Consider the following 66,641-nt stretch of genomic DNA (forward strand, 5'->3'; position numbering starts at 1 on the left):
GGCCTCCGATCCGAAGATGCTGCTTACCGAATCGGATCGGGGAAGACAACGGAACCGGAGTCCGCAAAGACGGGAGAAGTCGGGGACCCGGTCGCAGTCAAGAGGAAGGCCCACATGCTTCCACTGTGGGAAGCCGGGGCACTTCCGAAAGAATTGTCGGCATTACCGAAAAGACAACGGAGCCGACGACACCGATTCGAAGAAGTCTTCGGAACGGAACGGTGCTTACCGGGGAGCCACAGACCGGAATGGTTCGGATCGGCGAGGGCAGGACCGGAAAGGAACGACGGCACTCGCGGCAAGTGAAGAGGAGATCATGCTCATCACCGAAGAAGGTGAACTAAACATTGCCGGCGATGAGACTACCTGGGTGGTCGATTCTGGAGCGTCGTTCCACCTGACCCCGGAAAGAAGATACTTCTCATCCTACACAGCCGGTGAGCATGGCTGTGTTCGGATGGGAAAGGAAGGTACGTGCCGGATTGCCGGCATAGGAGACGTGTGGTTGACAACCTCGACCGGATGCAAAATGTTGCTGAAGGATGTCCGACACGTTCCGGAGGTTCGATTGAACCTGATTTCGGCCGGGAGGCTAGACGATGAAGGCTACACAGGTAGCATCCGGAACTGCGTAATGAAGTTCAGCAAGGGGAGCCTGATAGTGGCTCGGGCCCGGAAAGTCAACACATTGTACCTTATGAATGCCTGGTTGTGTCCGGAGGAGTTGAACGTGGCAGCCGACACTGTCGGTGAGTTGTGGCACAAGAGACTGTGCCACATGAGTGAGAAGGGGATGAAGAGGCTTGCAGAAGACAACCTTATTCCAGTGAAGCATGTGCACCTGGAGAAGTGCACCGATTGCCTGGCCGGTAAGCAGAACCGAACCTCCTTCCACTCAAGGCCACCGACGAGACGTAGCGCACCATTGGAGTTGGTGCACACTGACGTGTGTCAAGTAGAAACGAAGTCACATGGCGGAGCCCAGTACTTCGTGACATTCATTGATGACCACAGCCGGAAGCTGTGGACGGCACCGTTGAAGACAAAGGACCAAGTGTTGTGCGTCTTCAAAGAACTCCACGCGAGAGTGGAAAGGGAATCCGGCAAGAAGCTGAAAGCGATACGAGCGGATAACGGAGGGGAATACCGGGGGCAGTTCGAGGAGTACTGTCGCTCGAAGGGAATCCGGCTCGAGTTTACTGTGCCGAAGACGCCGGAACTGAACGGGCTGGCCGAGAGGATGAACTGGACCATAATGGAGAGGGTCCAGAGTATGTTGGCGCATGCGAAATTGCCCAAGGGGTTTTGGGCTGAGGCAATGTCGACGGCGACATACGTGATAAACAGATCACCCTCAGTACCTTTGGACGGAGACACGCCGCAGAGAGTGTGGACCAGTAGGGAAGTATCCTACCGGCATCTGAAGGTGTTCGGGTGTCTCGCATATGTGCATGTGGCAAAGGACCGGAGAGGAAAGCTAGATCCAAAGACCCGGCCATGCATATTCCTCGGTTACGGCGATGACGAGTTCGGCTCCCGAGTATGGGACCCGGTCGACAAAAAGATATTCCGGAGTCGTGATATCATCTTCATGGAGGACAAGACACTCGCCGACTGGGAGTCGGAGAAGAAGATGAAGAGCTCCAAGTCGACCGGTGAGGATCAACTCTACGAGGAGCAGTCCCGACCGGCAAGGGACCGGTTAGCACTCGAGGATCCGGCCAAAGACGGTGAAGAAACAGAACCGGCCGAGGAAGATGAAACTGATACCGGAACCGGCCCCGATCCTGAAATTGATTCGGATGAAGAGGAAACGGAGGAGCCGGTTACCGAAGCTCCGGAACGGAGATATCCTCTAAGAGAGAGAAGGGCCCCCCGGAGATTTCCGGAACCAGAGCACGTGCTGCTAACCGACGAGGGGGAGCCGGAGAGTTTTGAAGAAGCAAAGCTTGACACCCATAGCCGCAGGTGGTTGAGTGCCATGCAGGAGGAGATGGATTCCCTGCATGAGAACCACACATATGAACTTGTGGAGTTGCCGAAAGGAAAGCGGGCACTTCGAAACAAGTGGGTGTTCAAGCTGAAACCGGGAGATGCCGGAAACCCCCCGAGATACAAAGCCAGGATCGTGGTGAAGGGGTTCCAGCAGAAGAAGGGCGTCGACTTCGACGAGATATTTGCCCCGGTAGTGAAGATGACCTCCATCCGGATGATGCTGAGCATAGCGGCAAGCATGGACCTCGAGGTAGAACAGATGGACGTGAAGACGGCATTCCTTCACGGTGACCTCGAAGAAGAGATCTACATGCAGCAACCGGAAGGATTCGAGAAGAAAGGGAAGGAGCACCTGGTATGCCGGTTGAAGAAGAGCCTTTACGGACTGAAGCAGGCTCCCTGGCAATGGTACCGGAAATTCGACTCTTTCATGACCGACGAAGGGTACCACAAAACGCAGTCCGATCACTGCGTGTTTGTGAAGAAGTTCGAAGGAGGAGACTTTCTAATACTCCTCCTGTACGTGGACGACATGTTGGTCGTCGGACGGGACCAGGTCAAGATACGGATGCTGAAGAAAGCGCTTCACCGAACCTTCTCAATGAAGGACCTGGGTCCGGCGAGGCAAATACTAGGGATGCACATCATCCGGGACCGGAAGAAGAAGCAGTTGTGGCTGTCACAAGAGAAGTACATGACAAAGGTGCTTCATCGGTTCAACATGTCGGAAGCAAGACCGGTCGGGTCAACCCTCCCGGCAAACTGCAAGTTGTCCAGCAAGCAAAGCCCCAAGACAAAGGCTGAGAAGGAGGACATGATGAAAGTACCATATGCCTCTGCCGTCGGAAGCTTGATGTACACAATGGTGTGTACAAGACCGGACATAGGATATGCAGTCGGAGTGGTGAGCCGGTACATGAGCAATCCCAGCAAAGAGCACTGGAACGCGGCCAAGTGGATACTCCGATACCTGAAGGGCACGACAAACGTGTGCCTCCGATTCGGCTCCGGTAAGCCCGAACTCGACGGCTTTACCGATTCGGATATGTCTGCTGATGCAGATACCAGCCGGTCCACATCAGGGTATGTGATGACGTATGCAGGGGGAGATGTTTCGTGGCAGTCGAGGCTGCAGAAGACGGTTGTGTTGTCAACCACGGAGGCGGAGTACATGGCGGTTGTTGAAGCCGGTAAGGAAATAATATGGATGAAGGACTTCATTAGAGAGCTCGGTATCCGGCAGGAGGAGTACCGACTCTACTGCGACAGTCAGAGTGCCATCCACCTTGCGAAGAATGCGGCCTATCACTCCCGGACGAAGCACATCCAGTGAAGATATCACTGGATCCGGGAAAGGATAGAAGACTAGGAGTTCGTGCTGACGAAGATCCACACGGACGAGAACGGGTCAGATATGCTGACCAAAGTGCTCACACCCGACAAGCTGGAAGCGTGCCGGAAGAGGGTCGGACTGGAAAGACATCCCATGCCGAAGTGAAGGGGGAGTTTGTTGGGATTACGGTCCCTCCGGATGGGATGGTCAGATGTCCGGGAATCAGGAATGAAGACCCGAATGAGGAGTACCCGGTATCGGAACCGGATGATGAAGACCCGGTTCCGGATCCGGATGATGAAGACCCCGGCTACGGAGCCGGATGACGAATGTACCCGGAGAGAGATCCGGATGCGGGGACATATTTGTGAATATGTTTGCCAAGGGCCCTCTAGGCTATATTTGTAAATAGCCCGAAAGTCATATGTGTATAAATATGACTTAGGGCAAACAGTTTTGTTGTTGTTGCTCATTTTTCTGTTTTCCATTTAGAGGGAGCGAAGTGAGAGCAGCCGAGAGAGAGAGAGAGAGTGAGAGAGAGAGAAAGGAAGAGGTCGACGCCTCTGTGTAATACCGCCGCCTGTGGCGAGGACAGCGAGCTCAAGGTCGTCGCCTTGCAGCTCGCCATTGTACATTCCCTGCGTATAGTGATAGTTGGAGTCTTGCACTCCCGTGGTTTTTCCCGTCTAGGGTTTTCCACGCTAAACCCTGTGCATTTGAGTCTCTCTTTGTGTTTTCGATTTACTGCTGCATTGACTAGTGTGTCCTCGGTTGTGGCCGAGAGGTGAAGGTTTTGAAAGCGTCAATTTTCTAACATTGTAATCGTCGGACATAACGCATGGTATAGAGTATTATATTAGGAGCGTTAAAGTAACACGTGTAACGGTTTTACGCAGGGAGCATAACCAATTAGAAGCCCTGTGTATATAAGGGGCGAGAGACCATTGTAAAGGGTTAGCGTATTGTAAGAGCGTCGTTTTAATATAGTTTTATCTTCTCTAATCTTGGTATTTTGTCTATTGGTCTCTTGTTTTCGTTTCTCGTTCTCTGTACACGACTGTGTTGTAGTAAACACAAGGTAAGTGTGCATTGGATAACTACACTCCTACGAAGGTTCGGTTGTAGTCGTTCCCCCAATCACGCACTACGCATCCCTATTCCCTTGCACCACGATCACCTTGTAAGCTACCCCGAAGGATTGAGGGTGGACTGTGTTCCTAACTGGTAACAATTTCGTCCTTTTCTAATTCAATACTATTTTTAGCTTCGACAAATTGAAATGGAATCCCTTTCTTTTGGACTCTTGCCGAGCCATCTTATAGCCATGATATTTGGTAATCAACAAGAATACATGCATGTTCATCATATTAATAACCAAATTTATGGAACTAGAGCAAGAAATCTTGAATGGTTTTTCAACAATGTGTGCCAATTGAGTACCAAATAACACAACAATATTGACAGTTATCCCAAGGAGTTCACCGAATAGAAGGTGAACTCCTTGCGGGTTTTGCTTTTGGCATTGTTTGGCTTTCGGTGTCAACTTCTGTTCGGCTTTCAACATTTTTGGTTCCTTCCTCTTGAGCCTACGACGAGGGCTTGTAATTCTTCATCCATGGCTTCCATCCATTGGGGGTCACGAACAGCCTCAATAATACTTTTAGGTTCTTGGTCAGCCACAAGCTTCATCATGAAGGCATAATGGTGGGCCATATACTCGTTGTGGCTGAACTGAGTGACCGGGTTCTTCTCTCGAGATGAGCGCTAGAGTTTTTCGTTAGCCAATGTGAGCACCTTTTTTCCTTCGAGTGTCTGCATAATGGGTACACCAAACTCACTGCCTAGTGAGCAAGTTGACACATCCTAATCACTTTCATTGGGGTGGTCGACTTCATATTCAGACATCTTACCTTTGCCTTTGTCAGAGTCGGCCCCTGGTTGAGATATGCTTTCATTGTTTGGAGGCTCTTGTGGTTCGCTCATCATGGTTGAGCTTGGGTTGTCACTAGGTATAGGCTTCGGTTGAATGTCGTCCTCCGAATTTATGTCAAACTCTTCCTCAGTCGAGCTGGATGGAGTCGAATCAAGTTCATACCATGATGTCGATTCATCGAAGACTACGTCCTGACTTACCCGAACCGCTTGGGTCGAAGGGTTGAAGCACTAGTATCCCTTTTGCTCAAACGAGTATTCTACAATATACATTTCTCTAACTTCGGGTCAAGCTTCTGTCGTTTTTCGTTCAAGATGTGAACATATGCAATACTTCAGAACACTTTCAGGTGCGAAAGGATCGGCTTCCTTCCAACAAAGATCTTGTATGGGGTTAGCTCATGCACTCCATTAATGGTTCACCGATTCATGAGATAAACGGTTGTGGATGCCACTTCGGCCCAATAGAAATTCGACATATGCTTCTCATGCAACGTGATGCGTGCTACCTTGAGTATATGCTGATTCTTCCTTTCGGCTACTCCATTTTGTTGGGGTGTGTCAGCATGAAAATTCTATCCTTATTCCCTCACCTTGGAGATAGGAGATGAATTCATCGGAGGAGTACTCCTTCCCTCCATCCAATCGTGGGCATCTAATATGCCTCCCAGTTTCTTATTCGACTTGACTCTTGAGCTTTTGGAAGTGGGAGAGCACTTCACTCTTTTTCTTCATCAGGAAGATCCACGTGTACTGAGAGTAATCGTCGATGAAGGTGACGTAGTATCGGCATTCGCCGATTGTCAGGGTTTGAGCCCCCCCCCATACATCTGAGTGGACTACATCTAGGAGGTCATTGCTTACGTGTCTCTCATTTGGGAATGGGAGTCGATATTGTTTGTTGAGTTAACATGTTTCACACACTTAGTCGACTCGTTTCGACTCAAAGGCCGGAAACCTGATGACGACTCCCTTTGATTGCATCCATCAAAGGCGTTGGAGGTTGATGTGGTTGATTCTCTTGTGCCACAACTCGATATTCGTCTCAACTTTGACACCTTTGGCATACATGGCCAATTCCAACTCGTTCGAATTGAGAATGAAAATTCGTTCGTCTCTCTATCCTCTGGCTATGAGTCGACCATTCTTTTCTATAAAGCATCCTCCATTGTTGAAACAAACTTGCATGCCTTGCTCCATGATTTGGCCGACTAAAACCAAATTCTTCATTATTGTTGGAACGTGCAAGTCATTGTTAATATAATTGTTTTTGTTGTCTTGGCTTAATGGAACTTTGTCGATGTGCCAAATGGGATGTGTGGTGTTGTCTCTCGTCTATATATAGTCAGGTCGATCTTGCGTTCTCAAGTCACGAAACCATTCTTAGTGTGACGTCATATGATTTGAGGCGCCTCGATGAACCACACGTCTTCCGAATTGGAGGTGTTGGTGGAGTCGGATGCCGACATAGAGTTAGCCTTATGTCGCATGACAAACAATCCACCGTAGTCTTCAAAGTCAGAGTTAGAGGTGTAGTTTGTGAGTTTCCAAGTTGTGGAAGCAGACTCGCTTCTTTTCTTTCAGCACTCCTCTTCATGGTGGTCGATCTTCCCACAATAGTTTCAGGTAAGTGGCATGGTTTGTCGACCTCGTTCGGCATGGAAGCTCCCCGTCTCCCCATTCTTCTGAAGGTTCCGTCTTCTTGCCAAAGGTCTGAGTTCCCTTTGTGAGATGGGCCGAATCGACCTCTTTTGCCATCACCACCTCATCCTTGGCCACCATCCGAATTCGAGAAGAACATTTTTCCTTCCGACATCTTACCCTTGCTTCGGACGTGGTTCTCTTCAACCAATGACATTGATTGAAGGTCGAAGAACGAATGAGGGTTTTCTCTCGCCAAGATTGTCGTCCTTATTAGATTGAACCGTTGTGTGAGGCCGCCCAAGCATACTTGAACCATCTCGTCTTTGTTGACGTTTATGTTGATGGAGCCAAGTGAGTCGCAAATATTCTTTATCTTGACAATGTCGTCCGACACGGACATGTCCTTCTACCGAATGTTGTTCAACTCTTGTCGGAGTTGAAGCTTGCAAGTGGTTGTGTTGGTCGGGTTTGTTTTCAAGTGTGTTGTTGATGTAGCTCCAATAACCTTGACCAACAAGGTATTGGTTCATCTTGTACTCCCAATATGAGAAATTGCTCTGGTCTAGCTTTTCACTTTGGATCGAACTACCCATTTGTGTGTTCATGTTAATGTAGTGTCTTCCTTTTTTGGCTTTTCTTCCTTGGGTCACGTTCACGTGCTACGTAGCGGCACTACGGTAACGGATAGCCGGAGTTGTCGTCGGCGTCTCGAACACACAATCACAATAAATTGGGTGGGCTTAGTGGATACGCTAAACCACACGCTCTGATACCATGTTAATAATTAGATAATTAACTAAGAGTTAATTAGTATCGAATTATGTGAGTAGTTAATCACGGGTTAATCACGTATGTGATTATGCAACATAAAGTTATGTGATATGTGTGAGAGAGAAAGACAAAGAGGAAGTTACACTATGAACAATAAGACAAATGAGGGATGATTAACAAGAGTGTAGCCAGATAACCTTTCTCTATATTAATAAGCATCAAGTTACAAAAATACCCGCAATGAGGTATATATAGATAACATGTGCAAGGGTGCACATGTGTGAGGAGAATATATGTACAAGCATAGAATGGACCATATGTATCATACATGCATTCGCATTCGAGAATGATTCAATCAAACATGTATGGTAAATCATCGCAACATTGGATTGGATATATTAGAATGGTATTGCTTGAATCACATGTCATCAAGTTTCAATACTTAGGAATTATTAAAGTACTAAACATTAGAAAGAGGGAGAAAGAGGGAGAGAGAGTGAGAGAGTGGCAGGAGTTGTTATGAGCTAAAGCTTCAGCTTCTATGCCAGTATTCCAATGACCATTCACCTTCCTTCTCTTTGTCCTCAGATTCTTCATGTTGTTTTGATCACCGCCATCATCATGATGACTCTGATTCTAAGGATCACCATGGTCCATGAGTATGATTCATCTGATTATGAGGATAACCATGACTACAATTCATCTTATTCCCGTCGACATGGTGGATCAAGCTTCTACTCTTCTTGCTCATCATGATGGTGTTCTTGAGATTAATGTTGGCTTTGTGCATGTCCTTGGCTCTAAGAATCTCCTCCCTCCATCCTCTCCACGATCATGAGCCACACCTACTGCCTAGAGTTCCCCATCACTCCTCTGTTACTTCTCTTTTGATTCATCCATGCCTGCTTCTTCATTGTCTTTACCATGAATTATACTGAGGTGGCTGAGATGTAGCAAAAGCCATGGAGCACTACATCCATGACCTGGCGGCAGAATTGTGGTAAATAAGTTCGCCATAACCATAGTCGTAGACTAGGCGGGAAGGAGGATCAAGAAGCACAACAGAATGACTGGAGAAAACATGGCCGCCAAGATATGGCAAATGAGTAGCGTTATTGATCATGTTCTGATATGAAGAAGTAGTAGCAGAAGAAGAAGATTCATGAGGAGGATGAGAAGGAGAGAGAGAGAGAGAGAGAGAGAGAGAGAGAGAGAGAGAGAAAGTAAAAGAAAAAAGGAACACGCATTTTTCTCATTTCAAATGTGTTCGTTTCCAAATGTTTGAATGCTTCCATGAAAACGTTTATTACGTTCTATGGGTACAAGGATGTAAGTCCTATATTAAATGAACTTGGTAGTGGAAGATCTAGAATGTATCCCACTAAGTACAAGGTCCTATTTAAAGCCTTACAATCAACATATTAACTAGATTCTATTTATGTAACTTAGTTACATAATTGACAAAATAACTAAACCTAGTTGAGCTTGATATCTCAACACTCTTTGTCGAGGATTTCATAATTTATTCCTCGAACTTCAAATCTAGAAAACAAAATGTGATTAAATGTAATAGCTCATCATCCTCTATTTGTGATAGGACAATTGCAAGTGTGATCTCAAATGCATCAACTTTCATGATGATGGCACTTGGTTCAATAGACATGAACAAAAATGTGAGCAAATGTAAAAGCTTGCTTTAAATTGTCAAATAGTTTGTTTGCGATTCCATGTAATTAATTGATTACTCTATGTAAGTTATGTGAGATACAACACGATCTTCAAATAACTCTTAATGAATTTGTGAGAGAAATTCACAAATCCTAATAAATATTCTACATCCCCAAATGAAAGTGGTCTCCCAATTGCCTAGAATCATTATGAATTTCCCTTGGATCCATAGAACTTTCAACTGCCCTATTGGTGAGACTACGTATCTCACAAACTCCACTTTTAATCAAAACTTGATTAATGCATAATTGGGCTCTTCTTGAGTTTTTTAATAATTTATGATGTCTATATCAAGTGTGAAAAACTTATTCCGTGAATATCAAGCTTTGTGAAGTATTTGGCTCCTCTAAAATACCTAAAGATCGATGCAAAGCATAATTGTTTTGAATGGCATCCATATTCAATTAACCATTGATAATCCATAACCAAAAGAAAAGAAGCTTATGTTTTCTTCACAAAGAAGATGTGTGCAACAAAGGAGATCTAGAATGTTAGGGAAAACCATTCACCAAATATTTGTTGATATATCCTTGAAGAGCCTTGAGTTTGACGGGGGCAATTTATAAAAGCATCCCCATTGTGGTTTTTTCTTGGTTACAAATTATGGGATAATCATAAAGTCAATGCTCTAGGAGCATATTTTCCTCCACCTTATTGAAGACATCTATAAACTCTTGATAAATTGTTGATCTTTAGTTCTCTAACTTAAGGCCGAAAAGATGGAGTTAACAACACTACATGTAAATATTATTTCTTTGTCCCTTCTCAAGTAAACTTCATATAACAAGAGTCAAGATGGAGTCCTAAATTTGGCTTTGCAAGTAATGACTCTTTCAATCTCCAAATTATATAGTTCAAAGTTCAAACCTAAGAATACATGTAAGCTCTACGCTCCTAATCATGTTGATGGAAATCACACGTGCCAAATCACCAAAAACCCAATGAACTAGACTAATTGATTTGTGTTCCTAGTGCAGTAGGGTATCGATCAGTCAACGGCCACTATAATGGTTGGATAAGGAAACTCCTTCAAGGGTTAACTTCTAAATTAAAGAGGAGTAAGTGCAATAATTGGATGTCATCTAATTATCATATTGGTATGAACTTTTGTTGCAAGTGCTCTATCAAATGGAACCAATATTGGGAACTATCTTTATATATCTTGAATTGACAAAGTAAAAGGACCCAACTTTGACCATGCTTAATCATCTAACTTCCATTCTAATTAACATAAACTGCAAAATTATTGGACTACATAATAAAGTTTTGTTCACCTTGAAACAAAGGTCTTCACCAATGTACCATTTATGAGAAAAGGTTGGGTACTTGAGCAAGTCATGAAAGTGGGGCTATTGTCACTGTTAAGTAATTAGGTAATTAACTAGGGTTAATTAGAGACTAATTATATGGTTACGTTAAGCAACGGAAGATTAGTATGATATGCGCGTGAGAGTGTGTGAGAGGAAGAGAGAGAGAGAGGAAGTTACACCTGAACACAAAGATAAATGGGGGATGATTGACTATATTGAAAGGTGTCATCAACTACAAAAATAGCCACAATGAGGTATATATACAACCCATGTGCAAAGGTGCACATGTGTGGGTAGAACATAGGTACTTATGTGTAAGTCCTACATTAAATGTACTAAGGAGTGGAGGATCTAGAATATCTCACTTAAGTACAAGGTCCTATTTAAGGCTTAAGGTCAACACATTAACTAGATTCGATCTAAGTAACTACTAAGTTACATGTGTTGACTAACTAGATTAAACTAGTTGAGCTTGATATCTCAACAATCACCAATGCAAGAGATCTTGAGCATGAAATTTCTTGGGGCTTAGAAGGCTACTCAAATAATCAATGATCACAATACACTTGTCAATTAATGATTTTTGCCTGTAATTTGGGGTTTCATAAAGGTAAGAAGCAAAACATTCATGTCATTACAAAGCCCATGCCAAAGTTGATTGATTAATTCCTCTTCATTCCATGGAATGTCATATCGGTTGACATCTTCACATTACCAATATATCCCAAACATTATTGAAATTCCTTGATGAGCCTTTTGACATCCTCTAACAATGACAACTTTTTTCTAGCAATGTTGCAAACCATGCTTATGTCTTCAAACAATCTTTATTTGATATATAATTATTATTTTTTAAGTATGCTTTCACATGAGGCATCTTAAGTCATGTTGTTCTATAATGTGTTTTTTTCTTAATATATAAGCTTTCTTATGCAAGATATGGTTAGCTCTAGTGGTATTATGAGTTGCTCTTTCAAAACAATCTTATGAATGTTCGCAATGGTCCTTCTTGTCTTTTTTCTTTTTTTGCCAATAACGGTTTATATTATGTCTAAAGCAATTTGCATGATACTTCAACACAAATTTTTACCTTTCTCAAGTACATATCTCCCAAAGCATTACCAAGAACAGTTGTACATGGCCATCTGCCTCATGTCGGTGGAGGAAATACCCAGAGAGGTTTTTAAGAATAAATGGGAAAGGATGAATGTCTTCAACATGGTTAATGGTTGTATACATTGGTGGTATGAATCTTGTAATACTGCAATGACACATATGTGGCTTGACATTTTGGACTCCCCAAGACTCCATAGTTTGTTATTTGAAAGTATTATTGACCGCAACTTCATAACTTCATAGTTGTTACAACCATTGTCAATTATACATGGTCAATAGTGATCAATTTTTTGGGATATCATTACAAACTCGTATTTGGAAGGTTTTGATGCCATTTTGACAATGGTGCATTAGTTCACTATGATGGCACCTTTCATTATATGCATCGAAACAACAACACATTATTGTGGATAAAAATTCATCAAAGTTTTGGAAGAACCAAGTCAAATTAGGTCAAGCAACTAAAAAATTTCTATAAGTAGCTATTTTAACTTTTCGAGCTTTCATCCACAAAGGTGACAACTAAATTGAGATGTAATAAGACATTACGACGATGCCTTCATCATTTCATCAACTACCAAGAAGATTAAATTATTGGCTTCTTACTTATCGAGACCTTTTGCATACAATAATTTGAAACATCATTCTATTGGGCATACTCCATTCATATGTCACCGTTCTCGTTGGACGATGTTTGAACATTCTTAAGTATCTAATAACCATGTTATTGATGATCGCATGCATTGGTTGCATATTGTCATCGTGTTTCTCATTAAGGAAATATGACTTCCAATTTGGGGATCTGTGTGTGGCAATTGGGCCACAATGTGAGTATCAATATCTTCATCCATTCATGATCTCCTTCCAAATTAATGTCATGTCTACAACACATTTGTGTCCCTACCTATTATTCAACATATACTTTTGGGGCATTAGGCTTCCGATCCCATTATAGGCTTGGTTATTCCTCCAACTCTAGTTCTACTCGTTCATCATCCAAAGTACGAGTTTGACATTGTTTTGGACTCCAAGGTTATGCATAATAAGTTATATTACCCTTTTGATTGATTAAGTTATGCACAACTTAGTGATCAAACATGAGATTTTGTAGAGAATATTTCGAAGGGGCCCAACTAATGTACCCGATTTTCATTGTTGATATCTTCATAGGCCAAGTACTAGCTCATGTATTTGACTCGCGGAACTCATTATTGAATAAGGGTGGATAGTGTCATGCATTAGTTGGGGGGCTTGAGCTCGTGACCACTTTACTTCGACAAACATGCTACTATTGGATACATAACAAGTATTGTTGTATTGTTATAGTTATCACACTATCGTTATGGCATTCTATATGGTAGTTATTGTAGCATTTAACATGGTAGAAAACTCGTCAATATGCACAATAGCCAATTCCTTTTTACACCATTGATATTTGATTTGGCATTAAAGGGAAAGCTTATTAGAACTTAGAAGGATGTCATGTTTTTATATGTCTTGGCCATAATCAAAGATAATGCATATGGGCAATGCTTTAATTGAATGACAAATATGCATTTTATTTGCTTTGCCCTTGATAGGGATAACTTGTTCCATGAACGATCATTAGAGAAATCATCTTTCAGGTACAAGAACTTACAAAAGTATGCTACCTTGTTCACAAAACTATCTGTGTACATGCTTGGTACATGTCTAGATCCATAATCACACATTTTAATCTTCAAACTTAGGCGGTGACTTCAACTGAGCATAAATAAGCACATATTGCAGACAGGTGAGTGCATTGTTGTAGTTCTCCAATGAAGCCATTACCATTTTGTTGTTATAATCCAACATATCTATCATATTGCGATGATGACGATCATGGGGAAATAGAGGATTTGCAAATTTTTTCTGAAATTTATCTTGAGAATTGATAACGACAAATTCTTACTTCTGCTATTTCTTAACGACAACTTTTTTCAAAGTCTTACTTTACCCTGGGTTAGCTAACAAAGCTAGGACACACTGAGTGGCAAGTGGGAATTGCTTGTGATAGTTTGCCACCATACAACTCCTTGCATCCTTCCATTCATTGCTACGTGGGTATTGAAATTGAAAGGTTAGCATAGAAAACAAACATCGTACATAAAGAAGAAGAAGAAAAATACGAAGTAACTTGCTTGGAGAATATTTCACGAGGATGATAATTAACTGAGCGACACGTCATTAACGGACTATATTTATCACGATCTCTCGATTATAAAGAACTGGAAAATTTTGCGAACATCAGGAATGTAAGAGTCCACCAAATTTGTGTGTTATTTCTATTTTTGACAGAACAATTCTTATCGACGTATTTCTAAACTACATATAGTTCATCACAATGGGTAAAGGAAAACAACAATGTCAGGATGAGCAAATTCTTTCTTCTCTGAAAGACAAATTGTTGATGAGAATGATGTACACAAAAAATAAAAAACACAAAACTTAAATTAGAGATAAGATAATTATGATTAGGGGAAATGAATTCCAATTCTAGGGTTTTAGTAGTAGTAATTAGAGATAAAAAAAAAGAAAAATGTAAGCAAGAAAGAGAGAGATTTTGTTTGGAGTGATGGGATGGATTGCTAATGTTTTTTGTGCAAGAGGAGATTAATTAGAGTTTTTAGTAATTAATAATAATAATAATAATAATTATTATTCTAATTACTATGTAGTGATAAATCCATCTGGGTATTTATGTATTAAAATGGAAAGCTTAATATTATTATTAACATAATACATACACTACATAGTGATTCTCTCTCTCTCTCTCTCTCTCTCTCTCTTTCTTTCTTCTCTCTCTCTCTCTCTCTGTTTCTCTGTCTCTGTCTCTGTGTGTCTCTCTGTCTGCGTTTCCTTCTGAAGAATCAGAGCTCTCTCTGTTCCTCTCTGTCTCAACCCTAAACCTTTCTATCTTGAGGCTCGCCGCCCCCCCCCCCCCTTTCAACCCTTTTTTTCCTGCTCAGGACCTTCTTTAAACCCTAGCCTTCTACGCGGAGTCTCACGCCCTTCCTTTTTTTAGGGTTTTCTCCCATTCTTCCCACAACCTTCACCGTCTCTAGATCGTGCTCTAGAGACCGTCGAGTTGCGCTTCCTGATCTTTGGTTAGGGTTTCCCGAGCCGTTTTCTCCCACCATGGGGTACAACAGAAGAGGAGAAGAGGAGGAGGAGGAGGAAGAGGAAGAGGAGGAGGAGGAAGAAGAAGAAGAAGAGGAAGAGGAAGAGGAAGATGAGGAGGAAGAAAGGGGAAAGAGCAAGAAAAGGAAGTATACACGCTCGCAGTTCATTGATGATGTTGCTGAAGAAGATGATGAAGAAGATGAAGAAGAAGCTCCAAGGAAAAGGAAACATCGGCGAGGTTCAGAATTCATCGACGATATTGCTGCTGATGCTAGTGACGAAGAGGAAGAGGAAGAGGAAGGAGAAGAAGGTAAAATCTGATCTAGAGATTTAGATTTTTGTTAAATAGTGAAGGCAGAATTGTTTACTTAGCAAGGTAAATGGGCTTGGAAGTGTTTCTTTTGTTGAATAAATGAAGAAAGAAAATTGGTTGTTTAATTTGTTCTTAAAATTAGATATTTGTTTAGTAAAGAAAGATAAAATTTCGTAAGATTTAGGTGGTCAAATCTTCTCTGAGTTTCATTTTGTTTTGTTTAAGAAGGAACGTTTTTTATTTCATGAAGTTAAATGTACAGTGAAGGTTTAGGTTTTCTGTTTGAGAAACAAGGAAAATTGTCAGAAGTTAATTTTATTGAATTAAGCAGTGTTTTTCCTGTAGATGTCTATCCCATTGCATGTTTTAAACTGATTGCTACTCTTGTTTAACCATATTATTCTTGTTAAACCGGATCCATTTACCCATATCATCTCTTGCTCGATTAAGGAAGAGAACTTTTGTTTCTTCACTAGATTATGTCAGTTTTACAATGATTTTCTCATATTTTTCTCTAGAAGATCATATCTCTTCAGCATGTTTTAAACTCAATTATTTCTTCTTGTTTAACGACATTTTTCATGTAAATTGGATTCGCCTTTACACATGATATCTAGGTTGAATGAAGAGGGAAATTGTTAGTTCCTTGACTAGATTGTACAAATTCGTCTCTTAGAAAATCTCGTTAGTTAAACAAAGTAGAGATGCTAATCTATTATCCTATGTTTAAGCATTCACATGTTCATGACTTCAGGTTGATAAAGACGGAAATTGTCGTTTTTCTGTTTTATCTACCATTCTTTTCGTTGACCTAAAAACGAATGAACACATGATTCTTAAAGTTGAGGAAAGGACATGTTCTGTATTCTATTTTTTCTAGATCTGGTATATCCTCATGCATGTCTAGTGACTGTATTATCTCCTCTGGTGGAAGGGCACAGAATTTATTTAGTTTTTTTGCTCAGTGAGCAAGGAAAAGAAATGTTTGTTTTGTTTCTGTTTTGTAGACACTCATCTTAGTGCTTGTTGTCTACTAGATTATGACAGTTATTTAAGAATTCTCATGTGTACTGAAGACTGAATTCCTCAGTGATATGTGAAAAAGATATTGCGTGTAAGTTTGATTTCAGTTCAATTTTATGTTCATGAGTGCTAAAACTCTTGGATTTTTTATTTATATTGGAGTAGATTTCATACATGATGAGGGTGCTGATTTGCAAGAAGAGGAGGTTAGGCAGAGGATGCATCGCCGCCCTTTTTTGCCTAGTGATGAACAAGATGAGCAGGATGTTGCGGATCTGGAAAAATACATACACCAGCGATATGGTGCAAGGCAAGACTATTCTGAATATGATGAAGAGACAACAGATGTTGAGCAGCAAGCATTGCTTCCATCTGTGAAGGATCCGAAGCTTTGGATGGTTACCTGTAAGGTACTATATAAACTCCTATGATATTTTTTTGAGAGAAAGAAAGAGATCTAGTGATGTAATCTATGCTGATTTAATTTTCAAGTTTCTTCAAGGTATCATATAAACTCATATTCTTGTCTTTTGAGAAATAAATTTAATGTGTTAGTCCATGTAAGTTTGAGTCTGCTGATGTGCAAGGTAATTCCATGCCTTTTGTTTCTGAACGTTTTGTGGTGACGTGACTTGGATTATTGGTTTGATAACATTAAAGGTATTATGTGCTACTGTTTAGAGAACTTTAGTTTCTATTAGATATTATGTATTCAGTAGCCTTTAAGGATATTGAATGGTTCACCTTTGCACAAGTTTATAATGATGTAATTTCATTCGCTATTGATTTTGATAACCTTCAAGGTATTATATGAATTTCCATGCTTCTGTTTTTGAGAAAGAAATGCATATATGATCAATTTTGGTATTGTCAAAGCTATAATCCATTCTTCTGCTTCGTTAAAATGTTAAGGAATGTAATCCATATTATTCATTTCATTAACATCTGTAGTATACTGACATTTGGTTTGTGGCACATGTTTTTTTGAACATGATATTAAGTCTACTTCATGAGATATGTTAAGTATAGAGCTACCCAGGGCATGCAGATTTAGTTTCATGTTTAGCAAAAAACGAACAAATACCTTAGAGGTGATATCAAAATGATTGTTTGGAAATGGATATGTTTGACTTTACTTCCTTGCTTCCATGTTAAAAACAATTAGTGCTGTAATCCATATTACTGTTTTTAGTTTCATACCTTCTCTCTAAGTTGATAAATTGTTTCGCACAGCTTGGACATGAACGCGAAGCTGCAGTCTGCTTAATGCAAAAATTTCTGTCTATGCGATCTCAAGGTCAAGATCTACAGATAAGATCTGCTGTGGCTCTTGATCACCTGAAAGGATACCTATATGTTGAGGCTGAAAAAGAAGCGTATGTGAAGCAGGTGATTTTTCCTATCCTTGTTCCCTTCCTATTTTCCTTCGGAAAGACAAGGATCATGTCTAATCTGTTGAAATGTTTTATCTACAGGCTTGCAGGGGTCTACGAATGATATATTCAAATAAGGTTATGCTTGTTCCTATCAAGGAAATGACCGATGTCCTTTCAGTGGAAAGTAAATCTGTAGAACTAGACAAGGACTCTTGGGTTAGAGTCAAAATTGGCATCTACAAGGGTGACCTCGCGAAGGTATACTGCATTTGCTGGCCAGTGTTTTGAGCAGAGGCAAAGTGGTCTATATTAACATTTTCCTCTTTCAACAGGTTGTGGATGTTGATCATGTTAGACAGAGGGTCACAATTAAACTTGTTCCACGAATAGACTTGCAAGCACTTGCAGCTAAACTTGTAAGCATAATGTATAGGAGGTTTTAATGTTTCTTAGATGCATGTGATTATTTCTGAACTTTAAATGGTATTTGTTTTGGATTTTCATCTGTAGGAAGGTAGAAATGATGAAAAGAAAAAAGCATTTGTACCACCTCCACGCTTTATCAGCATTGCTGAAGTCAAGTATGCCCTATACCTTGATTATAATAATACAATTTGATGTTTGTATGTTGGTATTGGATATGCTGAAGAGGACTTCTTTCTTTCTAATGTTCTCTTTCTCAGGGACATGAGAATACCAGTGGATAGGAAAAGAGACGGCATAACAGGAGAAGTGTACGATACGTTTGAAGGGCTTCTATTCAAAGATGGCTACTTGATTAAAAATGTGTCTACAAAGACAGTCACAGCATCCAATATTGAGCCATCATTTGATGAACTTCAAAAATTTCAAAAGCCAGGGGATGAGAGGAGTGGTGCTGCAGTGGGGTTGACATCTTTGCTTGCCAATCGAAAGAAAGGGCATTTCATGAAAGGTGATGCAGTGATTGTTGTCGAAGGAGATCTTAAAAATATGATGGGTATTGTTGAGAAGGTCGATGAAGACAGTGTTTACGTCAAACCAAAGTATAAAAATTTAAAGGTGGGCCATACGTTTTACTGCAATTGACCCCATTCTTTGGAAGAAAAATGTATATTTTGTTTACCTATTTTGGGGTTTTGCATGTCAGGACACAATTACTTTCAAGGACAAACAGTTATGCAAGTTTTTTAAGACTGGGGATCATGTGAAGGTGGTGACTGGGAAACATGAAGGTGTTACAGGAATGGTGGTGAAAGTGGAAGCCCACATTCTGGTTGTTCTGTCAGATACAACAAAGGAGGATGTAAGTATCTTATCCTAAAAACTGTTCTGCTCATTTGCATATGTTGATTCTTACTCAGTGAATCCTTTTCATCATGATAGAAACATAGAAAAGATCAAATGAAGAGGAATAGGCTGTCTTAAAGGTCATGGAACGGTCATTTTTATTCAGTCCATATCTTCGTTATGTGATATCATGTTTCAATGACGAATCCCACTTTTATGAGACTTTGAATATAATATCAGTCTTCCAAAGTCAAGTGAGATTGACATCTAACTTTGTTGCTATAAATGTATACAATGCTATAACTATGTTTGTAGATTCTATACTTGTGTGGTTTGTTCACTGAGGTTAAATCGTTCATGGTTCTGCAGATCCGAGTATTTGCAGATCATGTTGTTGAAAGCTCTGAAGTTACATCAGGCTTAACGAAGCTTGGAGACTATGAATTGCATGATTTGGTATTTTTTGAGTAAGTGGCACAAATGATCACAAATTATTATAGCCAGTGAGGGATGTCATCAAACTTCTAATTGTTTCCGTTTTGGTGTTATTTACAGTCAGACAAGTGCTGGAATCATCATCCGTGTAGAAACAGATGGCTGTCAGGTAAATTCGATGTTGATGGCATATCATAAACAAATGCATTCCATGTTGAGATTCTGAAGCGCTTGCTTTGTGACAGATTTTGAAGGCAGTTCCTGAAAGACCTGAGATCATTACTGTGAAGTTGAGGGATATGCGTCAGAAAGTATTTGACAGGCATAGTAGTACTCATGACCACTATATGAATACTATATCGTTGAAAGATATAGTTCGAGTTTTGGAAGGGCCATTTAAGGTACAAATTGTCAGAATATAATCTATTTAGCCCTGTGAGAATATTGTGAGAATATTGTGAGAATATAATCTATTTAGCCATTTAATGCAATATTTGTTTTTTCAGGGTAAGCAAGGTCCGGTAGAACATATATTTGGTAATTTGATTTTCATATACGACCGTCACTACCATGAAAATGGAGGATATATTTGTATTCGTGGCCGTTCTTGTGCTGCCCTGGGAGGTTCAAGGGGTTCTGAAGTGAGTTTTTGTGTCTGTATATTTTTTGTTTATATTTGAAGATACTTCGGCTGTATTAATTACTAACATTGGCACTTTCTCTGATGTCAGAATCATGTTCCCAACCTTTCTTCTAATTTGAGAGGATTGAAACTTCCTGTGAATGGATCTCCATTTAACAGGGGTGGTATGGGCAGGGGCTATCCTCCTCCAGGTATGCAGTCTCAATATCAGTCTTGTTGTGTACTATTATTGATATTTATTAAAATGATAAGTTGTAATTGCAGCTGGAGGAAGACATAGAGGAGGAAGGAATAGGGTTGATAGTATTGTTGGGAAGACAGTAAAGATAAGATTAGGACCTTTCAAAGGCTATCGTGGGAGAGTAGTTGATGTTACTGACACTTCAGTGAGAATTGAATTAGAGTCGCAGATGAGGGTGGTTACAGGTCTGGCATTATTAATTTCAGTTGATAATACGGGTTCATCACTTTGTATTTTATCTCATTGCTCGTTACATTTATATGCAGTCAAGAGAGACCAAATGATGGAGCTGAATGAAACTGTGACACATTATCGGTATGTGCACTGATTTAATGCATATATTAAACAATTTCTGGTTAAGCTGTGTTTTAATGCCTTGCACTACAGGGAATCAACAAGGTACGGAGCAGGAAGTGAAACTCCAATGCATCCATCAAGGACACCGATGCATCCATTTATGACACCCATGAGAGATCCTAGTGGTGAGCTTTCAAGTCATGTGATCATTTTGAATGGTGTTAGGCATATCTTACATGTTCACCTTCTATTCTTTGCAGCTACGCCTTTCCATGATGGTATGAGAACACCTATGCGAGATCGGGCATGGAATCCACACTCACCCATGACACCTTTGAGGTTAGTTTTGGTCCTTGTTGCATTGTATTTTGTTTGACACATGAAGAATGGAAATAAAATCTCCCTTAATGGTATTATATTTTCTTATATTTTGAGAATTTGATTTTGATTTATCTCTGCTGATGGCCATAAATACCAGAGACAATAATGGCTGGGATGATGCCAGTCCTTCCACATGGGGGGGAAGCACTCCTACTCATCAGGTGAAATGTTTTTTTCGTGTAGAACTATCTTGAAACTATAGCGAGGGTTGAAGAATATTTCCCAATGAATTTGCGTTTGTGAGTTTTTAGCCTGGTACACCAGCTGGAAGATCATACGATGCGCCAACTCCCGGATCTGGATGGAAGAGCTCTCCTGGAGCAATCTTCAGTGACATCGGTACACCTAGAGACAGTCCTCCTTATGGTAATTTTAACACATGCATTTTAGACAGCAGTTTGTTTTATGTTTTAGTTCTGAATATATAAACTAAAATAGAAAGAAATGACATGGTTGTTCCTCCACAGCAAATGATGCTCCCAGTCCATACCTTCCTTCCACTCCAGGAGGCCCTCCCATGACTCCAGGAGCTCCTTCGTATTTGCCTGGTACTCCAGGTGGTCAGCCCATGACACCTGGAAGTGGTGGACTAGATATAATGTCACCAATAACTGGTAAGTTGCATGCAATAGTAGTGTATTGTTGTTGCCTTGTCTCAAACAAACTATAATATCGGTGGTTCAATATTTTTGTAAGGATATTTGTTTTACTTGAATGTAGATTATTTCAATCTTGCAATTTTGTGTATTGTATTAAAATAATGATATATATGGTTGATTTATTTACCATAAGAAAATCTTACCATTAGATGATGAGTTGTTTTTATAAGTTTCCTGATGTACTTGTAAAACTACTACCATCATATAGGTGGCCATGATATGGGTAGTCGCTGGGCACTTCCAGATGTGGTAATTATGATTCGCAAGCTGGGTGAAGATCCTCAAATTGGCATTATCAAAGAAGTGTTAGCGGTAAAAAAGATAATTTGCTACTTTTCTGTTATATTCTCTTCTATCATCATAGATTCTGTTTTTATATCCTTCTTTCCGTGGTTTGCATTTTGGGTATACAATGGCAGCGGGAGTTGAACTCATGATCTCTCTATTTCTTGTTTGTTGCTTATCATGAGATGTTTATCAGCTATACATGAAATTCTAGACTCATGTTCACATTTGTTTTAACTCGATCATTATCCAGGATGGGACTTGTAAAGTTATGCAGGGACTTTCTGGCCATGGGGACCTTATCACTGTTAATCCTTTAGAGATGGAGCAGGTCGTGCCAAAGAAGTCAGATAAGATCAAAGTCATAAGTGGAGAGTTCCGGAATTCTACAGGAAAGCTCATTGGGATTGATGGTGCAGATGGTATCGTGAAGATGGATGATACTCTAGATGTTAAAATTCTAGATATGAGCATTTTAGCCCACATGTATTCATAATTTCTATTGATGTCCTTTTGAGTTGGTGCATATAATAACAATATGGGTGACCCCTCTAGTTTACATGAGATCTCTCCAATGTCCCTTCATTGAAAATATTGTTTTCAGTGCGATTGCCTGCAGTACATTGTGATTCTCACTGTAGAGATCTTAATGTTGATAGCAAGTTTTGTGGAGAGGCTTGACCGTGATATTTTAAAGAGGTCTAGCGAACGAGATTGTCAAAGGCTATGCTTGACATGAAAAACATGTGTATTTATTTTATCTCCAGTCTAAAACAATCATATGGGCGTATTCATGGACAAAACATGATAATAAAAAATACAGATTGTCCAATTGGGTTATGGTATTTTGATGGCATAGTGTACAGCATGGATGGCAGAAACTGCTAATTTTTTTTGAGCTTTACCTTTTTACACCAATCATGTTAAAGAAGAGGTGCGAAAGCTTTGAGAGTTAAGCTTCCTCCCGTTTGGCTTTCGGGTTAAACAAAGACTAAAGAGTTTATTAATGGGCAGCTGTTTTGGATGGTGTATAGATAACAAATTTTATGATGTTACACCAATGAAATCCTGTTGTCATCGTTTCATGTATGATTTACGGGTTTCTCTGTACACCATTGACTTGATTTAAAAGTGAATCCACAATTTTATATTTTTAACTAATTTAGGTGGCTATTCTATGTGGTGTACAAACACTCTTTTGTGTGACAATGCAGACGCTTACTGTAATGGCAGTTTTAGAAGCAGGCTGCAGTAAGTCATCTTGATTAGCATTCCCTAGTTTGAGCTTACATGTATGTACTCAGTTTTGTATTGAATGGCTAATAGTTTTGCTTTGATTTGGGTTTACTGTAATGGCTCTTGCTTGTCTCGATAACTCACTGTAAACTAACTTCAATTATTGTATTCATAGTTCCTAATATTCACAGAAGTCCAATTTGGTGGACATATATGAACATTTGCATACGTTTGTGTATGATATGCGACATTCGTTTGGAATTTATTTTTTCTTTTGGTTTATGTTTTGGGTTTTTTTTTCTGATGTTTGTCACGAGCCGAAGTCTTGAGGAGTGAGGAGTGAGAAACAAACAGGAGTGAGACACAATTCTTCTCTTTGTCTCTATATGCTTTTTGTGTATGTATCTTCTCTCTGCTTTGTGTGTGTAATGAATAGATGAGGAGCTCCTCTTTGAGCGATGCACGCAATGAAAGTAGATAGACAACTAGCAATTCCTCTCCTATCCACTCTCTCTCTCACAGTGCATGAGTATATTAATATATTAAGTTTTGGAGAAGGTGAAGCCTCACAATGCATGAGTGGCTTTATTAGTTTGGATATATACTTGTTGGACCCTTTGTGGTATGTGGTGATCTACAAGAGGCTACATTTTTTCTTTTCTTGATGATTTGGTGCCTCAATCAATGGATTCATTCTTTCGACTCCAAGATCTTAGGAGATGTGGTCATAGGAGTGTACCATACAGTGTTTGATTATGGAAAGACTCACACAGGCTTTGGCAAAGCTGAATGATTTTCAATCATCCCTGTATGTAGATGATTGTTATGGCCATAAGAACCATCTGCATACTTCCCACTACATAAAACCTCCTTGTATGCAGATGATTGTCATGGCCATAATGATTTTCAATCATCCCTGTATGCACATGATTGTTATGGCCACGACAACCATCTGTATACTTCCCACTACATAAATCTCTCCCTCCCTCCCTCCCTCCCTCTCTCTCTCTCTCTTGGACACACAATACGTACACCGTATGTATGTATGTGTCGCGTATGGATTTCAATCATACTTGGAGCCATTTCACGTACGAGTATGATACGAATATTCACGAATGAGACGGTATATGATTGTATGTTGACAATATCACGCTTGCTCATATCTATCTTATTTGCCCATCATCTTATATGTTATATGATGCAAATTGCTCAATTAAATTCAGAAGTTATTTCCAAGATGTTTTATGGATTTTGATATCTGGGTTTTCCTTGTATCAATTTGGAATTTGCCTAAGCCCTTCAACTATTTATGCCATCAATGACATTTCCAATCCACTCCATGAATGATGTATTCTCCTTTTGATCAATAGTCTCATTGTCTACAAGTGCATTACAACAAAAGAAAACATGAAAAAAAAAAGGGTCAACTTTCTTGGAATGATAAAAGTACCTACGTATAGTCAATGGTAGGGAGACAGACAAATTGTACAAGTCTCTTTCGAGGCATGCAACTTTCGTGTTAGTGCTAGATAACATTGAGTCCTAGATACATCGCCGAAATGAGATAGTGATAGGATTTGCAAGACTGCCCTACTTCAGTTGAAGAAGTAAGACTTGCTTACACGATAGTTTTTAACAACCAAGTAATCAATATTCTTTATTACTTTGCTCTCTCATGGCTAGAATTAGCTGGTAGAATATAGAACCTTTCATGGTTGCTAGGATGGAGGGCAAAACCCTTGTGAGAATGGAAAAGACAAGAGTAGTATATGTAAGGGAAAGAGAGAGGTAGAACTTGTCTTGAGGAAATGAAACTAAATAGAACCTAATATTTGCATGTTTTGTAAAACAACAAGACAAAAGCTTGTGGCACAAACCATTATTAAGTAACCTTTGAGTGTAAGATATATACTTAACATCCATAGGAGACCAATTGCAATTTATGAGATGGGCACTAGTCCATGGCAAAGATCGAACTTGGGCTCTCTCAAATTTAAGAGCGTGAACAAAAGAGAACCTAATTAAAGAAAGACTTCTATTGGCGGGGCATTGGTGCTATAGGCATAAGCACTTACAGACCAATTTTGCAACTAAATTTAATGCGATGCATGTCGAAAAAGATTGGGAGTTTTTTTCAAGTTCCTCTTGCATTCATACATCCTAGTCACACGTAAGGGTAAGATAGTTGGAAAACTAGTTACTATGAAATAGGACAAAGCCTAGTGGCATGTGGCATGTGGGAATGGTAGGGAGCCTCAGGTGTTGGACAATATAAATTGGATTAACTATTCCATTCATTATATCATCTTGACACATTGTTGAGACTTTGTTAGTGCTATAGGCAAATTATATAGCTAATTTTAACGGGTTAAGTGTAAGATATTTGGGAAACTAAATCCTATTAATTGAGACTAACCCATAATGACCTATTAAATATGGGAACACGAGGTGGTTAAGGAGCCTTAAGTGTTGGCCTTTATAAAGGGGATTAGATATCCCTTTCATGACAACATCTTAACTACACATCGTCGAGACTCTATTTGTGAGGCTCCGTTCTTTTTTTCAGATCCTTTGCTCAATCATCGATGGTATTTTATGTTTGTCTCGTGTCCTTCGAGGGGGTGATTGGTGTGATTAAGCACCTTATAGTCTTCTTGTTAATAGCACTTTGAGAAACCATTATCTGTTTTTAATGTGCACCATACAATCATGCTACATTTGCTCTACACTGATTTAAAGGCATTCCGATCTCTATTGTTCTTTCCCAAATGTCACTCCTTGATACTTAGGCAAAGGCTTTCTTGAAGTTCAGAACATAACAATTTAGTGGAGTGAACTTTCTTCCATAATTACTCTTAGTGTAACCAAATGATCAACAACTTAATATTTTGGTCTAAAGACTGCTTGACCAAGTGCTCATTTGTGATGATATTCAACCCATGAGCTAATCTTTTGCTCCATTATAGCGTTATATAAGTTGGCCATAACTAATCTAACCATGATTGTTCAATAGTTGATCAACACCAGCAAAACTGCTTACAGTGAGGGCTCTTGCATCATGATAAATATGACGAATGAAAGAAGGATTCTTCAAAAATATGTTGCTTGATAGCTTGATCCATGAGAGTTGATATATGTCTTTTCTACCCCTTTATTAGCATCGTAAATAGACAACTAACCGTGATAATTCAATACTTGATCAATGCCAGTAAAAACATCTCTGAAGTGGTTCCTTGCACTGTGCCAAATATGACGAACGAAAAAAGAAATATTCTGAAAAAGGTTGCTTGATAACTTGATCCATGATAGTTGCTATCTATTTATGAGTTTGTGGTCTTGTCCATTTTTTAAAGAGCTCTCTTGTCTTAAAAGGTTAAACTTGCATCCACAACGTTGCCATTAGTCATATTTTTCTGCCCCTTTATTTAACAATCGACGACGGTTCGGTTCGGTTTGAGAGGATCAAGGCCGAATCGGTTTGGAACCGAATTGTTTAATTTTTTTGAAACCTAGACCGAATCACGAAACCGTTAAACATTTTTCAAACCGTTAATCCATTAAACCGTTAAAACTGTGGTTTCATGGTCCGGTTTTGGTTTTCAACTTAGGCCAAATTTTAAATTTTTAAATTTATAATATTTCATTATTTAAAAAATTTAAAGATGTTCCTAAAATGTGAGAATAAGGTCTAAAAATGGAAAAATTGTTTAAAAAACAAAATTTTAAAATTTGTTAAAAAAAATAAAAAATAAAAAAACCATTAAACCGTTTTAACCGCGGTTTCTGACGGTTGAAACCGGACCGAACCGTTTTAAAAAACCTAAACCTGAACCGAGCCGTTGCCGACTGTTAGGGAGAGGAGAGTTTTCTTGGGTTGGAAGGTCAGGAGGAGAGAGGGGTATTTTGGGAAATGGATAACTTATGAGATTTTCCTTTTAAGTTCTCCCGATAATTTGATAAACCCAACCCTCCTCAAATTGAGCCAAGCTGAAGCGAGTGAGAAACAAAATACATACATACATACATACATACATACATATCTCTGCAGAGACAGGCAGACAAGACAAGACAAGACAAGACAAGACGAGACGAGACGAGACGAGAGACAGACAGACAGACAGACACAGAGACACAGATAGACGCACGCACAGAAGGAGATGAGATATGAGAGCGAAAGGATCCCTCTCCGAAGCCGATGTCGCTCTGCTTCTCAGGAGGTAAGACATTCTTCCCATTTCTTCATCCTCACCGTTTGCTCTCTTCTTCTTTTCTCTTTTTGTTTGGCTTGCTTTGAACTCGTATACCAAGGGAAACTGCGTGGTGATCTCAGGACTTGATGATTCTCGAAGAAATTTGTTTATGCTTCCTACAACTGTTGATCATTGTCTTTGTGGCTGATATATACTGTTTCTTTTGTACGACTTCTGTATGTGTGTGTGTGTTTGATTTATACACCATGAGTGCAAGGGCAGAACACCATTGTGAGTTACTCTCATATGTAATAGAAAGTTTGTTTTCAGATATACATCTCTGTGAGTGTAACTCTATATGCCTATCTAATCAATTCTCAATATTTCTAACAGTATGCAAGAAACAAAATGTAACAGGAAACACATAACAAGGGGTTTCTCCGACCATTTGTTTAACTTTTATGAGGATAGAAAGGTGATGGACGTTTTCTATAGACGAGAAGAGATAAAACTACGTATATGACCATTTGCAATAAAAGACATATCGATGATGTGATCAAAGACTCACTCCTTGTTGATGTACACTGGTTTCAACAAGGATGCACCTAAAGTGCTAAAGTCTGCTATTTTCTCTTATTTGGAAGTGGTTGGCAAATTAAATGCAATAGTTTACTTTTAATGTTTTCGATTCACTGTGTTTTCTTATCATTTGTTTTCATAGTAGAGAATATAGTGGAATTGATGAGAGAAAATGATTCATACACATGTTTGAATCTGTCATGGCTAACTTCAAGATGTCGTGTTTTAAGACACTCAGCTGAGACATGAATTGAGTGCAAGCTAAATAGGCGTTTTGGGTGGATGATTTTAGTAATACTATGACATATTCTAAAATGTGTGAAAACCTTCTTTTATCATGAAATTTCTCATTTGAGCTGTACTAGTAATTGTTTTCGTCATTGCAGATATACAGCAAGTACTGTGCTAGCTCTACTACAGGAAATTGCTTGCTCAGCAGATAGTAAATTGAATTGGAGTCTGCTGGCTAAAAATTCCAACTCAGGGATCAGCAATGCAAAGGAGTATCAATCCCTTTGGCGTCATCTTGCTTATCGCACGAATATATCTGAAAGCTTTGAAGATGATGCATTGCCATTGGTAAATTCTCTATTTCAGATTAAGATATAAAGAAACAGATGTGTTGCATTTGGTTCTTATTCTCATTGTATCTAAAAGTTAAGGCATGTGAATGTAGGAGGATGATAGTGATATTGAATTTGAAGTTGATCCTGTTCCAGGGGTTAGTCAAGAAGTTGCGACTAATGTGGCAGCTTGTGTGAAGGTGAGGATCGTACGGACAATAGTAAATCAGAAATTATAATAATAAATTAATGTTGAAGTGTGATGTTTGGACTTCTGACATGGATTATTATGGATCAAGGAAAAAAAGAAGAAGCCTACTTTTGAGATGCATTCATTATACTCAAAATTATTGTTGTCAGAAAAAGTTAATTTCTATAGTTCCAGTTTAACTTTACCTTCTAAAGCTGATAGGTTGTTTCATGTCGCATTTTAACGCCTTTTCATGTATTAAGTGAGTTTTGAACTGGCAGTAGTACACTGGTATGCCAAATAAGTTGGTATTTTTATCATATCTGTATGTTTCAGTTGGCAAACATCCAAAATTATGATGTTTAATGTAAGCCAATATCTGGTATGCCAAGTAAGTTGGTATTTTTATCATATCTGTATGTTTCAGTTGGCAAACATCCAAAATTATGATGTTTAATGTAAGCCAATATCTGGTATGCCAAATAAGTTGGTATTTTTATCATATCTGTATGTTTCAGTTGGCAAGCATCCAAAATTATGATGTTTAATGTAAGCCAATATACTTGGCTTTAATAGTGATATGTTACCACGAGCAGAAACTCTGGCTGTTTTCACTATTTCTACTACTGAATTGTGGTAAGCTGGTTTGGTCTCTTGACTTTTGGCACCTCTGTCCACTTGTGTAGGCATGGTGATATGTGACCTTCCTGAGATGCATGTACTTCAAAAACAATGTTTTTGTCAGCAGGGGATGGATGCTTGCTTAAAAAATGAATATACTGATTTCAAGAAGAATGGTAATCTTGTAACCTGTTCTTAGTGATGGATGCATGTTCCATCACCTGGGGCTATAATCACATGGTACAGCCATTTTTCACATCTTTTCCTCTGTCCTGTTTCCTACGATGTCCTCCATTCGATTCCATTGTTTGAGATTTTCCTCATTAGATAAAGAAAGGTCATTTGATGTCATCTCTGTCCTTGATGCGTCCCATGTAACTGTGCATGGTGGAGAAATCTACTTCCCTGCATTCATTGATGACTATGCTTCACATGGAGTACATAGTGGGTTCCAAAACAGTCCAAATTTGTTTTTGGGTCTCATTACTGTCTCTGATGTGTATGCCATGCGACAATGCTTGGGGGAAAAATCTACTTCACTACATCAATTGATGGCCATACTTCACAGTGAAGAGTCAAATTTATTTCCATGTTTTCATCATTTTCTTTCCATGGCAGAAAATAGTCGTAGTTGCAATTTACTGATAGAGGAAGGAGTGAATATATGTTTAAAGAGGAAACAAGATCAGATGTTTACCAGGTATCCAGAATGTGTCACTGGCTACAAATCTGTTGTCCATATTGTTTGAGCATACCAGATATCCAGAATGTTGAAGCATCTACTGCTAACCTTAATCTAAGGACCTGGGTTGTGCCACCAATAGGGACTTCTCCTTATCAATATACAGTAATTAGTAATTACTAATCAGTAATTTCAAGGGATTTTGGCTAAATGGGCCTATTTTATGAGCAGGTTTTGTCCAGGGCAGGGACTCCTGCAAGTAATTCTTCAAAGTCTCAAGAACCTTCTTTTGTCATTGACATACCTAATTCAACAAGTGGCTGGGAAGTCAAAGGCAATGGTCAAATCTCGAATGTTGCAATTCAAGGTTCACAAACAGTGGAGGCGCAACCTGCAAGGAAGAAGCGAAAACTTTGGACTTCTGAGGAGGATCAAGAACTAATTGCAGCAGTAGAGAAATGCGGGGAAGGAAATTGGGCGACTATGTTGAAGGGCGCTTTCAAACACGAGCGCACTGCTGCACAACTATCGCAGGTATAATAATGACTACCACATTATATACTTTGAAATGAATGGAATAATCTGTTTTCCCATTAATCCATCTGATGGGCAACTTTTGTTGAAGAGATGGGCTCTGATAAGAAAGCGAAGAGACACTCAAACAGGATTACAGAACATCACTGAAAATGGGACGAATGCAGTTGTCGGGAGCCAATTACCAGTAGAAACATCATCAGCAGATGGGCAAAAAGTTCCGACCTCTGTAGGACCAACATCAGGTGTTTTTATACTCTTTCTCATAGGGTCCTCATGGATGGTTTCTTTCCATTTCTCAATTTTTATTTCAGGATTTCATAACATCCCGAATAAGGATTCCTAACATAAAATTTGATTATGGGTCCTTCTGAATGGGTTTTTCTTCTCCTGATTTCTTATTTCAGGATTTGCTAATGTTACCCCAATAATGAATATTTACAGGTGGCACAGAACAGACTTGTAATCAAAGCCCTAGCACAGCCAATCCCACTTCTATTGCACCAATGGCTGGAAAGAATAGGCCACCTGTTAAAAGGACAAGTATAACAGGATCTTCACAACACAGGAGTAACAGTATGCCACCTGTCACTACGTCAATCACTAATGTAATACAAACGAAGTCTCTCCCAACACCATCATCCTTATTGCCAACAGGAAATACAGTGTCAGCACGATATATAACGTCGGGTATGAGAAATGCTCCAGTAAATGGGGTAGGAAGGGCTCCTCCGAAATCATCTGCTGGGCCTGATCCTATGGTACAAGCTGCGGCTGTTGCTGCAGGAGCAAGAATAGCTCCAGCCTCTGCAGCTGCATCATTACTAAAAGCTGCACAATCTGGGAATGTTGTTCATATAGGTATTGGTGGAGTATCTATGGGGAAAACAGTAACTCCGAATCAACAAAATGGTAGTAATGCTTCTTGTAATAGTGCTAAAATTGGAGCAACTTCTGGATCAAGGACACCAAGTGGAGCTTCAGTACATTATATTCGAACTGGTAGTACGGGGTCGCCCCAATCTCTTGCCATGGTTGGCCAAAGAGCACCTCAGTTGAAGGGTCAAGCTATAGGTAGGAGTACCAGTTCTCAAATGACAACACAAGGACAGCTAACTCAACGGCCAAGTCCTATAAGCCTATCCCAATCTGGACATTCCACATCATCAACATTTATACCACAGAAATCACAACTTTCAAATGTAACATCTACGTCATTGACCAAAGCGAAATTAACTGGATTTCCCAGCGATGCATGCATGATTGTGATTAATGATAATGCTAATGAAGGTAGTGCCAAGCCAGCAGATTGCATAGAGGGAATCAATCCAGTGTTGAAGACCTCAGCCCAGGATTCAAATGCAATAGGGGTTAATTTGTCTCCGCTACAGAATTCTAGTGAGAGCTCATCCAAATGCAACACAGCAGATAATCAAGCTTCTGATAGTAACCCACCATTAGTTAGTGGGAGTAAGGCTGAAACCTCTGTGTTAGGTGTAAAGTCGGTTTCTATTAACAAGCCTGCTAATGCAATAGTAGGAAATGAGACTTCATTGGCTACACCAAATGACAGTACAATAGCTAGCTCAGAAAAAGTGTCAGAATGAGAATCAGACAAGAGGGACTCTACTAGAGGAATAATATATTTGATGGATAAACCAGTATTATTTCTTTGTTATGTTAATATCTACAGAATTTAGTTTCTACAAGTCTTGAGAAAGGAACAATGGCTTTTGCCTTTCAGAGATGACACTGTCATCAATGTTCGACTTAACCTCATCTGAAAACTGGGGCCTCTTCTCTAGCCTTGTAGACTTCAGTGCACGGATGCTTGAACATGACTGTACATGCAAGGGTAAACATTTGAAACAATGCTTGTCAATATGATAAAGTTGAGGTAAGCCAAACATGCCCCACGATAAGTCTCTGGTTAGGTTGTGTCAAGGGATGCAATGAGAGGTTTTATATAAACATTTCAGTGTATCATTTATAAAGATTTATAAAAGATGTACTTACTAGTTTTGAAAATGTATGTGAAGAGAACACTCACGTCTAGATGTATTTGATTTTGTAGGTTTGAAAACATATATTGAAGAATTGTGCAAAGAAAGTTCTTTTATTAACAATTGAGTATATGGATATGCGATATATTTGATATTTGTGTGAAGATATGCAAAGATGCCACTTGTATTGATTGTATTTATTCATTAGATGTATTTGGTAGTGGTGAATAGATGCAAATTGTTATGTCAAGTTTACATAAATGTTGAGGAGAGCCGGGGGTCAGCACAATCCATCTATGCCCAATATTTTGGTTCCTTTTGTTGGTTTTAATTTCTAATAGTGTAATTGAATTATCAATCTCAACCTGTTTTTTGGTGTATCATTTCTTAGACAACCTAATTTTCTGTTAGATTTCATGTAAAAAATAATCAGAACACAACCTTGTGATGATTTAAGTTTTGTGGAAGTCTTGCACCCCTGCAAGGATACAGGCAAGAGACTGGTATAATTTCTTAGACAACCTATTTTTTTGTTAGATTTTGTGTAAAAAATAATTAGAACACAATCATAAAGTGCTATTGCTGGTTTTGAATCATTTGATGTAAGTGTCGCAGAAATCTTGCACCCACACAGAGAATACCGTTCTTATTTGATGTGACTTGAATGCATGCAAAGCTACACGCTTTTGTTCTTATCTTCAAAGCCACACGGACACACATAGAGAAAGAGAGAGATATTAATGTCTTCTTAGACTAAATTTGGGTCATGAGACAATTGGTTACAATAATGGGATAGGTATCCAATCATTGAAAATAAAAATAAGATAAGCATAGATAAAAAAAGTTTTAGTATAGAGCAAAAAGATGTTATGGTGTACATATTCTATAAAGGAAATGGCTATTTGCTAGGATTGGTTTCATTTGCATCCAAGTCACTTGAAAAGGGTCAGGAGGTCAAAGGGTTTTGATGTAGGTGTGGTTCGTGGTCTCAATGTAAAAGGTATCCCAACCATAGCTTCAAGATGGTGTAACTCACATTCCCTTATCTTCTTAATTGTCTCTGTACAACGAGTGACTTTAAGGCCCAATACCCAAGACTGTTTGGTTGTTCTTTGGTTTTCTGCTTCAACGAGGGAGAGGTTGAGTGATGCAGGTTGAGTGATACATGTTGGTAAATATTAGAAGGTTATGATTAACATTTTGTAGCTTATTTTCTCTATGTTGTTTTAACTCTAAGATATACCTACCTAGTGTCTTTATATTCGAGCTATTCAATAATTTGGAGAGGGTCCTCGTATGTCTTGTTATTTTCTCCTTATTTTAACGTAAGTTGGACACTTCCACGTAAAATGATACGCATCCTTTATCTCTATGTGACATAATCTACATATATGTTTCTCTCTGGGGACTCCATTAACACGATGATTAACACTTGAATGCATACAAAGCATAGATCGCCCAAATCAAGTCATTTGGTATCCAAGATTTTAAGCCTATCGAACAACTGCTCTCTAGGGATTGTGTCAAAGGCTTTCCAAAAGTCCATAGCACAACAATATAATTTCCTCTTGCGAGCCTTGGTATGGTCAATTAAGCATCTAAGTGTAACAATACGGTCAATAGTAGAGAAGCCTATATGGGTGCTCGAAGTCCTAATGTCTCCATATAATCATTCAACTCTACTTCCATCATTGCACCACATAGTTTAGCAAGCATATGATCATGGGGTTCCCTCCTTTATGTATAGGAACCACTGTGTTCATGGTCCACTTCGGTGGAAAACCCTCCGTGAGGGAACAATTGAAGAGTAGAGTGAGAAAATGAGTTAGGCACTCTCGAGCATATATGATGTGCTTAGCCTGTAATGTTGTGTGATCTACAGACATTCTATGTTGCAATTTCTTTATGATTTTAGTGACCCTAGAGATTGTGAAAAATGTCCCCATGGTAGATCGAGGTGTAGAAGGCATCAGAATGGGTGGCTAGTTTGGGATTTGGTAAACTTCCTTTTTATATGAGTACCAAGTGTTAGGATCCTTGATGGGAGTTCGTGGCCTAGGTTCCCGTAGTCTCTTTTAGATAGTGGCACACATTACTCATGAGCATATGGTAGAGTTTCCAATATTGAGATGCTTGCACGTTCATCTCTTACGAAGTGTCGTCTTTCGTATTTCTTGCAAGCCTATATTGAGGTGATAGTACCATTAAGTCGGGATAATTTAAGTTGTCTATATAAGTCTCTACAATCCTCATCATACCATCTATTCTATGGCATAAACCCTACTCTACCTTGCTTGGAGTGTTTCATGTGGGGGAAACTATTAATCGATGTGGAATGAAGGATGTGTATGAATTGCGTAGTACAATTCTCTAAAGGCAATGAAGAATCAAGAGAGGAGAGATGAGCTTGAACATGTTGAGAGTAGATGTAAGAGAGCTCATGTGTGAAATGTCTTGTGGTGTGATGGCATGGTTGACTACAATTGGTGGCATTGGGATATCGTTTTTTAATTCGAAATATAAGAAGCTATGGTTAGCACCAATAGGGCATTGAGAGATAGATCAATAGATAGATTGTATTATCATCTTCGGAGGTCAAATAATATGACCTATGAGACACAAAATATAACATTTCACATAATACACATGAAAGTGAGTAGCGACTCTCGATGTTCAAGAACTTTACCAATGAATGATGCAATCAAGAATGCAAATTGTGGTTGTGAGAGGAATTCGTGCAAAGATTGGGTTTGATCGAAAATGTGTGGAAAGCATTGTCGAATATGATCAAAGGCAAAGCATTGTATGAAAGTCTTATATTTAGACTCTTGAACTTGTTTAGGGCAAAGTGTGCATAGTCGACTACTCTCATCACGTGTGCCCCAACGCCCCGTCTCATATCGCAATGCATGTGAGCTAAGTCTCATGGAAGCAATGGCCTGAATGACAATGGGATGGGCTCTAACATGTATCAATGAGAATGGTTTCCCCGTTCCGCGAAGAATATTGTTTTGTAGTTAGGCACAACATGTGTAGTATAATGGGTGAAGCATGTGCCCTCGCATTTGTTCCATATTATGATACAATGGCATTGCAAAAAGGCCTCATTTAAAGAGGAATCTAGTGATGCATCATGAAGCAAGTGTGTCGCATCCCATCTACCAAACCATTTTTTAATATCTTGCATCCAACCAGAACACACCATTTTTCTTTTATGTGTTTTTTGGATCTTTTTGCTTGCTTCCTTTGACCTAACATTCGACTCGAACGCTCAGTTCGAGTCAAGCATTGCTACTGTCAGTCATTGGCAAATAGTAATAATAATATTTTTAAATTTTAAAAATAAAATTTAAAAATAAATTTTAAAAATAAAGAAAATAACAATTAGAATAGATTACAAGTAATTAAAAAAATAAAAATAACAACAATAATATTGATAAGCTAAAAAATTAATTAATTATTATTACAATTAAAATAATAACAATGATAACATTCGTTAATAATAATAATAAAAAATAATAGTAATAAATAAAATAGATAAAAACATTTGAGTAGAATATTAAGATTAAAAAAATCAATACCGACCTCTCTCGATGACAAATACCTACACACCTTAAAAATCGACCCACATTTTAAACACTCACATACTTTGAACTAGTTAGGACATCAACAACCTTGTATATTAAACTTCGAAGACTCGAGTCAACCCATCCTCTCCAATTCAAGTCCTCAATGGTCCTGCTCAAATTTCACAAGCACGTGTGTGACTTTGCGACAACGCAAAACCAACAATCTTGAGCACCCATTGACATCCACATTCTCCAACAAAAACTAAGTATTCTTGCACACAATGAGGGGAAGAGTTTTGGGCACACATATGTGTCACCTCAAATGGTTAGCCTCAAAAAAACTAAGGGATCATCCTCGATTCCGTCTTTCTTGGTAAAAAAATAATTAACCCCTATGGTTTCTCATATTTCAAGCACATGTGTGAATTTTTGTAATGCTTTCATCTGTATGGGTCAGTCAATCTTTATAGAGTCCCTTGTCAAATTCTTTTATAGCTTATGAGCTAGTCAAGAGGCATCTGGGAAACATTATGTGCAAGGATGTGCAAGGACATGGCACATTATGTAGAGATTTGTAAGAGTTGTTAAATGCACGACAAAGTGGATTGGTAGATATAGTGGTTATGACGAGTGTTATGCAAGTTGAAGTTTTTGGTGTTTCCAAGAGAAATACTTAGAAAGCAAGTGGAAGGTAGACCCATGAGAAACAAAACAGCCTCCATGTGCAAATTCTTACAAGAAGATAGCCTCCATATGCAAATTCTTATGAGAAAGATGTCATTTGTCAGTGTATTTGTATTGGAAAAATCATTGTTGACAAGGAAGAACTAGATGTTAATAAAGTATGAGATTATTTTTCATAGGTGGGGGCCAAAGTTTTGCTCACCACAACATACGATCCTAAAGAGAATGGGAAGGTTCGACATGGATACGGTTCTACTATGAATGCAATCAAGAAATCAAAGTGGCCACAACTACTGCCTTATCCTTTATGAGCAAACATGACTAAACATAATATGGTGATAGGTTACATGCTTGTGGAGCTAAATTTCAATAAAACGCCGATACTGCCTACTGAGCAATCTATTGTTTCATTGGCTATAAACCGTGGCGTGATGATATGAGTAGAGACAATATCTTAACAACGAAAATCCAAAAGCATCAGAGAGCACTAGAAGGTATGTAGGTTGTTCTTATTTGTAAGAAACTCAACTTAACTTAAGTACAAGGAGAGCTCCAATACCAAGACCAAGTTCATCCCTTTGTTTTTTTGAAATTTCCATGGAAGATGATTGCGATCTATGAGATGAGGCCTAGCCCATGGTGAGGATTGAACTTGGGTTCTCTCAAATTTATGACTTTGATGGGAGAGAAATTGGGTGTTCATAACAATATCTTGGATAATCGACATATCAATAAAATTGTTGGTTTTATTTGTATATTGTGCAAAAGTTGAATGATAACAATTGTGCGTAAATTGGATGGGTGTGTAAGCTTAAGATGACTATTTTGAGAAAAAGAGTGACAATCTTCAAAAAACAAGACGAACAACAACCAACAATACATTCGGCTTTACATAGCGTAATTGTTTAGAGCATTTGAGATGGAATTCTTCAGTGAACATGAGTGCATTCATTGTTTTAAGTCTCAACAATAGTGAAACATATGGCAAGAGCCATGACCTCATGAAGGCCACAACCACTCTTCGTTCCCTCTTTACATTGTCACAATTCAAGCATCCCTACATGTGTGGAAAACTAACCTTATAACCATATGGCCAACATTTAATCACAAGCAAAGCAATGAGGTATGAGTGAATCCTTGTGGCATGAAAACTAAGACTAGGTGTGACACCTACTAATGAAGCCAATGGACACTAACAACAAGGTACATCTAAAAATAAAGCCTACCTACAAAGCTATTTGCACCTAACAAGTGTGTTATAGGCATCTAAAAATAAAGCCAACCTACAAAGCTAATTGAGCCTAACAAAATGCTATAGGGCATAACCTTTTAGACCAATTCTATAGGTATTTTTTAATGGGTTAAGGGTAGGATAGTTAGGAAACTGGTTATCCTAGGAACTGGGACAAACCCATATGGACTATGACATTTGAGGACATATGGTGGTCCTGGAGCCAAATGTGTTGAGCTACATGAAGGGAACTAGCTACCCCCTTCACGGTGACATTTGGAGATAATGTCGAAACTCACTTTGTGAGTCTAAGCTCTCTTCTTCGGATCCATTATTCAACAACCAAAGTATATCATAAGGTAATATTCCATGGTATTAGTGTTGAGCGGCAAGCTCAACCGGAGCCGGATCGGCTGAATAAGCCTGAGCCGGTAAGCGAGATGAATCGGTATGCTGGTGAGCAACCGAGCCAGTAAGCAATAAGGACCGGTGAGCTGGGGAGCCGGTATGCCGGATCCAATCCGTAACCGGAAGCCTAGTATAGGTTAGACTACTAGCTAGTTATAGTCTCGTAGTTAGTGTCAGATGCTCGTGTGAGCATTGAAGTACACCATACTTCTAACAGTCCCGTGTGGACTTGTATAAATAGCGCTGATGAGCGCGTTGTAGATACAGAGCACAAAGTATTCATATAATTTTGGAAAATAGTGTGTCTTGCTCTCTCTCTCTCTCTCTTTGTGTCTCTCTCGTGTACTCTCTCTCTCTCTCTCTCTCTCTCTCTCTCTCTCTGTATTGTTCTTTCTAACGCTTCCGCAAGCAATCTTTTACATGGTATCAGAGCGCGTGGGTTGAGAACCTCTGCTGCAGACATCTACGCTTGTGAAGGAAACCCTAACAGATCGGAAAGCAAACAGAAAAGGAGAAATGGACAGAGGTATGGCTACGTCGCTCCCGGTGGAGAAGCTTGACAGAACCAACTACGCATCTTGGTCATACAAGATGCACCAGTACCTGCTTGGGCATGGCTACTGGAGTTATGTCGACGGAGTGAACGACTCAACACCTGAGACAACACACAAGGACTTCCCAGTGTGGGTACAGGCGGCAAGCAGGGTGATGTACTGCTTCGCGTCCAGTGTCGGTGACCAGCTACTTAGCCATATCTGTGACGCCAAGACACCGAAGGATGCTTGGGGAAACTTGAAAAAGGTTTTCGCAGCAAGCACCACTGCCCGGAAGCTACAACTCAGACAGGAGTTGAGCAATGTTCGACAGAAGAACATGTCGGTGGTAGATTACATAGCCCGGATCAAAGGGATCTGTGACTCGCTTGCCTCTATTAACGTCACCGTAGAGGAAGACGAGATGGCGCAGGTCCGTCTTGGAGGCCTGACGTCCAAGTTCGGAGCTTTCCGGACTGCGGTTTGTACAAGGGAGAATACGCCCTCATTTTTCGACTTACAGTCGATGCTCCTTGTAGAGGAGAACCACGCCGGTGCATCTACCAATGCATCCCCAGACAACTGGATGCTGTACACGGGAGCGGATCGGTCCCACGGGCGTGGTGGACGAGGCAGGTCGGCACACAATGGAGGCGGCTGACAAGAGCAGGAACGAAGGCACAATGAGCGTGCCGACAGTAGTTCCGAGACTTCCACAAGCAAAGGGAGTCAAGGTGGTGCCGGAGGCCGACAAGACAAATCCGCTACGGAATGCTGGTACTGTGGCAAAAAGGGCCACTGGGAAAGCGAGTGCTGGAGAAAGTGTGCCGATTCGGACAAATCCGGATCCAGCAAGACCGGTAAGGAAGGCTAGCAAAGCTCGCACTACACAAATGGATCGTGTAAAGAATCAAGAGATGGATTCTTGTGAAGCGGAAGAGATGTGAGTTATGTGTGTGTGTGTGTAAGAGAGAGAGAGAGAGAGAGAGAGAGAGAGTGAAACACAGAGAATACACAAGGTAAAAGTATATTGACAAAGGAGAAAGACTCAACATTATACAAGGTGGGAGGAGGGTGCTTTATGTAGTCACCCTCTCTCTTCATTAACTACAAGCCTCATGGAGCATGGGGAATGTGAAAGCTCATAAGTTATGTTTCATAGAATATGATTCTATGACTCATACTAAATGCTAGAATACAAAGTGGTGACATAATGGTGACTCTTGACCGTTGGAGTGTCTCTTCACTCTCAAGGTGAGTTCACACTAGACCAAGTTGAGCTTGATTCTCAACACGCCCCCTCAAGCTCAAGTCGGGTCGGTTTCATACGGTATCCGAAATCCGCTTCAACTCGCGTTCCGGAGTCCGCGTCGACTCGCGTCCGCTCGCTTTATGCGGAGTTGCGGAATCCGTGCTCCAGCTTGCGTTGTGCGAAGTCTGTGCTTTGGCTTGCGTCTTTCTTCGCGGCTTTGCGCGGTAGATCGGCTCTTCGCTGCTTCGTTGCGTGGTTGCGGAATCCACGTGTTATTGCGTAGTGTCTTCAGTACTCCCCCTCAAGCTTGGCAGGTCAGGGATCGTCAATCTGAGATCGGTCATGAATTGCCATAGCTTGTCGGCTCCTAAGGCTTTAGTGAAGATGTCGGCCGTTTGAAGATTAGTGCTAATGTGTTGTAGGTCGACATCACCAGCCAGAACGCTGTCTAGATATTACGCAAGTGCGTGTGGAAACGAGGCGGGACCGCGGGGGTCTCGAACCAAAGAGCAAGCGAGGGAAGAGAAAGAGGGAGAACCGGCTACGCAGGACCGGGGATACACAGGGACACGGCCCTTCAGCACGGAGAACGCGAACAGACACCGACACAGACAGATGCGAATGACTAAATATGTATATCAAGAAAAATGGCTAGCACGACTACAACCCCCGATGGGGCACAGGTTGGTTACAACCGAACAGGCCGGCGAACAGATGCCGATGCCTGTTCGCTTCGACGCACAAAGGGGGTAGCAGGTCGGAGGTGCTGCCGGAAGCGCTCGGGCGTTCCTCGAAACAGCGCGAGCCTCCTCGGAACCCTGCACAGAAAGCTATGGAGCTCAAGAAGGAAGGAAACAGAGAGAGAAGCGTCCAGAAACGGTCCGACAGCACTTCGTCCTCTCTGCCCGAGATGCCCGCAACAGCTCTTTCCTGCTCTTATATAGGCCGACGAGCAGGCCGTCGTGTCAGCTTTATTCCCTGTCCCTTTCGAACAGGGATCCGCTCCGTTCTTCACGCATCCGCGTAGTTACGCCGCCGACTCGTACAGTTCGCGCGCGCGACCGAAAAGACTGTTCGCGCGGTCTTTGTCTCCACTCGTGTTAGGGCCCGTTCCTGCCAATTATCCTCCTAATTCGCTTCTATGTACAACTTGGAGCGTGCGCGCGTGAAGAACCGGTTCCCACGCCTTGGTGCGCCGATTCCGCTTATGGACGGTTTTCTTCACGACATCCGCCCCCCCCTAACCGCGCATCCTCCGGTATGCGCCAAGAGAGTTGGGACGGAGAAAACCGGCCCGTCTTCATTCCTCGCCCGTCGGTTCTTCCTCGTTTTCGGATCGTTCGTCACTGCTGACCGGGAGAGCCGGGTCTGGCTCGTCGTCGTGTCGCTTCTTGAACGCTTTGATCCGCTTCCCTGCAACCGGTATCGCCATTCTCGTGCCGTCGAGTTCCGCCAGGTGATATGTCCCGTTGTCATTGGCGCCCCGTACCACGTAAGGCCCGAACCACCTTCGTGCGAACTTCCGTGTAGCTCGGTGCTGGTTGTCGAGGCTGCTGTCGTAGACGAGCACCCAGTCACCTTCTTCGATTTTCTTCGGTCGGAGCCGGTGCGTTCGGTCGAACCTGGCTTTGTTCTTTTTCCTCGCCACCCGGAGCTTCTCCGCAGCCAGTTCCACGTCCTCCGGTCTCCGCTCGAGCTGTCGTATGCGCGCGGCCAACAACTCCTCCCGGCTCATCTCGTCCCTCCAGTCGACCGTTGCCCACGAGGAGATCGTCCGTTCCATCGGCATGATCGGCTTCAGGCCGAACATGAGCTCCGTCGGCATGTACCCGGTTACCGAACTGTGCGTGGTCCGGTCTGCCCACAAAGCATAAGGTAGCAGCCGCGGCCAGTTACCGACTCGGCCTCCGCATGCCCGAACCAACGCCTTGACGATCGGTCCGTGTCCGCGCTCCACCTTTCCATTCGCCTCCGGATTGTACGCAGTGGTGAGCGAGAGCTTGACTCCCAGCCGGTCGAACAGCTCCGCGGCTTCTTCGACGTCCAACTCCCCTCGGTCAGCCACGATCTTCCCGACGCACCCGTACCGGCATATCACGTCCTCGATTAGGAACCGGCATACGGCCGCGGTCGTTTTGTTCGGAAGGGCCCGGCCTTCCACCTGGTTCGTCAGATCCTCCCGCGCTAGGACCAGGTACCGCATCTGTCCTACCCCCATTGGCATCGTCACCAGATCTACCATCCATTTGAAGTGGATGGTCGGAGGGTACGTGGGGTGAAGCTCGTCCCGATGTCGGACTATGGAGTGCATCTGACAGCTCTCGCAAGTTGTCACGAACCGATGCACGTCCTGGTACTGCCCCGGCCACCAATACTTCCCCTTCAGTTTCTCAAACGTAGCCCATGTTCCACGGTGTCCAGCCCAAGGGCTGTCGTGGTAGGCCGTCAGCAGCTCCTCCTGCTCTTCCCTCATCGCCACCACCCGGAGCGGAGCGCCGTCCCTCTTCTTCGGGTGCTTCCATAGATAGCCATCCCGGAGAAAGAACCGGTACGCTTTCTTCCGGATCCGGTTGGCCTCGTCCTTCGTCCATGACGCATCGGGCGTCATTGTCTTCAAAAACCCACCGATCTGCAGCCACTCCCCGTCGTACTTGCTCGCGTCGAAGTCGTTAAGCGCCGGAGTGCTTGTTCCGTCGGATGTTACATACGCAGTCTCGAAGAAGTCCACGCCGACCTCTTCGTCCTCCGAAACCATGCCGCCCTCGTCATCGAATCTCGCCCTCGAAAGCATGTCGGCCATGGCGTTGTCTTTCCCGGAAATGTGTCGTATTTCCGGGTCCAGGGACTTGATGTACGCTATCCACCTGAGCATTGCCAGGTCCGGCGTCGCGCATCCGGAAACCATGCCGAGAATCGGCATGCAATCCGTCTCTATGATTACCTCCGTCCCGATCAGATAGTCCTTGTCGGCCTTCACCGCCGAAACGATACCCCAGAGTTCGCGTTTAACCTGGGCGTATCCGCGCTGCCGTTCGCTGAGGACCTTCGCGCCGAATCGGATCGGAAACCGATTGCCGTCCTCGTCTTCTTGGTTGACGACCCACCCGATTCCGGTCGGACTCGTGTCAACCGTTATGTACACTGGGGTGCCCTTCCTGTAGACGGCCTTTCGGAGCGCCGGTGCTGCCGAAAGAGTCTCCTTCAGCTTCCGGACCGACTCCGTGTGCTTGTCTAGCCATTCGAATCTTCGCCCTTTCTTCAATAATCCGTACAGCGGTTCCGCGACGTGCGCGTAATGCGGGATCCATATGTGGTAGAAGGCGCATGCCCCCAAGAATCTTCGTACTTCCGTGACCGAGCTGCAATCAGGCTTCATCGCGGAGATGGCTTCTACCTTTGCCGGAGACGGTCTCCGGCCATACGGTCCACATAAATGTCCGACCACCATGATTTCCGACTGCCCGAAGGCTAAATTCTCCCCCGAGAAGGTGAGCCTCGCATCCTCTAGCCTTTGCAGCACCTTCTCGCAGTCGTCGATGTGCGTTACCACGAATCGCCGGCATCCGTCCGGCCCGATCGTCTCGTCCTTCTCTTCTACCGGGCATCCCTTGATCGGGATGTCGTCTAGAAACGGCATGGTGATGTCCGGGATGCAGTCCCTCATCACCTTGTTCATTGCATTCACCATGTGGGCCACCGAGTTGGTCCCTCCTTGCGGCAGCGTACACATCCGCACTAGGCCGAGGGGAGTTCGCATCGTCGTAATGTCTCTGCTCTCCACGGCTAGCTGGAACTGGTCGTACCCTGAATATAGATCACCGACCGAGTAAATCGACCTCCCGGCGAAGGCCTCCGCGAACTCGTCTATGGTCGGTCCGATCCCTGCGTTCCGAATGGTCACCCTATTGACCGGTTGCAGGTCCTGAATGAAGCGCAATGATCCGTTTTTCTTTGGTACCGTAAACCACCGGTTCGAGTACGGGGCGCTCGACGGCTCGAGAATGCCCATATCAACTTTCTGCTTCAACAGCTCCATCAACTTCGGGATGTGAGCTCTCGGAACCGGAATTGGCTTGAGATTCCACGGTACATGCGGTACCGTGAATATCACCATCGGCTCTACGATCGTCGGGTCTACGCACCCGATTTCCTCCGGTGAGAATGCGAAGGCTTTCCCGTGCCTTCCGAGCATCCTCCGAAACCGGTCTTCCTCCACCGGCAGTAGGAACCTGCCCCCACCGATCTTCAGCTCGCGGAGCGTCTCGTTGGTGAAGGTGTGTCCTATGCAGGCCGGATCTCGTAAGCTGGGGTCCGATGCAACCCCTTTGATTCGGGATTCGCTGCCCTCCGGTAAGGGCGCCGCAACTGGCCTCACCTTCCGGTCCACAGTCTTGTACTTGGTGCTAACTCGGGCCGTCCGTTCCGACTCGAGCCCTCGACCGAAGTCCGCGATGACTTCGTACATTTCTTCTGAACATACCGGTATCGTCCGGTCTTCGATAAGGTCTTCTTCGACTACCCTCCCCAGCATTCCCAAGGTGTCGTCGAAGGAGACTGCCTCCACGGCTCCGTTGATTTCTTCGTCAGGGCCGAGAACTCCGCACGCCCGAAGTCTCCCCTCCGTCTTTGTTTTCTCTCGGCCGGCGATGCCGACCATCGTACATGCTCCGCTGTCGGAGAAGCAAAATTTCCTACCTATTGTACACGGTTTTATCGTACAGATGTGGGGCTTTCCCGGAGCATCCGGACTGTCGCGGCCCCACGCCTTGGCAGTCCTCTCTAAAAATCCTCTCGGTTTTCGGAATCGAGGGAGTCGCGGTTACGTTCGTGGTTCGGCCGTACCGTCAGAAACTGGACCGAATGGCGCCCGTCTTGGCTTTTGACCCTCGCGTAGGCCGAACCATTGTCCAGCACCTTGGTCTCCATCCGCGCCGCCGTGATGTACGGCTCTCCCAGTATGACCGGATGCGAAGACGTCTCCTGCACGAAGAAGTGCTGGTCAATCTCGACGTCGCCGATCTTGACTCGCACATTCGGACAGGCCCCGTGCAGCTCCTCGGTGGCGCGCGTTGCCGCCCTTATTTTCCACCCGTGCTTGGTGTTGATCGGCCATTTGCCCTTCTTATAGAAGTCCATGGACATCAAGTTGATCTCCGATCCGTGGTCCACCAAAGCTATCACCGGTTCCTGGACATCGCCGATCTTCACCGGGGTTTCCGTGGTCGCTCGGGCCCAGTGTGGTCTCGAATAGTGGCTTTCCGCCCACTCGTCTCCCAGCGCCATGTCGTCTAGGTGCGTCGTCTGCACTTCCACTGGTCTTTCCGGTTCTGTCTCCGTTGACAGCCTCTTCCGTTTCACCAAGTCCACGATGGAGTCGTGGAACTCCTTCTTGGCGATTCCCAGCACCTCTCGTAACGACAGCTCCACCTTGCTGTCGAGGATCCGTTCCTCCAGGACCTTTCGTAAGTCCGTGGTCCTTTCTATCTCCGTCCCCAGACGGTACCCGCCCTTCTGGGGTTTATCTTTCGTACCGGCCCCGCCGGCTTCGTCCCGTCGTGGCCCGGACCGGGTCTCGTATCGTTGCGAGGGCCCGGTCGTCCCGGGTTTCCCCACCCGCTTCTCTTCTACCAGAGCCTCGTAGTTCTGGCAAGCGGCTTCCACGAAGCCCGTCCTTTCCTCGACCGGGTCGCTCCACCCGGTCATCTCCCGTACCCGTTTCTCCGCGCGGTCCGATTCCTCCCCTTTTAGCCTTGCACCGGCAAGGCCTCCCAGCATCGTCGGCCAGAATCCGGCTTTGCTTTCCCTTCGGGCCTCGCCGCCCCCGACTCGAATGCCGGCCGACGCTGAGTAGTGGACGGTTTCCGCGTGTCGGGCCGCCGCCTCTTCCATCAACCTTTTCATACCACCTCGCCCGTCGTTTCGGCTCAGGGCCCTTCGGGTGTCGCTGGCATGCACCCGCCCTTCCCACAGGTACACCACCCTGTCCCTTAGCGCCTCCGCGAAGTCGCCGCAGTCCTTCCGAATGTGGCCGACTTCATCGCACCACATGCACCTGTTTCCTGCCGCCGGCCGTCGGTCACGAGCCGGTTCGCCACCTTCCCTTCGGGCTTGCGCGATTTGGAGGTCCTTTACCGCCCTCGTCAATTCCTCCAGCGCCGCTCCTCCGGTTGAGCCTCTGACTACGCCGGTCGAAGCCGAACCGGTTTCCAACCACTCTCGGGTCTCATCCTTTCGCACCTGTGGCGCTGGTTCGAACTTCCTTGCTGCGACCGAGCCCGACCCGGTTACCCCGTTATCCGCCCATTCTCGCCGTTTGTCGAAACGGCCACAGACTTTCTTGACAGCCGCCCAGTCGGTAGTGAGCCCGTCTTCGGTTTCCAGCAAGAGGCCCACTTGCTCCCGATCCCGCTCGTCGACCGACTTGACAAACAGCAAGACCCGGCTCGTGTCCAGGATGGTTCGGTCGAGCGCCGAAAGGCGCGCAAAGTTTTCCTCGAACTCCCGGAGGAGTGCCGACGCGTTTCTTCCCTTCCCCGGGGACTCCACCCATTCCATGAACCTTCGCTTCGAAAGCCGGAGCGCGTCGTCCAGCCCGTATTTCTCTAGGAGCCGACCTTCGAACTCCTCCCAGGTACGGCTCTCCGCCCGCACCTCGAGCACCTCCGCATGGATGCTCGGCATTGCTACTCGGGGAAATCCGGCAAGACGCCTTTCTTCCGGAATGTCCCGCATCAGCATTTCTGCACCGTAGGACGCTAGATACTTCGTGGCATCCCTCCCATCGAACCGGCCGATCGTGCCGACGACCGCCTCGATAGCTCTGTCGAGGGCACCGGTGCCCTCGCGCGCATTTACAATCCGATCCACGGCCGAAGCCATGGCCTCTGCAAGATCCGACCCCCTCATCTTCTGCTCTTCTGCCGCCTCTTTCACGTCGGGTTCACCAAAGATGTCTAGATATTACGCAAGTGCGTGTGGAAACGAGGCGGGACCGCGGGGGTCTCGAACCAAAGAGCAAGCGAGGGAAGAGAAAGAGGGAGAACCGGCTACGCAGGACTGGGGATACACAGGGACACGGCCCTTCAGCATGGAGAACGCGAACAGACACCGACACAGACAGATGCGAATGACTAAATATGTATATCAAGAAAAATGGCTAGCACGACTACAACCCCCGATGGGGCACAGGTTGGTTACAACCGAACAGGCCGGCGAACAGATGCCGATGCCTGTTCGCTTCGACGCACAAAGGGGGTAGCAGGTCGGAGGTGCTGCCGGAAGCGCTCGGGCGTTCCTCGAAACAGCGCGAGCCTCCTCGGAACCCTGCACAGAAAGCTATGGAGCTCAAGAAGGAAGGAAACAGAGAGAGAAGCGTCCAGAAACGGTCCGACAGCACTTCGTCCTCTCTGCCCGAGATGCCCGCAACAGCTCTTTCCTGCTCTTATATAGGCCGACGAGCAGGCCGTCGTGTCAGCTTTATTCCCTGTCCCTTTCGAACAGGGATCCGCTCCGTTCTTCACGCATCCGCGTAGTTACGCCGCCGACTCGTACAGTTCGCGCGCGCGACCGAAAAGACTGTTCGCGCGGTCTTTGTCTCCACTCGTGTTAGGGCCCATTCCTGCCAATTATCCTCCTAATTCGCTTCTATGTACAACTTGGAGCGTGCGCGCGTGAAGAACCGGTTCCCACGCCTTGGTGCGCCGATTCCGCTTATGGACGGTTTTCTTCACGACAACGCGCTCTCGGATGAAGTGATAGTGCACTTCGATGTGCTTTGTCCGCGCGTGGAACACCGGGTTCCGAGCCAGATAGATACTGCTCATGTTGTCGCAGTAAAGGGAAGTAGGATCCTTGATGGGTACGCCTAGATCCTTCAAAATCCTCTTGAGCCATATGGCTTCACATGCGGCTATGGTTGCGCCCCTATATTCCACCTCCGTACTCGAAAGAGCGACGATAGGCTACTTCTTGCTACTCCAGGATATTGCTCCGCTGCCGAGGGAGAAAACAAATCCGGAGGTTGATCTTCTATTAGCTTTGTAGCCGGCCCAATCGATGTCTGTGTACCCCTCGAGTCGTATTGGCATCGCGGTCTTGTAGAGGATGCCACAATCCATTGTGCCGCTCACGTATCGTAGAACTCGCTTAGCGCAATCCAAGTGAGTATCACGCGGCGTTTGCATGAATTGGCTAAGCACACCGACCGGATAACTGAGATCGGGTCGTGTGATTGTGAGGTAGATGAGACTGCCGATGAGTTGCCGATACTGAGTCGGCTCACACGCTTTGGTGCCGGAGTTCGCATCTAGTTTGAGATTACGATTGAGCGGGGTTGCCACAGATTTGCACTAAGCCATCCTGAACTTGTATAACAAGTTGAGGATGTAGTGCCGTTGAGAGATCATGATTCCGGCCGGAGTCCGAATTACCTCGATGCCGAGGAAGTAGTGGAGCTCCTTCATGTCCGTCATCTCGAACTTGTCGGAAAGGAGGGATTTGACTTTATTGATTTCGACGAGCTGCTCACCTCCAATGACTAGGTCATCCACATATAAAATGATGACGATCGAACTTGCAGAATCGCTTTGTATGTAGAGGGAGTTGTCCAATTTTGACATACGGAAGCTGATTTGATGAAGATATTGCGTTATCTTCGAATGCCAAGCACGCGGTGCTTGCTTGAGGCCGTAGAGTGGCTTCTTGAGTCGGCATACGGCTTTTGGATGAGTGCTCGAGTTGAAGCCGGGTGGTTGGATCATGTACACCTCCTCTTCTAATTCGCCTTGTAGAAAGGCGTTCTTGACGTCCATTTGATGGAGGTGCCACCCTTTCGCCGCGGCAATCGCAATTACGGTACGCACCGTCGTCATCTTTGCCACCGGGGCAAAGGTCTCTTCGTAGTCGACGCCATGCGTCTGAGCGTATCCTTTCGCTATGAGTCGAGCTTTGTAGCGGTTTACGAAGCCGTCAGCGTTATGCTTCACCTTGTAGATCCATCTGCATCCGATTGCCTTTTTGTGTGGTGAGGTGGGAACGAGATCCCACGTCTCGTTCTTCCATAGTGCTTGCATCTCCTCGTTCATTGCTTCGATCCATCGCGGGTCCTTCGCGGGTTCCGAAAAGGTTTCCGGCTCCCGTACTGTCGCTACCTTCATCATAAAGGCGTAATGGTACGGCATATAATCGTTGTAGCCGAATCGGCTTATGGGGTTCTTTTCACGAGTGGATCGACGGAGCTTTTCATTTGCAGAGATGAGGGATTTCTTAGCTCCGATTGGTACCTCGAAGCAGCCGAACTCATTGTCGAGTGAGTGAGTCGATTCATCGTCGTCGAAGCGATCGTCTTCATATTCCTCCATTTTCGCCTTGCCGTTGTCCATCTTAGGGCTAGGCCGTGATGTGCTTTGATCGCTCAAAGGCTCTTGTGGTCTGCTCAGTCAGGTCGTGTTCGGACTTTCTTTGAACATGCGCGTAAGGTGATCTTCATCCTCTATCTCTTGTTCAGTGGATTCTGGGTTGAGTGGGGTTGGAGTCGAAGTTGGCTCTAGTGCGTACCAAGATGCGAACTCGTCAAAGACGACGTCTCGACTTACCCGAGATTTTCGAGTTGAGGGGTTGTAGCACTTATACCCCTTTTGCTCCAGTGAGTATCCTACAAGGATACATTTCTCCAACTTCGGGTCGAGTTTTTGACGCTTCTCATCGGAGATGTGCACGTACGCAATGGAGCCGAATATCCGAACATGTGATAGGTTCGGCTTCTTTCCGAAGAATCTTTTGTGCGGAGTGACCTCGTGCACGCCGGATGTTGTGCATCGGTTCATTAGGTAGACGGTCGTATTTGCTGCTTCGGCCCAATATGACTTGGGCATATGCTTCTCGTTCATCATGGCCCGCGCTACTTCAAGGATGTGCCGATTTTTGCGCTCGGCTACTCCGTTTTGTTGCAGAGTGTGTCGGCAAGTGAATTCTCGCCGAATTCCTTCCTTTCGGAGATACGTCATGAAATCATCCGCGAAGTACTCCTTGCTGCCATCCGATCAAAGACAACGTAAATGGCGGGCCGTGGCTTTCTCGACTTCATTCTTGAAATTTTGGATGTGTCCGAACACTTCGCTCTTTTGCCGCATCGGGTAGATCCAAGTGTGCCTAGAGAAGTCGTCAATGAAGAGCACGTAATATCGGTATTCGCCGAATGTCGAGTAGACCTTTGCTCATTTTCCGCTCTTTCGGGAATGGGTATTGGTGTTGCTTGCCGAATTGGCACGCTTCGCATACACCTTCAATCTCCTTCTCTTTGAATGTCGGTAGTCCGATGACGACTCCTTTCGATTTCATTGCTTTGAGTTTGTTGAGATTGATGTGGCCGATTCGCTTGTGCCATAGCTCCATGTCAGAGTCGGCGTTCGTGTTTTTCGCGAACATGGCGGATTTCATCTCACGTGAATCGAGAATGAACATCCGGCCCTCTCTTCGTCCGCGTGGGATGAGTCGGCCCTCTTTTTCGATGAAGCAACCGCCTTGATTAAATCGAACTTGCATCCCTTGCTCTACAATTTGGCCGACGGAGACCAAATTCTTCGTAATGGTCGGTACATGCAATACATTTTTAATGTAATTTTGCTTACCTTCTTTTTCGAACGGAACATTGCCAATGTGCCGAATCGGGTGCGTAGTGTCGTCTCAGGTTTTGACATAGCCGGGTCGGTCCGGCTCTCGAAGTTCTTGGAACCATTCTTGATGCGATGTCATATGGTTCGAGGCACCGGAATCGACGAACCATACGTCTTCCGGACCGGAGGCACTAGTTGAGGTAGTGGCCGACATAGAGTTTGCTCTATGTTTCATCATGAACATTCTGCCACGATCTTCGTAGTCGGAGTTGTGTGCGTAATTCGTGAGTTGTCGGCTTGTGGAAGCCGATTCACGCATCTTCTTTCGGCACTCTTCTTCGTGGTGGTCGAGCTTTCTGCAATATCCGCATTCGGTTGCATTTTGACGGCTCGGGCCGGAGTGGAAGCTCCCCCTTCTTGCGAAGGTTCCTCGTTGGCCTCCGTTTTGCGGCCGAAATTGGGAGTCGTTGTCGTAGGTCGGACCTCGTCCGCCTTGTCCTTGGCCAAATCGGCCTCTCGCTTGTCCACGTCCTCTTCCTCCATTAGAGTGTGTGTAGAGCATGTGGCCTTCCGACTCATTGCTCCTTGTACGCACGTGGTTTTCTTCGACCAATAGCATTGATTGGAGCTCGAAGAAGGAGGGAGATTTCTCCCATGCTAGAACGGCAGTTCGCATCGCGCCGAACCGTGGTGCGAGGCCGCCGAGGCATACTTGATCCATTTCATCATCATCTATACTTACGCTTATTGAGCCGAGCGAGTCGCAAAGCTTCTTGATCTTCAAGGTGTATGTCGTGATGGACATGTCCCTTTGTTGAATGTTGTTCAACTCTTGGTGGAGTTGAAGCTTCCTCGCGGTCGTGTTGGCGGTGAAAATCTTTCGTAGATTTTCCCACGCTTCCTTCGGCGTCTTCGCATGTGGTCGTGAACACATGTCGCCAAACAATACATCACGCGACTTGCGGCTTGTTCCCATGTCGCGTATCCGGGAGCCGCTTCGGCGGGTCGGTCTTAATGCGCTCCTTTGATGTAGCTCCAATAGCCTTGTCCGACAAGGTATTGGTGCATCTTGTACTCCCAAGATGCGAAGTTTTTTTGATCCAACTTCTCAGTAGGGAGAGCGCTCCCCATTTGAGTATTGATTATGTCGATTCTTCTTCTTCTTCTTCTCTCTTCAAATGCGAGCTATGTAGCGAAGCTACGATAGCTATGAGCCGGTTCTTGGTCGTCGGCGTAGAGCACAACACACGATCACGATGAGGCGAATGGGCTAGATCGAGCTACCAACCTCGCTCTGATACCATGTAAAGAATCAAGAGATGGATTCTTGTGAAGCGGAAGAGATGTGAGTTATGTGTGCGTGTGTAAGAGAGAGAGAGAGAGAGAGAGAGAGAGAGAGAGAGAGAGAGAGTGAAACACAAAGAATACGCAAGGTAAAAGTATATTGACAAAGGAGAAAGACTCAACATTATACAAGGTGGGAGGAGGGTGCTTTATGTAGTCACCCTCTCTCTTCATTAACTACAAGCCTCATGGAGCATGGGGAATGTGAAAGCTCACAAGTTATGTTTCATAGAATATGATTCTATGACTCATACTAAATGCTAGAATACAAAGTGGTGACATAATGGTGACTCTTGACCGTTGGAGTGTCTCTTCACTCTCAAGGTGAGTTCACACACTTGACCAAGTTGAGCTTGATTCTCAATAGATCGGGAGGATCCAAGAACGGTAAGGGGCCAGCCTTGGTGATGAAGCACAAGGCAAACTCAATGAAGAAGACCACTTCCAAATCGGAGGAAGTGTGGTACGTTGACTCCGGCGCATCGAACCACATGACGAGCCACGGGGAGTGGTTCTCCTTTTTGGAGAAGCCGGATCAACCGGGAGTTGTCAAAACCGGAGACGACACTCCCCACCCGATCGTGCACGTCGGAGAAGTCCCTTTGAGCCACGTCGGATAGAGGGGGAAGCTGATGAATGTATTACATGTTTCGACGATCATGAAGAACCTGGTGTCGATTGGATAGATCGTCGACCAAGGGATGCAGGTGCGGTTTACGCACCTCGGGTGCTCCATTGAGGATGAGGGCGAAGTTATTGCACAAGGGCGCAGAGATGGGAGGATGTTTATCCTCAACACCAATGATGTCGGCACCGCACTATTCGCCAAAGGACAGAAGGTCGAGTCGGATATTGACCTGTGGCACAAGCGGATCGGCCACGTCAACTACTGGAGGCTTCAAGACCTGCAAACGGAACAAGTCGTTTTCGGTTTGCCGAAGTTTAGCGGTCGGAGAGCCCAGATTTGTGAAGCCTGCCAACTCGGGAAGCAACACTGGCTTCCATTCCCCACCGAAAGAAATTGAAGCCGTAACAAGCTCGATCTTATCCATTCGGATGTGTGGGGACCGGCACAAAATGTTAGCATTGGCGGGAGTTGATATTTCGTCTCCTTCATCGACGACTACACGCGGCATACGTGGATCTACCTCATTGAGCGGAAGAGCGAAGTCTTCGAGTGTTTCCGGAGCCTCCAGAAGATGGTGGAACGGGAATCGGAGAGGAAGATCAAATGCCTACGGTCGGATGGTGGAAAAGAGTACTTTTCCGGCCAATTCAACAGCTATCTGCAACAAAAAGGAATTCGGCGAGAATTCAGCTGCAGATACACACCGCAACAGAACTGTGTGGCCGAAAGGAAGAATCGGTCGCTGATTGACGCGGCTAGGACAATGCTGGAGGAAAAGAGCATGCCCAAGTTCTATTGGGCGGAGGCGGTCCAAACGATCGTTTACATCCAGAACCGGATCGGGGACAAGGTGTTAGCTCACGAGCTGTATTTCGGGCACAAGCCAAGTTTGAGACACCTCCGGATATTCGGCAGCATAGCCTATGTACATGTGCCGGATGAGAAGCGGAGAAAATTGGATGCAAAATCGGAAAAATGCATCCTAGTCGGCTATGCTCAAGAGCGAAAGGGGTATAAGTGTTATAACCCCCGGACGAAGCAGGTCCGAGTCAGCCGAGATGTCGAGTTTGATGAATCGGCATCATGGTATTCCTTACCAACTCCGACTTCCGATCCTGACCTGATGTCGGAGGATGGGGCTAGCGAGCTTGAACCGGCCCAGGTAAAGAAAGATGAAGCCGGGACTCAAGATGAGAGTCCGGAATCATTCCGGTTAAGTGGACCGAATGAGAGACTGGATCAGTCCAACCAGTCGGATGATGAGACAGCGAGTAGTGGAGACTCTGTCGTGCTCTTCCCGCGCAAGGAACCGAGGAGACGGTTCACACGCAAAGAGAAAGGGAAGTAGAAGATGTCGGAATTTGAGATCGGCAATGATGAGTCGGATCAATGCGTATCTGACTTCAGCAAGGACATAGGCAGATCTTCGGGAATGAAGACAGAACCGGCCAAGAAGGGTCTCATATCGGGTAACGGTGAGTTACGCCGGTCCACCCGCCAGAAGGATCCCGTTAAACGGTATGGGTATAACGAGTACATGGCGCATCATTATGCGTACATGACCAAGGTCGCGGAAGTGCGTGAGCTGGAGAGCTACGCAGAAGCGGCAAAGGACGCAAATTGGCATGCCGCTATGGAGGAAGAAATGCGGGCACTGGATGCCAACGGAACTTGGGACCTGGTTGACCCTCCCCATCACTGTAAACCAATTGGATGCAAGTGGGTGTACAAGGTAAAGTACAATGCTGACGGTACAGTTAACCGGTACAAGGCCCGGTTAGTGGCGAAGGGATATGCGCAGACCCACGGAATCAACTACGACGAGACCTTCGCTCCCGTAGCGAAGATGACGACGGTTCATGTGGTATTAGCGGTTGCTGCGACAAGGGGGTGGCATCTTCATCAGATGGATGTGAAGAATGCCTTCCTTCAAGGAGATCTTGAAGAAGAAGTCTTTATGACTTAGCCCCCCGGATTTCAGTCGGAGGTGAACAAGTCGGCGGTATGCCGGCTGAGGAAGTCGTTGTACGGCTTGAAGCAAGCCCCCCGTGCTTGGAATGCTAAGATCACGCACCGGTTGCGAAAGATGGGGTTTGTTGCCTCTAAGTTGGACTCTTCCCTTGTTGGGAGACAAGGGGCCGTCAATGCGGAAGATCAAGAAGCATTCGATTCTTCTGAGTACCTGCGTATGAAAGATTGTAGGTCGTTGCACACAGAGAGAGAGAGAGAGAGAGAGAGAGAGAGAGACAAAAGAGTCTTTATTCCATAAAGCAAATAATACAACACCCAACCTTACAAAAAGGTTACAAGGTCACTATATATAGTGACCGACTTAGGGCAACTACCCTTTATGCTAATTACATAAATGGCCAAAACGGGATAGTGTGAATACGTCCATTATACACATGTATTCGACACTCCCCCGTAATGGGCGTATACATGGGTTATCTAAGATTACAGGTATAGACTTAGGTTCTCGGACATATCAGCTTTGTTCGAGTCGGCAGGGTCCGAAGGCAGAAGACCGAACTGGTCGGGTCGGAACAGTTGAAGCCGATCATTAAGGAACTGATGTCGGTTGTCGGGAACCATCCTGCTCTGTGTCCGGCTCTAACCGGATTGGTTTGTCGTTACGCCCATCTGATGCCGAAGAGACCGAAAGCGGTCTGCCGAAAGACATTTGGTCATTCCATCTGCGACATTGTCGGTTGTGGATATTTTCTCTAGACCGATTTTCCCTGAAATGACGCAGTCCCGAACGAAGTGATATCGAACGTCGATATGTTTGGAGGCGTTGTGGTGAACCGGATTTTTCGACAAGGCAACAGCACCTTGACTGTCGCTGTAGACAACTGGAGCCGAGTCATGGTCGACTTGTCGAAACGTGTGCGCCAGCCGACCGAGCCACAAAGCTTCTTTTGCTGCGTCGGACGCAGCTACATATTCTGCTTCGGTCGTTGAGGTCGCTGTGTGTTGGGATTTCGGTCCCTCCGGATGGGATGTCCGGATGATGAAGAGTACCCGGTTACGGAGCCGGATGAAGAGTACCCGGATACGGATCCGGAAGATGAAGAGTACCCGGTTACGGAGCCGGATGAAGAGTACCCGGATACGGATCCGGAAGATGAAGACCCCGGTTACGGAGCCGGATGAAGAGTACCCGGATACGGATCCGGATGATGAAGACCCCGGTTACGGAGCCGGATGAAGAGTACCCGGATACGGATCCGGATGCTGAAGACCCCGGTTACGGAGCCGGATGAAGAGTACCCGGATACGGATCCGGATGCGGGGACATATTTGTGAATATGTTTGCTAAGAGCCCTTGTGGCTATATTTGTAAATAGCCCGAAAGTCATATATGTATAAATATGACTTAGGGCAAACAGTTTATGTTGTTGCTTATTTTTCATGAGAAGTGAGAGCAGCCGAGAGAGAGATAGAGCGCGAGAGAGACGAAGAGGTCGCTGCCTCTGTGTATTGCCGCCGCCTGTGGCGAAGACAGTGAGCTCAAGGTTGTTGCCTTGTAGCTTCACCAGTGTACATCCCTGTTCATAGTGATGGTTGGAGTTTGAGGACTCCCGTGGTTTTTCCCATTTAGGGTTTTCCACGTTAATCCCTGTGTCATCGTGTCTTTCTCTGTATTTCCTATTTTCTGCTACATTGATCCGCGATTAATCGGTTGTGGCCGAGTGAAGAAGGTGAATCCAAGCGGTGATTTCCTTACAAACTGGTATCAGAGCGACGGTAACACAGAAAATGGAAGGCGGCAGCAGCGGGCAGCCGGGAATGATGGTGCTGAATGCACAGAATTACGCCGACTGGAAGATCAAGATGGAGGATCTTCTGATTGTTCGGGACCTGTACGAACCGATTGACAGGTCGGAAATACCGAAGGGAGTACTTGAGTCGGAGTGGAAGCTCCTGAACCGGAAAGCCGTAGCGACGATCCGACAATATGTCGATGTAAGCGTCCTACAACATGTGGCGAATGACACCAACGCATATGAGATGTGGAAGAAGCTGTCGGGCCTCTACGAGAGGAAGAATGCGTTGAACCGGACCTCCCTGATGAGGAAGATTGTGAATCTCAAGTACCGGGACGGCGAGAGTATGGTGGAACACGTAAGCACGTTCATGGGATTCGTGAACCAGCTTGCGGCGATCAAGTTCCCGTTGGAGGATGCAATGCAAGCCATCATCCTGATGTGTACATTACCGGACAGCTGGGAGAACTTGGTGGTGACTCTCAGCACCTCCTGCACGGAAGACAACTTGTCCCTACAAACGGTAAAGACAAGTATTTTGAACGAAGAAGCGCGTCGGAGAGACAAAGAACCGGCCTCCGACTCGAAGGCGCTGCTTACCGAATCGGAACGGGGAAGACACTGGAACCGGAGTCCGCAAAGACGGGAGAAGTCGGGGACCCGGTCGCAGTCAAGAGGAAGGCCCACGTGCTTCCACTGTGGGAAGCCGGGGCACTTCCGGAAGAATTGTCGGCATTACCGAAAGGACAACGGAGCCGACGACACCGATTCGAAGAAGTCACCGGAGAGAAACGGTGCATACCGGGGAGCCACGGACCGGAGAGGTTCGGATCGGCGAGGGCAGGACCGGAAAGGAACGACGGCACTCGCGGCAAGTGAGGAAGAAATCATGCTCATCACCGAAGAAGGTGAACTAAACATTGCCGGCGATGAGACGACCTGGGTGGTCGATTCCGGAGCATCGTTCCACCTGACCCCGGAGAGAAGATACTTCTCATCCTACACAGCCGGCGAGCATGGCTGTGTTCGGATGGGAAACGAAGGCACGTGCCGAATTGCCGGCATAGGAGACGTGTGGTTGACAACCCCGACCGGATGCAAAATGCTGCTGAAGAATGTCCGACACGTTCCGGAGGTCCGACTGAACCTGATTTCGGCCGGGAGGCTAGATGATGAAGGCTACACAGGTAGCATCCGGAACGGCGTAATGAAGTTCAGCAAGGGGAGCCTGATAGTGGCTCGGGCCCGGAAAGACAACACTCTGTACCTGATGAATGCCCGGTTATGTCCGGAAGAGCTGAATGTGGCAGCCGACACTGCCGGTGAGCTGTGGCACAAGAGACTGTGCCACATGAGTGAGAAGGGGATGAAGAGGCTTGCAGAAGACAACCTTATCCCAGTGAAGCATGTGCACCTGGAGAAGTGCACCGATTGCCTGGCCGGTAAGCAGAACCGAACCTCCTTCCACTCAAGGCCACCGACGAGACGTAGCGCACCATTGGAGTTGGTGCACACTGACGTGTGTCAGGTAGAGACGAAGTCACATGGCGGAGCCCAGTACTTCGTAACATTCATCGATGATCATAGCCGGAAGCTGTGGACGGCACCGTTGAAGACAAAGGACCAAGTGTTGTGCGTCTTCAAAGAACTCCACGCGAGAGTGGAGAGAGAATCCGGCAAGAAGCTGAAAGCGATACGAGCGGATAACGGAGGGGAATACCGGGGGCAGTTCCAGGAGTACTGTCGCTCGAAGGGAATCCGACTCGAGTTTACTGTGCCGAAGACGCCGGAACTGAACGGGCTGGCCGAGAGGATGAACCGGACCATAATGGAGAGGGTCCGGAGTATGCTGGCACATGCGAAATTACCCAAGGGGTTTTGGGCTGAGGCAATGTCGACGGCGACATACGTGATAAACAGATCACCCTCAGTACCTTTGGACGGAGACACGCCACAGAAAGTGTGGACCGGTAAGGAAGTGTCCTACCGGCATCTGAAGGTGTTCGGGTGTCTCGCATACGTACATGTGGCAAAGGACCGGAGAGGAAAGCTAGATCCAAAGACCCGGCCATGCATATTCCTCGGTTACGGCGACGACGAGTTCGGCTACCGAGTATGGGACCCGGTCAACAAGAAGATATTCCGGAGTCGTGATATCATCTTCATGGAGAACAAGACACTCGCCGACTGGGAGTCGGAGAAGAAGATGAAGAGCTCCAAGTGGACCGGTGAGGATCAACTCTATGGGGAGCAGTCCCGACCGGCAAGGGACCGGTTAGCACTCGAGGACCCGGCCGAAGACGGTGAAGAAACAGAACCGGCCGAAGAAGATGAAAATGATACCGGAACCGGCCCCGATCCCGAAATGGATTCGGATGAAGAAGAATCGGAAGAACCAGTTACCGAAGCTCCGGAACGGAGATATCCTCTAAGAGAGAGAAGGGCCCCCCGGAGATTTCCGGAACCAGAGCATGTGCTGCTAACCGACGAGGGGGAGCCGGAGAGCTTTGAAGAAGCAAAGCATGACACCCAGAGCCGCAGGTGGTTGAGTGCCATGCAGGACGAGATGGATTCCCTGCATGAGAACCACACATATGAACTTGTGGAGTTGCCGAAAGGAAAGCGGGCACTTCGAAACAAGTGGGTGTTCAAGCTGAAACCGGGAGATGCCGGAAACCCCCCGAGATACAAAGCCAGGATCGTGGTGAAGGGGTTTCAGCAGAAGAAGGGCGTCGACTTCGACGAGATATTTGCCCCGGTAGTGAAGATGACCTCCATCCGGACGGTGCTGAGCATAGCGGCAAGCATGGACCTCGAGGTAGAACAGATGGACGTGAAGACGGCATTCCTTCACGGTGACCTCGAAGAAGAGATCTACATGCAGCAACCGGAAGGATTCGAGAAGAAAGGGAAGGAGCACCTGGTATGCCGGTTGAAGAAGAGCCTTTACGGACTGAAGCAGGCTCCCCGGCAATGGTACCGGAAGTTCGACTCCTTCATGACCGACGAAGGGTACCTCAAAACGCAGTCCGACCACTGCGTGTTTGTGAAGAAGTTCGAAGGAGGAGATTTTCTAATACTCCTCCTGTACGTGGACGACATGTTGATCGTCGGACGGGACCAGGTCAAGATTCGGATGCTGAAGAAGGCTCTTCACCGAACCTTCTCAATGAAGGACTTGGGTCCGGCGAGACAAATACTAGGGATGCACATCATCCGGGACCGGAGCAAGAAGCAGTTGTGGCTGTCACAAGAGAAGTACGTGACAAAGGTGCTTCAACGGTTCAACATGTCGGAAGCAAGACCGGTCGGATCAACCCTACCGGCAAACTGCAAGTTGTCCAGCAAGCAAAGTCCCAAGACAAAGGCTGAAAAGGAGGATATGATGAAAGTGCCGTATGCCTCAGCTGTCGGGAGCCTGATGTACGCCATGGTGTGTACGAGACCGGACATCGGATACGCAGTCGGAGTGGTGAGCCGGTACATGAGCAATCCCGGCAAAGAGCATTGGAACGCGGTCAAGTGGATACTTCGATACCTGAAGGGCACGGCAAACGTGTGCCTCCGATTCGGCTCCGGTAAACCCGAACTCGACGGTTTCACCGATTCGGATATGTCGGCTGATGGAGATACCAGCCGGTCCACATCAGGGTATGTGATGACGTATGCAGGGGGAGCCGTTTCGTGGCAGTCGAGGCTGCAGAAGACGGTTGCGTTGTCAACCACGGAGGCGGAGTACATGGCAGCTGTTGAAGCCGGCAAGGAAATAATATGGATGAAGGACTTCATTAGAGAGCTCGGAATCCGGCAGGAGGAGTACCGACTCTACTGCGATAGTCAGAGTGCCATCCACCTTGCAAAGAACGCGGCCTACCATTCCCGGACGAAACACATCCAGCGTAGATACCACTGGATCCGGGAAAGGATAGAAGACAAGGAGTTCGTGCTGACGAAGATCCACACGAACGAGAACGGGTCGGATATGCTGACCAAGGTGCTCACACCCGACAAGCTGGAAACATGCCGGAAGAGGATCGGGTTGGAGAGACATCCCATGCCGAAGTGAAGGGGGAGTTTGTTGGGATTTCGGTCCCTCCGGATGGGATGTCCGGATGATGAAGAGTACCCGGTTACGGAGCCGGATGAAGAGTACCCGGATACGGATCCGGAAGATGAAGAGTACCCGGTTACGGAGCCGGATGAAGAGTACCCGGATACGGATCCGGAAGATGAAGACCCCGGTTACGGAGCCGGATGAAGAGTACCCGGATACGGATCCGGATGATGAAGACCCCGGTTACGGAGCCGGATGAAGAGTACCCGGATACGGATCCGGATGCTGAAGACCCCGGTTACGGAGCCGGATGAAGAGTACCCGGATACGGATCCGGATGCGGGGACATATTTGTGAATATGTTTGCTAAGAGCCCTTGTGGCTATATTTGTAAATAGCCCGAAAGTCATATATGTATAAATATGACTTAGGGCAAACAGTTTATGTTGTTGCTTATTTTTCATGAGAAGTGAGAGCAGCCGAGAGAGAGATAGAGCGCGAGAGAGACGAAGAGGTCGCTGCCTCTGTGTATTGCCGCCGCCTGTGGCGAAGACAGTGAGCTCAAGGTTGTTGCCTTGTAGCTTCACCAGTGTACATCCCTGTTCATAGTGATGGTTGGAGTTTGAGGACTCCCGTGGTTTTTCCCATTTAGGGTTTTCCACGTTAATCCCTGTGTCATCGTGTCTTTCTCTGTATTTCCTATTTTCTGCTACATTGATCCGCGATTAATCGGTTGTGGCCGAGTGAAGAAGGTGAATCCAAGCGGTGATTTCCTTACACTGTGCACTCCTGAAGTTTCGACTTCCACGAGATTGCTCCATTGCCGAATTTGAAGCAGTATCCGGTTGTAGATTTCCGACTGTCTATACAGCCGGCGAAGTCCGAGTCGGTGTAACCGACTACGCCTGAGGTTCGGTTCGGACCGAAAAGAATGCCGTGGTCTTTTGTGCCAGCCAGATATCTGAACACATGCTTGACTGCGTTCCAATGCGATCGGCCGGGATTGTGCATAAATCTGCTAACGACTCCTACGGCGTGAGAAATATCAGGCCGTGTCGCGACCATCAGGTACATAAGGGAGCCGACTGCCGGTGCATACGGTACCGACTTCATATCTTCCCCCTCCGGACCGGATGTCGGGCAGTCTCGCTGAGAGAGCCGAAGATTCATAGGGAGCGGGGTTGAAGCAGATTTGGCTGATTGCATGTTGAAGCGTTCTAAGACACGTCGGATATAGTCGGTCTGAGACAGAAAAAGATGTCGTTTATCGCGATGCCGGACCGAGGTCCTTCATGGCAAACTTCAACCGCAGTTGCCGAATGAGATCGGCAAGGTCGCCCGCGCGGCGTCCAGAAATTAGCATGTCGTCCACGTAAATGATGAGGAAGATGGGTGATCCATCTTGAGCTGTGTTGGTGAAGAGACAATGGTCCTCATCGCTTTTTGAGAAGCCGATCGATTGGATGAAGTCGTCGAACTTCTTGTACCATTGTCGCGTTGCCTGTTTGAGGCCGTATAGACTCTTCCTGAGTCGGCAGACTAGATGTTCTTGGCCAGTCGCCACGAAGCCTTTTGGCTGCTCCATATAAATTTCCTCGTCAAGATCACCATGGAGGAAGTGTCGAATACATGTGTATAATGGATGTATTCACACTATCCCGTTTTGGCCATTTATGTAATTAGCATAAAGGGTAGTTGCCCTAAGTCGGTCACTATATATAGTGACCTTGTAACCTCTTTGTGAGGTTGGTTGTTGTATTATTTGCTTTATGAAATAAAGACTCTTTTGTGCCTCTCTCTCTCTCTCTCTCTCTGTGCAACGACCTACAATCTCTCATACGCAGGTACTCAGAGAAGAATCGAATGCTTCTTGATCTTCCGCACAGACGACATTGTCTCCAACATCTGGTATCAGAGCAGAGGTTCGGCCGTCATCACCGCCTGCACAGCATTCGGTTCTTCACTTCATCACGGCCTGCACAGTATTCGCGTCATTCGAAGAAAGAGAGAAGAAGAACAAAAACGAGGTTTGCACCTCATCGCGTTAGATCCTCTTGCTTGGAGTAAGCCAACAGGTTGTACTCTGTTCCTTGTGATCGTAACCGCTCGAGGTGAAATCCCCTTGTGCAACATCGACACGATCGTGCTCCACTCGGTTAAACGGCATCCGAAGAGGTAATCAAACGCTGCTCGTTGTAACCACTCGGTGCAGATCGGTCTCAAGACAACAACCCCAATTCGTGCTTCATCCGGCTGATCGACATTCGAGAGGATCAGTTGGATCTGTCTCTCTCGTCGCTGCAGCCACCCGAAGCAGAATCGGTCCAGATAATCGGTTTCAATAATCGGTATTCGGCACATATATCCGAAGCGAACCGGGCTCACTCCGACTCGGCAACACTCGGGAAGACCAGTCGGTTCTGTCCCTCAAGTTACCGGAGTCAATTCGAGCAAGTTCCGAAGCCGAACCGACTCGGGTTCAAATCCGACTAGAACGATATCGGGTGAGCCAACCGGCTGCACTCCAACAAGGTTCACAGTCAACTCCGAACCGAGCTTCGTCAACCGAAACCGAATTTGATGGCATCAACATCCGGCTCGTCAGAAATGAGTCTACGAAAGTTCGATGGATCGAACTTCAACTTCTGGAAGGAGCAAATGCAGGACTATCTCATAGTCAAGGGACAAATCGATCCCATCGAAAATGAAGAACCTCCAGAAGGATACAAACCAATTGAGTGGCAGAAGCTGGACAGAATCGTCCGCGCCACGATTCGGATGCACCTATCGGAATCGGTATACTTTACGGTGCAATCGTGTACGACAGCATTCGAACTGTGGAAAACACTGTTGGAAACTTACGAAAAGAAGGTCGCCGCAACGAAGATGTTTCTGATCCGGCGCCTCTACAACTTGCAGATGAAAGAATCCGACTCGGTTCAAGCACACCTCAATGAGTACGAAAGCATAAGCTCCCAAATCTCGTCACAGGGGACGGCAATCGAGGATGAACTCAGAGCAATGATACTCATGAGCAGCCTTCCCTCATCATGGGAAACTTTCGTCACAACCGTGTGCAACGCGTCAACCACGGCTGTTAAATACTCCGAAGTCACGAGCGCAATCCTGACCGAAGCAGCTCGGAGAAAGTCTTTCGCCAAAGACTCAACAGACGACGCTTATGTAGTGCAAGGTTCGACAGACCGATCGAACATACGAGGAAGAGATTCCTCACGGCCGCCGAACAATCAGCGAAGACGGAGCCAGTCACGGGATAACCGAATCTGCAACTATTGCAAGAAACCCGGACACATCAAAGCCGACTGCCGCGCACTCAAGAACAAGAACAACAAGAAGAGTGGCCGGCATGAGGAGATCAATTACGTCAGCTTCTCAGCTGATGTGCTACCAGACGACCCGAACATACTATCAATCGAAAATCCAGTCGGCTCAGAAGTTCTGCTCACGACTGAAGAATCGAGCACATGGCTCTTGGATTCGGGTGCGTCATTTCACGTGACTCCTCATCGATCCCAATTTCGGCAATATACGATCCGTCACTCCGACTCAGTTCGGGTCGGCAACTCACAACACTGTGACATCATCGGAATCGGCACAGTAGAGCTCAACCTTGCAGGTGGCTCTACACTTGTACTCCACAATGTCCGACATGTACCCGAGCTCTCAAGGCCATTGATCTCAGTCGGACAACTAGATGAAGACGGCATTCGTGCCGGTTTCTCTTCGGGAGGGTGGACACTCCACAGGGGGAACCTCCTGCTTGCTAGAGGACCTAAGATACACTCCCTGTATCCGTTACATGTTACGCTCAGAGAGGGTAACCTGTTTTTGGTGGATATTCCTGTGTCATCACTATGGCATCGAAGATTAGGACACCTCAGCAAGGCCGGCATCACGCACCTATCTAGAGCCGGATACATCCCCAAACTCTCCTTCTCCGACCATCAATTCTGCGAGCATTGCCAGTATGGCAAACAAGCAGCCGCATCACACCCGACATCAGCCCCAAGAGAAACGAGACCTCTCGATTTGGTCCACTCGGACGTCTGTGGCCCAATGCCGCATCAGTCTCTTGGCGGTGCCTCTTACTTCGTCACTTTTATTGACGATTCGACTCGAAAGGTGTGGGCTTATCCAATTCGCACCAAAGATCGGGTCTTCTCGATCTTCACCGGTTGGCTCGCTATGGTAGAAAATCAAACCGACCGAAAGCTGAAATGCTTTCGGACAGACAATGGGGGAGAGTTTAAATCCGAAGAATTCGTCAAATTCTGCCGACAACGCGGCATCCGACGTGAATTTACGGCACCACACAGTCCGGAGCAAAACGGGATTGCAGAACGTATGAATCGGACAATCCAAGAAAGGATAGTTTCCATGCTCCAACACTCCGGACTGTCGGATGGCTTCTGGGCAGAGGCTCTACTCACGGCAGTACACATAATCAATATGTCGCCAAGTAGACCTCTAGGACTTCAAATTCCTCAGGAACTATGGATCGGCAGTAAGCCGAATTACGACAAGCTGAGGATCTTCGGATGCGAGGCGTACGCCCTTATTCCGAAAGATGATCGCCGAAAACTTGCACCTCGGTCCAGGAAATGCATTTTCCTTGGATATGGATCCGACGGCGAAATGGGATACCGACTCTGGGACCCCGAACGCAGACAAATCGTTCGAAGTTCGGACGTTGTGTTCAACGAGTCGGCTATGAATCCATCAGTCGAAAAACCGATCGAAGTCCGAAGGGTAACATTTTCCGATGTGCCGACCCTTCAAGAAGGCCCCGCTCTCAACACACGGTCAGCTTCACGGGTAGCTGAACCTTACACTACCGAATCGGACAACTCTGACTCGGCACAGCCGAATGATTCGGTTTCGGACCATCCGACCCCGATACCCGATGCGACCAGTCCAATCATACCTCGACGATCCGAGAGACTGTCGCAACCTCCGGAGAGGTATTCTCCTGGAATTTTCTTCACCGACGCCGGCGAACCGACGTCTTACGAAGAAGCATCGACATCTGTCGATTCAGCCACCTGGCATCTGGCGATGGAGTCGGAAATGCACTCCATTCGGGCAAACAAGACTTGGGATCTGGTTGAATTACCCAGGAACCGACGTGCTCTTCCTTGCAAGTGGGTTTATCGACTAAAAGAGACGTCTGATTCGACCACCCCAAAGTACAAGGCCAGATTAGTTGCGAAGGGCTTCCGACAAGAATATGGCGTCGACTTCGACGAGATTTTTTCACCAGTGGTGAAAATGACAACCCTTCGTTTTCTACTCGGCGTAGTGGCAGCCGACAACTTGGAGCTGATTCAGCTAGATGTCAAAACAGCCTTCCTCCATGGTGATCTTGAAGAGGAAATTTATATGGAGCAGCCCAAAGGCTTCGTTGCTACTGGCCAAGAACATCTAGTCTGCCGACTCAGGAAGAGTCTATACGGCCTCAAACAGGCACCACGACAATGGTACAAGAAGTTCGACGACTTCATCCAATCGATCGGCTTCTCCAAAAGCGATGAGGACCATTGTCTCTTCACCAATACAGCTCAAGATGGATCACCCATCTTCCTCATCATTTACGTGGACGACATGCTAATTTCTGGACGCCACGCGGGCGAACTTGCCGATCTCGTTCGGCAACTGCGGTTGAAGTTTGCCATGAAGGACCTCGGTCCGGCACGACACATCCTTGGCATGAAGATTAGTCGGCATCGCGATAAACGACATCTTTTTTTGTCTCAGACCGACTATATCGGACGTGTCTTGGAACGCTTCAACATGCAATCAGCCAAATCTGCTTCAACCCCGCTCCCTATGAATCTTCGGCTCTCTCAGCGAGACTGCCCGACATCCGGTTCGGAGGGGGAAGATATGAAGTCGGTACCGTATGCACCGGCAGTCGGCTCCCTTATGTACCTGATGGTCGCGACACGGCCTGATATCTCTCATGCCGTAGGAGTCGTTAGCAGATTTATGCACAATCCTGGCCGATCGCATTGGAACGCAGTCAAGCATGTGTTCAGATATCTGGC

The 66,641-nt window shown here is 45.2% G+C and overlaps 2 protein-coding genes across 2 annotated transcripts; both read left to right on the forward strand.

The window, feature by feature from the left end:
• Positions 1–14,779: 14,779 nt before the first annotated feature.
• On the forward strand, positions 14,780–22,740 carry GTA2 (global transcription factor group A2). Its single transcript, XM_087325430.1, has 22 exons — positions 14,780–15,283; positions 16,475–16,719; positions 17,543–17,698; positions 17,785–17,943; positions 18,018–18,101; positions 18,196–18,266; positions 18,369–18,726; positions 18,815–18,970; positions 19,324–19,421; positions 19,510–19,558; positions 19,635–19,790; positions 19,896–20,030; positions 20,121–20,223; positions 20,297–20,458; positions 20,540–20,588; positions 20,661–20,755; positions 20,831–20,909; positions 21,049–21,112; positions 21,203–21,317; positions 21,419–21,565; positions 21,819–21,922; positions 22,149–22,740. Exons 1-22 carry the CDS (start codon positions 14,989–14,991, stop codon positions 22,389–22,391), a joined length of 3,123 nt encoding a protein of 1,040 aa, XP_087181556.1. The 5' UTR covers positions 14,780–14,988; the 3' UTR covers positions 22,392–22,740.
• A 4,477-nt stretch (positions 22,741–27,217) lies between these two features.
• Positions 27,218–32,199, forward strand: LOC147859276 (uncharacterized). The gene is made up of 6 exons (XM_087326043.1): positions 27,218–27,348; positions 28,287–28,479; positions 28,577–28,663; positions 30,188–30,490; positions 30,582–30,735; positions 30,935–32,199. Exons 1-6 carry the CDS (start codon positions 27,296–27,298, stop codon positions 32,095–32,097), a joined length of 1,953 nt encoding a protein of 650 aa, XP_087182169.1. The 5' UTR covers positions 27,218–27,295; the 3' UTR covers positions 32,098–32,199.
• Positions 32,200–66,641: the final 34,442 nt, after the last annotated feature.

Source organism: Azolla caroliniana, unplaced genomic scaffold (genome assembly GCF_043228905.1).
Source record: "Azolla caroliniana isolate FFs.n. ecotype wild unplaced genomic scaffold, voAzoCaro1.0.p SCAF_10, whole genome shotgun sequence".
NCBI classification, from domain to species: domain Eukaryota; kingdom Viridiplantae; phylum Streptophyta; class Polypodiopsida; order Salviniales; family Salviniaceae; genus Azolla; species Azolla caroliniana.

Coding starts and splice junctions, on each gene's coding strand:
- GTA2 (XM_087325430.1), top strand. CDS start 14,989: ATGGGGTACAACAGAAGAGGAGAAGAGGAGGAGGAGGAGGAAGAGGAA. Junction 20,756..20,830: donor ACCCATGAGAGATCCTAGTG/GTGAGCTTTCAA, acceptor TATTCTTTGCAG/CTACGCCTTTCCATGATGGT. Junction 21,923..22,148: donor TTATCAAAGAAGTGTTAGCG/GTAAAAAAGATA, acceptor ATCATTATCCAG/GATGGGACTTGTAAAGTTAT.
- LOC147859276 (XM_087326043.1), top strand. CDS start 27,296: ATGAGAGCGAAAGGATCCCTCTCCGAAGCCGATGTCGCTCTGCTTCTC. Junction 28,664..30,187: donor ATGTGGCAGCTTGTGTGAAG/GTGAGGATCGTA, acceptor TTTTATGAGCAG/GTTTTGTCCAGGGCAGGGAC. Junction 30,491..30,581: donor CTGCTGCACAACTATCGCAG/GTATAATAATGA, acceptor CTTTTGTTGAAG/AGATGGGCTCTGATAAGAAA.